Source organism: Panthera leo, chromosome C1, assembly GCF_018350215.1.
Source record: "Panthera leo isolate Ple1 chromosome C1, P.leo_Ple1_pat1.1, whole genome shotgun sequence".
NCBI classification, from domain to species: domain Eukaryota; kingdom Metazoa; phylum Chordata; class Mammalia; order Carnivora; family Felidae; genus Panthera; species Panthera leo.
Window position 1 is genome coordinate 169,867,105 of NC_056686.1, and position 72,089 is coordinate 169,939,193.

General features: G+C 36.6%; 1 protein-coding gene across 1 annotated transcript; it reads left to right on the forward strand.

Annotated features, from left to right (window-relative positions):
* The first annotated feature begins 10,423 nt into the window (after positions 1–10,423).
* NUP35 (nucleoporin 35) lies at positions 10,424–45,826 on the forward strand. Its single transcript, XM_042949339.1, is given in 10 exon segments — positions 10,424–10,463; positions 14,146–14,190; positions 14,193–14,315; positions 18,007–18,134; positions 20,990–21,056; positions 39,031–39,172; positions 41,684–41,753; positions 42,790–42,918; positions 43,976–44,140; positions 45,197–45,826. Coding segments are annotated over 10 exon segments (987 nt in total). The 3' UTR covers positions 45,275–45,826.
* Positions 45,827–72,089: the final 26,263 nt, after the last annotated feature.

Sequence of the window (72,089 nt, forward strand, 5' to 3'; positions counted from 1 at the left end):
CTGGAAAAAAGTTTGGCAGTTTCTTAAAAAGCTACATATACAACTACCACAAGACCTAGCAATGGTAATCCTGGCCATTTTCCTCAGAGAAATGAAGATGTATATTAATACAAAAACCTGTACATGAATGTTTACAGCGGCTTTACTTATAATAGCCCAAACTGGAAACAACCTAGATGTTCTTTAATGAGTAAATGGTTAATGATATCATGGTGGCAGTGCATCCATACCACAGAACACTACTAAGCAATAAAACCGAATGAACTACTGATACCTGCAACGACCTGGATGAACCTCCAGAGAATTATGCTGGGTGAAAAGCCAACCCTCAATGTTATACAACTGCGTTATTTCTTTAATATAACATTCTTGAAATGACAAAATTATAGAAACAGGGAACAGATTAGTGGTTGCCAGAGATTAAGAAATTGGTGGCAGCAGAGGGAAGTGGCTGTGGTTGTAAAAGGGCCACACGACAGATCCTTGTAGGACTGGATACGTCTTCTGTCTTGATGTATCAATGTTCAATATCCTGGTTGTGACATTGTACTATAGTTTGGCAAGATGTGACCATTGGGGTAAACTGGGTAAAGCAGATATAGGATGTCTCTGCATTATTTTTTACAACTTTCTGTGAATCTACAAATATTTCAAAATAAAAACAGTTTCATTAAAAAAAAAAAAATGTTAACAAGGGGCATCTAGGTGGCTCAGTCAGTTAAGCGTCCAACTTCAGCTCAGGTCATGATCTCCCAGTTCATGAGTTCGAACCCCACATCCGGCTCTGGGCTGACAGCTCAGTGCCTGGAGCCTGCTTCAGATTCTGTGTCCCCTTCTCTCTCTGCCCCTCCCCTACTTGTACTCTGTCTCTCGCATTGTCTCAAAAATAAATAAACATTAAAAAAGTTTTTTTAATAAAAAAAATAAACATTTAAAAAAGTGTTAACAACAACAACAAAACCCACGTACCTGGCCTCATAGAGTCTACAATCTAGTTGGGGATAGATATTATTCTAAAATTTATAGAAGTGTATAATTCAAAGTGTGATCTTGTCTAGTTACACAGGAAAGCTTTTCAAACTTTTGAGCGACATTTGAGATCAGTTCTAAAAGAGAAATAAATGTTAACCAACTAAGGGGAGTGGGGTGTCAGAGATCTTACAGAACTGAGGGAAGAACATGTGTAAAGACCCAGGAATGGGAAGAAGCATGGGACATTAGAGTAATGGAAAGAAGGCTGAGTGGCTGAAGCAGTGAACAAGAGGAGATGAGATGGTGTCAGAAGTGGCTGAGGTGTTAGGCCAGTCAAGTAAAGGCTTGCAGGCAGCTTTAGGATTCTGCTCTTTTAGAGCAGTGGAAACAATGGAAAGGTTTTAAGCAGGAGAGCAACTTGCTCAGAAAGTTATTTTTCAAAAGGTCACCCTCTTGGGGCGCCTGGGTGGCTCAGTCGGTTAAGTGGCCGACTTCGGCTCAGGTCATGATCTCGTGGTCTGTGGGTTCGAGCCCCGCGTCGGGCTCTGTGCTGACAGCTCAGAGCCTGGAACCTGTTTCAGATTCTGTGTCTCCCTCTCTCTGACCCTCCCCCATTCATGCTCTGTCTCTCTCTGTCTCAAAAATAAATAAACGTTAAAAACAAACAAACAAAAGGCCACTTTCACTGCATTGTGGAGAATGGATTAAGAAGGAGAAGGAAGAGCAATCAGGAAGCTAAGTCCAGGTATCAGATGATAAAGCTGGGATTTGGCTATAGCAATAAAAACATTAGGGAGTGGATATATCTGCAAGGTATTTAAAAGCAAAATTCACAGGACCTGGCACCGGATTGGTGTTGGAAAGAGGTTTTCAAGACCGTTCCAAGGTTTTCGGCTTTACCAGCTAGATAGCTGGTGGTATCTTTCTCTGAGATAAATATATTCATGTTTTACAGAAAAGACTTTAAGTTTGGGCTTTTATATTTGATTTTGGGGTGCCTTTGAAATATCTAAGAGCAGATGTTGTAGAAGCAATTGAATATATAAATTTGGACCTCAGAGAATGATCTGGTTTTGTGGTATGAATTGAGAGTCACTGAGGGTAATGGACACAGATGACATCACATAGGAAAGAGTTTTGAGTAAGATTGAGCCTTGGGGAACAACATTTAAAGGCTGGCTAGGGAAGGATGAGTCAAGAAAAGAAACTTAGCCATATGATCACAGAGGTAGGAGGAAAACCAAGAGAGTATAATGTCAGTGAAACTAAGGAGAATTTCAAAGAGTATTTAATGTGAACTGATGCTGTTGAGATTTATTTAAGATGAACACTGAAAATGTCTGGATTTAGCTTCATAGAGATCTTTGGTGACCCTGGCAAGAGCTCTTTGGTGAATTAATGGGGAAAGAAGCCAAATTAGTTTATTAAAAGCTATGTAATATACTGAATGACAGATAACATTAGTGTAAATTTCAGTTATTGAGTATATATTTTATGTATCTATGCACTAGGTGAATAAGTCAATGTATGACATATGAGTTAGTTACTATTATTTAAACTATTCAGATTAAAAAGCTAACTTTCAGAGATTTTAATGTCACGTAACTATGGAGTATTTAAAATCAGGCTGGCTCCTGTCTTAAACAAAATGCTGCTGCTTCTCTAAATGAAGACATTGTCAAGTAAGAAAAGACTTACTTTTCCATTATTTTGCTCTTTTTTTTACATAAACTGGGCAAAATGTATGACCTTTGAACACCCTAGAATTTAGGCTTATTGAATTAAAAAAAAGAATTTAATTAAGGAAAATGTCAAACATACACAAAATTATAAAGAATAGCATAATCAATTACCCATCAGTAATTATCACCCCGTGGCTTTTCTTGTCTAAAGGATTCCCTTAGCCATTATTTTCCTTCCCTGCTCCTGCCCTCACCCATCCCAACAGATCATTTCAAGGCAAATCCTAGACAAAGCCCTTTCTAAAATCAATCCTATTTTTTTTTCAAAGTTGTCTACTTTGCCTGTTATAAACTTCCACAGGGCTTTCAAATATCTGATTAAACCTATATGACAGTTCAAATATAAAAGCAGGAAATAAAATTACACCTGAAAGTTATACACATTTAAAAAAATATACACCTTATTTTTTAGAGCAGTTTTAACTTTACAGCAAGTTTCCCATATGCCCCCTGCCTCCTCCCCACATATAGCCTCCCCCATTATCAACATCTCCCACCAGAATGGTACACTTGTGATGATGGGTGATACTACATTGACACATCATTATCATCCCAAATCCATCATTTATATTAGGGTTCTAGGGTTCCTTTTTGTGTTGTACATTCTCTGGGTTTGAATACATTTTTAATAGCATGTATCCACTATTATGTAGTATATTATGTATTATATACAGGGTAGTTTCACTGCCCTAAAAGTCCTATTGCACCTACTCATCCCTCCTCTCAAAGTTATGTAAATTTTGAGGTTACTTTTTCACTTCCAACAGATGAAAGGAACTATTTAATTGATTTAAAGGCTGGGGTACCCTGGGTGGCTCAGTCGGTTGAGCGTCCGACTTCAGCTCAGGTCATGATCTCACACTCCGTGAGTTCAAGCCCACGTCATGATCTGTGCTGACAGCTCAGAGCCTGGAGCCTGTTTCGGATTCTGTGTCTCCCTCTCTCTCTGTCCCTCCCCCGCTCATGCGCTGTCAAAAATAAATAAACATTAAAAAAATTTTTTTAATTGATTTAAAGGCAACAGGTGAACCAGCTAAACTGATGTTTCCTTTGATATTTGGCTGCCCCCTTTCTGCCAGTTGTTTACAAAAATTCATACACTTCCAAATGTAAGAGTTTATTTTTAATTTATAAAGACATGGCTTTGGTAATTATATTTATAGAAATCAGATAGTGCAAATAGTTATTAATGGATTTATATTTTTCTGAACATGTTCCCTATGTCCTAAACATTATAAAAGTCTCTAGGAGATCATTTATCTTTGGCCCTATGAAGTCATGGTTCCTCTGTGTGCTTTACATGACATCACAGTCTAAGTGACTCGCAGCTCATGCTATACCAAATGCCAAAGTCTGAGATAATGAGAACGTGAGTGACAAGATGCTTCCTCTCCTTGCTTTCTTTCTGAGGGTGACAACCTCTGTCCTTTTCTTAAAGTTTGACTAGAGGTGGATATCTTTTTCTTCACTTTAATTTAAAAAAATTATTTGTGTTTATTTTTAGAATAGATGGAGAGTGGGCTTTTAGGAGAACGAATTTACATTTATACACAAATGTTGCAAATTAATAAATATTTATAAATAGCTACTGAGTATTGAGTTATATACATGATATACACAAGCAGTTTGGCTGTGAATATATCAAATATATTGAACATAAATAAATTTTGAGATTTCACATATTTCTGACTTTTAAAAAATTTGTTTTGGCTTTAGAAAAAAATTGAAATATATATAAAGCCCAGAGCTAATTTTCAAGTGGGCTCTCTGTAGCCCAAGGTACTCTATCCAAGTGTTTCAGGGCATTTGGAGGTGTGATAGTCAATAGACACTTTAGGGCACAAGAACCCTGAGTTAGTGGGGCTTGTATTCTTCCCTTTTTTCCAACCAGAGCAGTTCTGTTGTATGTAATAAGTATCTGCACCATACATTGTTCAACGAAAGGGTTTCTCATCAAAGTTTGAATATCCACTTTCTACAAAAATAGCACTTTGATGAAATCTTATGTTATCAGAGGGCAGACTTCAGGGAACCATGAGTCCAGAATAGAAACAGGGAATAGGTGTTTCACTTTATTTTTAAAAAGAATTTTATTTTTATTTATTTTTTAATGTTTATTTTTGAGATAGAGACACACAGCATGAGTGGGGGGAAGGGCAGAGAGACAGAGGGAGACACAGAATCCAAAGCAGGCTCCAGGCTCTAAGCTGTCAGCACACAGCCTGATGCAGAGCTCGATCTCACGAACCATGAGACCATGACCAAGTAGAAGTCATAAGCTTAAGCGACTGAGCCACCCAGGCGCCCCTTAAAAAGAATTTTTTAACGTTTATTTATTTTTGAGAGAGAGAGAGAAAGAGAGAGAGAGAGAAAGAGAGAGAGAGAGAATGAGAGATAGAGTATGAGCAGGGGGGAGGCAGAGAGAGAGGGAGACACAGAATCTGAAGCAGGCTCCAGGTTCTGAGCTGTCAGCACAGAGCCTGACGTGGGGCTTGAACTCATGAACCATGAGATCATGACCTGAGCCAAAATTGGACACTTAACTGACTGAGACATCCAGGTGCCCCATAGGTGTTCCATGTTATGTGAAATCTTATTTAATATGTTCAGAAAGGAAAGTAGGAAAACAAGTATTGCAATTAAGATAATAATATTCATGTACAGAATATGGTGAACATGGAATATTGTTAAAGATAATAAAAATAAAGATAAAATAAAATAAAAATAAAATAATATATAAATAATAAAATAAAATACTATATAAACAATAAAAAAATAAAATAAAATTAAATTAAATTAAAATAAAGAAATATAAAAAAAAGTAAATCATGCCACACAAGTTTTCCATTCAAGTTAATGCAAGTTATGATCATTTCATTTTATCAAAAAGGATAAATAGTTAGAACTATAAACTTCATTGTATAATATAAATAGAAGTACTTATAATAGACTTAATGTCCAAAATTATAATTTAAAAAATCTGAAAACATATAAAATATATCAAAATGTCAGATAATTAATCTTTATTCTAAGTTTATTTATTTAGAGCTCATTCATTCATTTACTTTTTCATTATATCACTCATTTCCTTTTCCAATATATATTTACTGAAAATTGATGGAAATACAATAAAGTAAAGTTATGGTCCCTATCCCCAAGAAAATCCATCTACTACGGCTGAGAACAAAAACTTAAGGGGCGCCTGGGTGGCTCAGTCGGTTAAGCGTCCGAGTTTTGATTTTGGCTCAGTTCATGATCTCATGATTTATGAGATCGAGCACCACATCGACTGCTTGGGATTCTCTCTCTTCTCTCTCTCTGCTCTTACCCTTCCTAGCATGCGCAGACTCTCTCTCAACATAAATTAAAAAAAAAACAAACTTAAAAAATAAGTAGTTTATGGCAAATGAGTTCCAGAAACAATGCATCAGACATTCTGAAATTGAATGATGGCTGAGGGCTGGCACAGCTGGGGCAGGCTTCATGATGGAAGAGAGGCTTGAGCTGCTACTTGTAGGAAGGACAGGACTTTGTAAATTGGGGTGAAAGGAAAGAGTTGGTAGGCAGAGGGACTGCTGTGATCAAGGAATACAGTGTGACTATCTTTCCCAAGAGGTTGAAGGTTTGCCAAGGGAAATAATGGGAGAATTGATTAGAGAAGTTTAGGGTAAGAGGATAAAGGGACCTGATTTTTGAAGCCAGAGTTTTCAACACTTTAAGGTGAAGTTAGGGTGACAATGTGTATTCCCTTTAGGGTGCCTATTGCAGTCTCTAAAAGATACTCCTACTCTCCTCTCTGAGTCTGTTTGGTCTGTTATAACAGAATACCATAGATGGGAAGACTTATAGACAACAGACATTTCTTTCTCATAGTTCTGGAGGCTGGGAAGTCTGAGATCAAGGCATTAGCAGATTTGGTTTCTGGTGGGAGGCTGCGTCATGGTTCACAGATGGCAGTCTTGTCACTGTATCCTCACAAGGCTGAGATAGGATGGGGTAGAGAGCTTTGTTAGGTTTTTTATAAGACTCCAAAGACTCACTTCCGAAAAGCATCATATTGGGGGTTAAAACTTCAACATATGAATTTTGGGGGACACAAACATTCAGTCTGTAGTGGCTTCCACCCTGTGATTCTGGTTTTCCCCTTTCCCTTTCTGCCCAGGTGAGAATGTATGTTATGTAATGAGGGACATCATTGTTTGGTATGTGCTGCACACGTGAATCTTATGGAGTTGAGGATAAGGAGGTTTGCTGTAGGGAATAGGAAATCAGTGAGAGCTTTTGAACATCTGGGTAATATGTACAAAGAAGAGAGTATTGGCTATTGGTATGTTAGATTTGGTGGGAGAGATGGAAGGCAAGGAAATGTTAAGTGCTGACTACAATTTAAGAATTGAGGAGGCAAAATAAATACATAAATAACACTTGGTATCTGAATGTTTGATAGCAGGGAAGATGGAAGCCAGAAAAAGAAAAGTGGACCAGGGACCTATATTAAGCATAACCTCCCTTTTAAACGTATTTTTTTTTATTATTTTACAGACAATAAAATCTGGAGATATTTAATAGAAATCCAAGCAATATAGGATTTAAGTGGAAAAGTTGGGCTCTGAATTTAAGTCTGTTTGACCTTAAATTCTGCTTTCATGTGCAATGGTTTTAATTTGGGGTTTCTAAGATTCTAAAAGAAAAGGGGACAAACGGAATGGTTTTAGGGATACGATGAGTTTTTGAGGTTTGATGTACTGGTAGGTTGTTCAGCAAGCATCTAGAAAAGTAGCATTTGGCTTTAGAGAGTGGTGGGGCATTAATTGTTTGCATAGATGAGAAGAGAGAGAGGATCAAGTTTTAACTAACAATAACATGTCCAGGTTAGAATGAAATGGGACCAGGTATGGAAAAGTTAGGGAAAGAGTAGAAAGTTATAAGGAGAAATAGGAAGTGTAGCATCACCAAAACAAGAAAAACACTTGAATTGAGGAAAAGATTGTCAAAGCTATTGAATATTGCAGATGTCATAGAGACAGACCTTCACTTGGCAATTAGGAGAAAAGGAGTTGCAGTCCGTGGTTTCAGAAGAGGATTTACCCAGGAGCAAGTGTGTAATGAATTAAAAGACAAGATGGTGAACTTAGGGAAAGAGATCGTCTACTGAAGTCTGTAGACCCTTATATTGAGATCTTAAAAAAAAGAGAAGAATGTGAATGCAATTAGTGCATGGTATCCAGAAGAAGGAGCAAGGTCTAGAGAAGGTTTTTTGATAGGGCAAACTGGGCATTTTTATAAATTGATAAGGAAAGAGCCAGTTTAAAGGTAGAATATTGAAATGCAAATGAAGAAAGGAAAATGATTTTTCTTAAAGAAACCAAGTTTTTAATTTGAAGAACAATAACAACAGTAAATAATATCTATAGTCAACCATTAGTTAAATAGAATAAGCTAAAGGCCCTTCTTAAGCCCTCCAACTACAAACGCCTTTCCTCCTCCATCTTCCCTGTGAATAGTTTGGCACAAATGTTTTCCAGCTTCCTTCCTTCCTCCTTTCCTTCCTTCCTGGCTTCTCTCTCTCTCTTTTTTTTTTTAAAGTTTATTACTTATTTTGAGTAAGAGTGTGAGCGAGGGAGGGGCAGAGAGAGTGGGAGAGAGAGAATCCCAAGTAGGCCCCACACTCAGTGCAGAGCCCAACTCTGGGCTCGATCCCACATACCATGAGATCATGACCTGAGCCGGAACCAAGAGTCGGATGCTCAATTGACAGAACCACACAGGTGTCCCACTTCTTTTATTTAATAAGCATTCCTCCCCACCCCTTTGCATATGTATTCAAATATGCTTTTTAGTGGCACCTAGGGGGTACATGTGCACTCTCTCTCTCAAAATAAATGAATAAACGTTAAAAAAACAAATATACTTTAAAAAAATAAAATGATGCCATATATATTTTTTCAAATTGCTACTTTCAGTATGTCGATCATGAAGACTTTTCTAGATCCACACACACACACACACCAAATACAGCTCATGCTTTTTAACAGGTGCATAATGTTCTTTTGTTTGGACAGATCATAATTTATATTTATAAATATAATACATATTATAATATAATATTTATATTACTTAGAAATCCTTCATTTATAAACCCTTCTTGGAATCTTCATTCTAAAAAGGGGTTTCGTGAGCATGCTGGGGTGAATGACAGCCCCTGAAGATGTCTTCACTACCTTACATAGCAAAAGGTGCTTTGCAGATAGGACTATTGACTTAGCACAGTTGGCTATTGAAATGAGAAGATTATCCTGGATTATCTCAGTGGGCCCTAAATATAATCACAAATGTCCTTATAAGAGGAAGGGACAGGGAAAGTTTACTACAGAAGTTCATGTGATGACAGAAGCAGAGAGAAACAGTGCCAGAGAAAGAAAAGATGCTGTACCACTAGCTTTGAAGGGGGAAGGAGCTACAAGCCTGAGGAAATGGATTTTCCCCTGAAGCCTCCAGAAGAAACCAGTCTTACTGACACCTTGATTTTGGCCCCTTTAAGACTCATTTCAAGTTTCTGCCCTCAGGACTATACAAGATAAATTTGTGTTGGTTTAAGCTGCCAAATTTGTTGTAATGTAGTATGACCTCATCTGAACTTGGTTGCATCTACGGACCTTATTTCCAAATAAGGTAACATATGTATTGGAGGTTAGATATTGAACATACCTTTTTGAGGGATGCAATTCAACCCACACACCTGTTTAAAAAAAAAAAAAAGTCAATTGGTTTTAAGTTTGATTTCTGGGAACTTGCCAGAAACTAAGTAATGCTGGAATTGTTATTGCCTCATTCAAATTACAACATTCTTGCTGGATTTGGAATTTCAGGAAATCCCAGAGGAAAGAGGGAGAGAAGATGGGTGGGGATTTAGAGGATAACGAGCTTGTTATGGACCAGAGAGCATCTCAGAATATATACATGCTGCATATCATTTTTATAAAGTTAGTGAACAAAACAACGTATAGAATGCGAATATGTGTAACCTGTATTTGAAGACTGTAAAAAAAAGCAGCAAAGTAGGAGGAGGACGGAAGAGATGGGACAGTGAGGAGCACACAGGATTCTCCAGTGTTATTAGCCTCCACTGTTCAGTATCTTTTGTATGTATATAAAACAATGTATGCGTTACGCTTAATGTAAAATAGTGCCTTTATAACATCTTTAAAAAATGGCATAGAGATGGTAGGAAATATACTTTGAGGACGCAACTCATATACTCATATACCAAGCCTGAAATCAACACTGGAAAGCGGCACCGTTACTTCGTTAAGGTAATTTTTTCAGGTGTTACTCGGAAAAGCTGACAGATGACAGAGTGCTGGGTAAACTCACTCTAATTATGAAACCGTGAGTAAAAGAACATGTGCTTCCATGAAACTTAAGCACCAACAGTTCAGGAGGCGCACGGCGTTAGCAAAAACCATTGCCGGAACCATCGTTTTCACCATAGTTCATCCCATTTCCTGCGAAATTCTTCTCGGAAACGCAGACTCTGCGAAAAGACGTTTGCCCGATTCCAAAATGACTGCTGCGACGCCCACAATAAAAGTATAGCGCAAGACCGGAAGTTACGCAACCTCATAAGGCAGCGCGCCCTTACCCGTGAGAGAGTTTCCGCCATTTTTGAAAATCGGGAAGGTCCGGGGCCAAGTGTGGTTGCAGCTGCGATGGCAACCTTTGCCGTGGAACCCCAGGCGCCCTCGTTGGGTGAGTGAAAAACTGCTTTTCCTCGCTGGCGCTGCGATCCACGCCGTAGAACTAGGAGCAAGCAAGACTGAAAGCCAGTAGTCATCAGGCTCTTTGCTAGTTTCAGTCGCGGGTACGAGCCCCTGGTTCACCCACAAGTTTTCAGTTGTCCCCCTGCTCAGGGCGTCATCACCCTGCCGCCAGCAAGGCGGCTCCGGGAAGCTGCGGGCCTGGGTAGGGCGTGGGAATGGCTGTCCAGTGGTGACTAAGCCGTTTTGTCCCCCAACACGCGGGCCGCATTCGTTCTGCCCATACCTGAGACTCTCCGAGCGCCGAGGACGCGGTGCTGAGTTCCTGGATCCGGGGAGGCGTCGGTGAAAAGGAACGGATCCGCGTACACGTGGGTGGGCGGTGACCTGGAGTGTGGTTACAGCTCACCGTTCTTTGGTCACTTGGGCTTTTAGTTTCTGTCGGATTCCTACCTGCCCTGGGCTTAGCAAAAGGAGTTTTATTAGTGGAAACTACGCTTGTGCGACGTTTAACCCCTTGATGGTAGCCATGGAGATACTGGCGTTAATAGGAAGCCGGGAGTTGGTACGATTTTCCCGCCTTTATCTTGGGGAGGTGACTTTGTAGGAGGTCTTTTTCTCTAATCAGTTACGTAATGAATTTTTTAAAAATTCATTCCCATTGTTTAACGGAGAGCCTTGCTGAAAGTGTTGTTCAAAAAAAAATCTATCAAGTTAACAGGATGTAGATTTCCTTTTTGTTTGCTGAGTTTCGGCACTTGTGAGAACCGTCAAAATTTTTAGCAGAAAATTGCTATCATAGAGACGCATTTGAAAATTAGGTTACAACTTTGAGTTTGGAAAAGAAAGCAAGCGCGATATTTGTAGAACGAGGTTTTTTGTTTGTTTTTTGTTGTTTTACATTTGAAGGGTGTAATAGTGCTTGCTATGCTTTGTGCAAAATGTTTCTTTTGGGAATGGAGTTAACTTGGACTGTTTTAGAATTAGTCATAAAAAACTAAATGCATAATGTCACTGCAGATATTCTGCTACCTTTAAACTTAAGTACAGATGTTTGTGTAGGTATTTATGTTTTGTATTATTTTAGAGATCAGGAAATCATTTCCAGTCCCAAAGTTTTCTATTCAACAAAAACATTTTGGAGTGCATATTTCTTGGGGTTGTAAATGTGAATAAACCCGTCTCTGTTTATTGCCTCATCAGAAATCTGACATTTGCTGATATTGTTCAAGTTCATATATTGCAGGTGAAGAATAAATAATTTTCCCAGCACCTAATGCTATATGAAAATCAAGGATTATTTCAGCAAACAGTGCTAGCTGAGTAAGACCTAGTATTTAACAGATTTTAGGTGTGCAGACTGAAATCGAATTTAAGACTTGCATGATGATTGTTCTAGCTCTCTAAGTGAAATTTAGCCTAAGGGGTGATAACTGACAGGCGGATTAAGACCTCTCTGTGCTCTCCACACTCTGGTGCTTAGTGTTACCACAATATATATACAGATATATCAGAACTTTTCTTAATTCTTCTTACAATGCCATATATGTTTTTTTCTCTTTGGGGAATGGGAGAATGAGGTAGTTGGTGGTACCTAAAACTTTGTATTTACTACTATAAGTTTCTAAATATCTGTTCAGAATTTGCTTTTGTTTAGGCTTTTGGTGTGTATATTCTTTGGAAATATGTACTAGCAACGTAGTAACAGCACTTTAAAACAATTACAATATAGTTATGGTTCTTCATACCTTATTTCAGTATTTGCTTCATTTTTTTTTCCTGACTTTGCCTTTTTCCTCTTTTATACACTTGCATTGGCATTGTTAATACCTAAGTCTACTATAATGAGGAAGGATAAATAATTGACACCATTTGAATAGCAAGAAACAAATTCTTTTTTTTTTTTTTTTTTTTTTAAGTTTATTCATTTTTTGAGACAGAGACAGAGCACAAACGGGGGAGGGTCAGAGAGAGGGAGACACAGAATCTGAAACAGGCTCCAGGCTCTGAGCTGTCAGCACGGAGCCCGACGTGGGGCTCGAACTCACGGACCGCGAGATCATGACCTGAGCCGAAGTCGGCCGCCCAACCGACTGAGCCACCCAGGCGCCCCAAGAAACAAATTCTTGAGACTGCTTAGAACTTAAGGAATAGTTAACCTTGTAAATAATACATCAAACGTTTGGCCTTTCTGAGTGCAGTGAATCACATTCAGTTTTGTTACATAGTTGAAAACTTAAATTTTAATAAGTAGAAATTGCAAATCCTACATTTACACTTTAGTCACTCAGTTTTCCTATCCTAGGATACCCTTAGAATAATAAGGGTTGAGCACTACTGATATTAGATACTGGGTCAAGTGCTTAATTTGCTGTAATTCTAATCAAAGCTCTGTGAGTGGATGCTGTGATTATGCCCATTTTGCCAAGAGATACGAACCCAGGTCTCTGAGTCCAGGGCCCATTTTTTTTTTTCATACTGTGCTAATTTGTTCTGAAATTAGAGTAGGTTATAGCTTCCTTTTCTTCAAAATGGGAATAATAATACCTATCCTGTAATTTGTGAAAATTAATTTTAAATTGATGATTGTGAAGTATCAACTGTCTTTAAATTGGTTTTATGTTAGGGAGATTTTTATTGATTATTCCTAACTTTAAAATGATTTTTAAAAATGATCCAAAAATAAAGTTTCCAAATCTTTCAATGTTTCTTAGTTTCTAATCATCACTATTATTTCATGTGTGCCCTTTGTGCTCTAATGTATGCATGATTACGCATCGCAATAATGGTTTATAGTTCTTGTTTATGGAAAAGAAAAAAATGGAACATATAGCAAGCTACACCCATTGTGTTTGATTTGCTAAAACTTCGTGTAACTAGCGCACCCACTCTTTCCTTGTTTTTGGTTGTTGCATAGTAGAAACTGACCCAGAAGTGGAAAGAAGTTATTCTGTATGCATTAAGAATTTTTTTAAAGATAATACAAAAATTTTCCATTTAAAACTAAATGTTAATTCTCTTTTTGAAAAATGTTTATTTATTTATTTTTGAGAGAGAGTGGGGGAGGGTGCGAATATGAGCAGGGGAGGGGCAGATAGAGGAAAAGAAACCCAAGCTGACTCCCTGCTGTCAGCGCAGAGCCTGATGGGAGGCTCAAACTCATGAACTTGAGCCAAAATTGAGTGGGCTCCTTAACCAGCTGAGCCATCCAGGCATCCCAATAAAAGTGGATTCTTAAATCTGTGAAATAATATAAACAGGAACAGGGGTGCCTGGATGGCTAAGTTGATTGAGCAGTTCGCGTCATAATCTCACAGTTGTGAATTCGAGCCCTGTGTTGGGCTCTGTGCGGAGCTTGCCTAGGATTCTCTCCTCTCTTTCTGCCCCCCCCCCCCCCCCCCCGCCCCTCTGCTCTCTCTCTCTCTTTCAAAATAAATAAATACACTTAAAAAAAAAATGAACTAGGACAATTGTAAGATTAGTATTGTTAATAAAAATACTTTTACATTTTTATAAAAATAATTTTTATTGGTTTTTAAAATCTCAACTTTGCTTCTGTAATATGTAAGTTTTGATTAAAGTCTCAAAATTTTTTGTGCTAGCTTCTTACATCTTTTTGTTAGATATTGTAACATTAAAGTCCTTTGTTTTACTTTATTTTTTGATTAATTTAGGATCTGAACCAATGATGCTAGGTTCACCCACATCTCCAAAACCAGGGTTAATGCCCAGTTCTTACCTGGATTTTTAATGGGAGATTTGCCAGCTCCAGTGACTCCACAACCTCGATCTGTCAGTGGCCCTTCAGTGGGAGTAATGGAAATGAGATCACCTTTACTTGCAGGTGGGTAAATGCTTGAAATGGTTTCTTAGTACTGTTAAACCATGTATTAGAATTTTAAAAAGAGTAATGATGCAACATTCACCCTTATCAACACATTTATTAATTAAAACAAATAAGCAATGCCTCTATTTTTGATTTTTAGACTCTTGGAATAAAGGTATAAGTAGTATAAGCTACTGTAATTCTAAGAACCACTCATTAAAACTATGTATACTGTATTTCATCCAATCTAAGATGCCCTTGATTGTAAAACTCACCATTATTTTAAGTAGTACTAAGAAAGAAAAGCACTAAATATGATACAATGCCAAGATACTTTTTTTTATAAATTATCCATATCAGAGATGTTAAAGTGTGGGGGAAGAAATACCATTTAACTTCAACTGAATAACTTAATGCATTTAAATAGTTCATCTTAAATATGATAATAACAAATATTCAGTCAAAAGAAACTAAGTGAAGTGTAATCAACATGCAATGCTATATTAGTTTCAGCGTACAGCATATTGACTTGACAGTTCTGTATATTACCCAGTGCTCACCATGACAAGTATAGTCAGTCACCATCTGTCTCCATACAACGTTATGACAATATTGTTGACTGTATTTCCTATGCTGTACTTTCATCTCTGTGGCTTATTTATAAATAAATAACTGTAAGTTTGTACCTCTTAATGCCCCTTGTCTATTTTGCCCATCTTCCCACTCACCTCCCTGTGGCAGCCACCAGCCCTCTGTATTCAAGAGTCTGGTTTGTTTTTTTGTCTGACTTCACTTACCACCCTCTAGGACCTTGATAGATGAATGGATAAAGAAGATGTGATATATATATGTGTGTGTGTGTATATATATATATATATATATATGTGTGTGTGTGTGTGTGTGTGTCTATATATGTGTGTGTGTGTGTGTGTGTATATATATATATACACATATATATATACATATATATATAGACACACACACATATATACGTATGTATGTATATATATATGTACGTATGTATGTATATATACACATATATATGTATATAAATAAAATGGAATGATGGAATGTTAGCCATAAAAAAGAATGAGATCTTGCCATTTGTGGTATAAGAAATGTAATTTGAAATGTGTAGATATAAATTCTACTTCTAGTCATAGTGAATTAAGATTCTCAGCATGTTTAGTGGAAAGATTTATTCTACAAACTATGGGGAAGTTTTTTACACAGAGTTTGCAATTATCAGCACAAAATATTATCTAAATGCAACACATATCTTACAAGACTCCTTTAGCAAAGAAATATTTTAAAAGATAACTTTGGGGGCGCCTGGATGGCTCAATCAGTTAAGCGTCCAGCTTTAGCTCAGGTCATGGTCTTGCAGTCCGTGAGTTCGACCCACGTTGGACTCTGCTGACAGCTCAGGGCCTGGAGCCTGCTTCAGATTCTCTGTCTCCCTCTCTGTCCCACCCCCACTCTCACTCTGTCTCTCTCTTGCTCAAAAATAAATAAACATTAAAAAAAAGAGAGATAACTTTGAGGTTTTCACTATGAGTAGTGAGAATTAGCTACAGAAATGGTTGGATTCCAAATGTGAGCTGATATCCTTTTAATAGATGTTTAAATGGAAAACTTCTCACTTTGCTCTTAAGGTATTATTTGGTTTAAAGTGGTTTATTATTTTAAGATTGATCAGGGACAATATAAATTATATTCATAATTGACTTATTGTTATTCTGGATAGGTTTTTGTTTTTTATACATTTGACCCTTGAACAACACAGGGGTTTGGTGTGCTGATCCCCTGGACACTTGGAAATTCTAGTATGATTTTGACTCCCCCAAAACTTAACTAATAGCCTGTTTTTGACTGGAAGGTAGCCTTCCCGATAACATAAATAGTTGATAACTATATATGATATAGTTGATACACTGACATATAACTATATATGATATAGTTGATATGCTGATAACATAAACATTTTGGATATGTATTATAAACTGTTCTTACAGCAAAGTAAGCTAGAAAAAGAAAATGTTACTAAGAAAGTCATAAGGAAAAGAAAATACATTTACAGTACTGCACTGTAAAAAATCTGTGTATAGGTGGACCTACATGTGCAGTTCATACTTGTGTTTGTCAAGGGTCAAATATGTATTTCAAATGTATTTTTATTGTAGCTACTATATATTGAGTACTTATAAACCAGGCAATACCCTAAGCATATTATATGTTACTTTCATTTTTTCATCAGTCTTAAAGGTTAGGTAGTAGTATCTCTGTTTTTCAAAAGGGGAAACTGAAGCTAAATGCAATAAAGAACTTCCTTAAGCCTACTTTTTTTTTTCTTAACTTTTTTAAATGTTTGTTTTTGAGAGAGAAAGAGACAGAGTGTGAGCGGGCAAAGGGTAGAGAGGGAGAGGGAGACACAATCTGAAGCAGGCTTCAGGCTCTGAGCTGTCAGCACAGAGCCCGATGCGGGGTTGAACTCAGGAACCGCAAGATCATGACCTGAGCCGAAGTCGGACGTGTAACTGACTGAGCCACCCAGGTGCCCCAAGCCTACTTGTTAGTAAGTGACAGAGCAGGAGGTTAAAGCTCAGATTAGTTCTGTTTTATAGTCTATGCTCTAAACAGCTTATGATGTACTATCTAAGCTTAGACATTAAGTCATAACAGAGGGTCAGGTCTGTTTCACTATTTGGCATTGATGATTCTCTGATTTATAAAGGCATCTTTTTTTTTTTTTTTTTTTTAATATTAATTTTTGAGAGAGAGAGAGAGAAAGAATCCCAAGCATGCATCTTGCTATCAGTGCAGAGCCCATCCTGGGGCTTGAACTCACGAACCATGACCTGAACTGAAATCAATAGTCAGATGGTTAGCCGACTGAGCCACCCAGGTGCCCCTTTAAAGACCTTCTTATGTCCCCAAAGTTGATTCTTTTCATATATATATATATATATATATATATATATATATATATATATATTATGTACTTCAATATATTTCTATTATGAGGAACATGAATGGGATCTCTTTAATTTTGACAAATTCCACATTAGGCGATTATATTCAAGTTAATTTTGACAAATTCCACATTAGGCGATTATATTCAAGTGTATATAAACTGGAGCTGTTTACCTACTTTCAAGTGAGAAATACGATCAAATTTTGTATTGAAATGTTAAGGATTTGTAGAGAAAGCAAAAGCTACATGTGTTTACAAAAAACTAAAATTTCTGTTTTCTTATTCTGAAATTTTTTATTCACACACAGTCTATGAATCACCAGCTTTGGCGTAGCTGGAAACTTGTTAGAAATTTAGTGTCAGGCTCCACCTCACATGTTCTGAATCAGAATCTGAATTTTAACAAGATGGACTCTTAAGTGTATTAAACGTTGAGAAGCCCTAGGAAACAAGAGTTTAAGTTGATATTTTAAAGATACAAATGTAAAAGGGGCACCTGGGTGGCTCAGGCTCTGATCTTGTGGTTCATGGGATCGAGCCCTGCATTGGGCCCTGTGCTGACAGCACAGAGCCTGCTTGGGATTCTGTCTCTCTCTGCCCCTCCCCTGCTTGTGCACTCTCTCTTGCTCTCTCAAAATGTATAAATAAACACTTTTTTAAAATGTGTAAATGACAAAAAAATCTTATCAGAAAGGTGGAAGACTTGTTTTCTCACCTGTTTTTTGTGCATTGTAGGTGGATCACCACCACAACCAGTTGTGCCCGCTCATAAAGATAAAAGTGGAGCCCCGCCAGTTAGAAGTATATATGATGATATTTCCAGTCCAGGACTTGGATCAACACCTTTAACTTCAAGAAGACAGGTAATGTACACACCCCCATTTATGATCCACAGTAATTTCTTATTTTTATGTGGATACACAGCGAGGATCAGTAATTTGAAATGTTCTTCTGAGGTCTACTTTAGTGTAACTGTGTTGCACAGAATAACTATCAAGGACATTTATCATAAAATCTACTTACATTGTGTTTATCATGAAATGTTCTTAACAAATATAATAGAACAGCCGATTGTTTTCTCATATTGGTGATTCTGTGGTGTATTATAGGTAGGTCTTATTTACTTGTCCCTGCCCTAAACCTAGCAATACACACATGGAAATGATTATGGTTTCAGTGATTCCAATTGTTTAAAAAATTCAGTATGCATAATTTTGTGAAGGAACAAATGAAGAGTTAGGGTTTCATCCAGATGTAGGGTACTTTGTAATGATTTGAGATCTTTGTTTTAGGAATGGTTTTATTAATATAAGACACATATCCTTTTAGAGCTATGCTCACTGTTTACTTATTTTACTGAAAACGCATCCTCCCATACTTATGAGCTGATGGTTTAGTTTGTTCCAGGTGCAGGTGTTCTGATGGTGATGTTTAATTTTGGTTGGTGTGGGTGTAGGCGTTCTGATGGAGTTATTTTCAGTCATAGATTATGCAAGGTAGAGATCCTGTGTTTTGATGGGACTGATAGCTATAAAAGAAAATGATAGAAGTACCTCTGGTATACAGGTCCTGATCTTAAAACTTCCTGTTTTATGTATTTTTTTCACTTCTTCTTCATGGTAATTTTGTGAATTAGTTGTTATGAGCTTCATTTTATCATTGAGGACACTAGGGCACAGAAAGCTTAAATAATTTGTCAAGAGTAAGGCAACTAGTCTAGTGGAGCCAAACTTTAAACCCAGGCAGTCTTCAATCTAGAGCCAACGTTTGTAACAGCCATGCTGTCCTAACACTACTATAATAACTCTGGATGGTCAGTTTAAAGGTAGTGTGGATTTTTCTTTTAAGTAGGAAGGTTAGTAGCTTATGGAGTCACAAATATTCTATCCCTATTGTGCTTTAGCAGGACATACAGTTACATACAGTGTGTCAGTTAAACTGATAAGTTGTTTGTATAAGGATATTTCTGCAGTTTGGTTTGATTTGCCTTTCCCTGAATCAAATAGAGCATAGTGGCTAGAAAGTTTAAGAATGGTAGAAAGCATCTTCTAGTAAATTTTGACTATTTTTAGACTTGGTATGCCTAGCATAGTAGGCCTACTTGTCAAGCAAAGCAGAATTAGTTCACTGTGTAAAACACATTACCTTCTCTTTCCGTCACTTTTAGAACTGCCCTACTGTCCAATACAGTAGCCATTGGCCAAATGTGGCTGTTGACACTTGAAATGTGGCTAGTCCTATACATAATTGAGGTACGCCGAAGTGTAAAATACACACTGGATTTTGAAGACTTAGGAAGAATGTGAGCTATCTCATTTAGTTTTTTATGGTGATTACGTATTGAAAATGATGATAATTTGGACCTGCTAGATTAAATAAACTACTTATTTTTACTTTTTTAATGTGTCTCCTATAGAATTTAAAATTACTTCTACTGCTTATGTTCTATTTGGACAATGGTATTCTAGCCAAATCAGAATATTCTGGCCTGGGATATTTTTCTAAAAGGCTGATAAGTAAATTTCATGTTTGGTTTGAGAATGACTGGCTTATAAATTTATGCTAGTTTTCATTACTTCTCTGATAACCAATGAAAACAAAGGTAGTTTACAGTTATTGCTATGTTCAAAATGTTTAAAAGTCTTGTGTTATAATTTGTAGAGAATGTTTTTGATTTAAAAGTTGGTAAGAATATTATTATTAGTTAAAAGCCCTCATTAGTTTTGCCCCAAGACTTTGCTTAGCCTCTCTCTAATCGTGAAAGAAAATGGCATTAAGAATTGAACAGTACATTTTGTATGTCTCTTAAAGTTATTTCAACATTTGGTTCTGGTTGCTAGATAATAGCTAGATTTTAGATTTCCTTAGTTTAATCAGAATCTGTTACTAAAAAATCTATTTCTGTATATTTACTTCTAGAGAAAGTCTGTTCTCATTCTTGATTAGATATTGCCTTTGTTTAATCTTTAATTTTCTCACATTTAAAGGAATTAGTATTGATAATTTTCTTGCTTTGTAACTTTCTACTAGTAGAGACAGAGGCATACTGTCTTTTTTATTATATAGACTGATTTGTTTAAAAAAATTTTTTTTTTTTTTTTTTTTTAACATTTATTTATTTTTGAGACTGAGAGAGACAGAGCAGGAGCAGGGAAGGGGGCAGAGAGAGAGGGAGACACAGAATCCGAAGCAGGCTCCAGGCTCTGAACTGTCAGCACAGAGCCTGATGCAGGGCTCAAACCCACAAACCATTAGATCATGACCTGAGCTGAAGTCAGAGGCTTAACCAACTGAGCCACCCAGGTGCCCCTATATAGAGTGATTTGAATCTGTATTATTTCATGGTTTGTAAATGTCTGCTTAAAAATAGAATTCTGCCATCTTTCTGTTTTTTCTGTGTGTTATTTCAAATATTGTGCTTTAGGAACTAAAAACAAATAGCAAAGTTATTTTCTACTAAGAACAGTGTCTTTTTATTTAATGTAACTTAACTTTAAACAAAGAATATGCTAAAGGGTATAACATATTTTAGAATCATACTGCTCAACTTAAAGAAAAAAGTTGGAGTACTCTTAGATTGTGAACTAATTAGAGGCATCCTTAGTACCTGGTAGACATGCAGTTGTCTATTGAATGAAACCTTTCAACACTTACTGTGTTTATGTTCTGGTAAGATCATTGCGTTTTTACTCTAACACTTTATTCTATTTTCATGTAGCCAAACATTTCAGTAATGCAGAGTCCTCTTGTTGGAGTTATGACGACTACTCCTACTCCTGGAACAGGTAAAGGCCTTTTAATGTCAAAGACTATTCTGTCTTTTTTGAATGAGATAATATAAGACTTTGTTGATAATTGGCCAAAATTTTTTCTTTCATATTTCAAACTTGGAGACCTTGTCAAATGTTAGTAACTTCATTCATAAGGGAAATACTTTGTATATTGGATTTTTTTTTCCTGAACTTATAGTAGGTAGGATGTGATATTCTCAAAATATTAAGAGTTTAAAGAAAATATGTACTTAGTAGTGTTTCCTCAGTTACTAAAAACTGTAATTTAAAAAAGAGGTGTTGCAGTTGGGAAGAAAAGGAATACAGAGACTGAGCAATAAAGATGTTTTGAAAGCTTTTAATATATAGCTATAAATCTAAATGTCATTGACTACAAACAGCCACTGATTATATGTAGTTTTTCTTTAAGATTAATGGTATTTTTATCACCATCAGCATCATCATTAGCACAACTCTTGTTACATATTCATATAATTTATCAAATGATCTCTCAGTAAATATATGAACACATAACCATATGTGCCAGGCCCCGGGAAACTGAACAAAATAGGTAATCCATACCTTTATTGAGTTTGCATTTATTTAAAGAATTTACATTTACATTTATAAATGAAATAATTAAACTATAAAGTTTATTAGAAGGTGATATATTTTATGGAGGAAAATTAAGCAGCAAAGGGGGAGTTAGCAGGTGAGGGCTTATAGGTTTAAATGGGGGGTAGTATATTAGTTTTCTATTGCTGCTGTGACAAACTACTACAAACTTAAAAGTGGCTTAAACAACAGTTCTGGAGGTGAGAAATCTCAAATGGGTCTCAATGGACTAAAATCAATGCATTTGTAAAGCTGTGTTTAGTTTATGGAAGCTCTAGGGGATAATCTGTTTTCTTGCCTTTTTCATCTTCTACCCACATTTCTTTGCTCGTGATCTCCTTTCTCCATCTTCAAAGCTAGCAACTTTGCATCTCTCTGATCATTCTTCTGTAGTCACATCTCCCCCTTCTGTCTTTTAAATACCTTTGTGAGTACAGTGGATCTGTCTGGATAATCCAGGATCATCTCCCTATTTTAAGGTCAGCTGGTTAGCAGCCTTAATTCCATCTGCAACCTTAATTCTCCTTTGTCATGTAACATAGCTTATTCCCAGGTTCCAGGGATAAGGACATGGGCATCTCTGGGGGCCATTATTCTGCTTCCTACAGAAAGGTAGAGGAAAAGTGACATTTACTCAGAAACCTAAACTAAGTAAGGGAGGGGCGCCTGGGTGGCTCAGTCGGTTAAAGCGTCCGACTTCGGCTCAGGTCATGATCTTACGGTTCGTGAGTTTGAGCCCCACGTCGGGCTCTGTGCTGACAGCTTGGAGCCTGGAGCCTGCTTGGGATTCTGTGTCTCCCTCTCTCTCTGCCCCTCCCTTGTTCATGCTCTGTCTCTCTCTGTCTCAAAAATGAATAAACGTTAAAAAAAAAATTAAAAAAAAATTAAGGGAGGTGGGGACAGTGTTCTAGAAAGAGAAAAACGTAGAGGCACTGAGGTGGCAGTGTGTCTTGGGTGTTCAAGGAGGCTAGTGTGAAATGGAGCCAGTGAGGGGTAGAATACTAGGAAATGAGGTCAGAAAGATAACGGGGACCCATAGTACAGGGTCTTGTATGTCATGGAATCAACTGGTTTTTACCCAGAAAAGGCAGAAAACAAATAGGATGAGACTGCTGCTGTGGTGATTACAGACTTTTGGTTAAGGGGCGGGGTAGAAGCAAAACCAAAATAAGAGGCTACTACTGCATTAATCCAGTTGAGGGACAAAGCAGGGTGGGAAGAGAAAGAGGAATAACAACAACAAAAAAGATGGGACAGAAAAGCCCAGCAAGACAGTAGATTTAAAAGGAACCAGATCAACCATTATATAAACTGAAATGTACTAAACACTGCAGATAAAAGGCAGAGGTTATCAGAATTGTTAACAAAAGCAGTATCCAAAGACAAGGTTTTTTTTGTTTTTTTTTTTTCATCTTCTGAGTCCAGAGTTTTTCAAGCGTCTGAATCTTCACTGGTGGCAGTGGTTTTTATAGTCACTTATAGGTAGATTTCTGCTACCAGTTTGATCAAGGCTATTTAGGCTTTTTCTGTACGTTCCTCAGATTTCTTCTACTATCCAGCCACTGCCTGGTTCCAAAGCCACTTCCACATTTTTAGGTATTTGTCACAGCAGCACCTGGCTTATAATCAGAATCTGTATTAATTTTTGTAAGTTTATTTATTTTGAGAGAGAGCACACACGAGCGTGGGAGGGACAGTGAGAGAGGAAGAGAGAGAACACCTCAGAGCTTGACTCTGGGGCTTGATCTCACAAACTATGAGATCATGACCTGAGCTGAAATCAAGAGTCTAACGCTTAACCGACTGAGCCTCTCAAGTACCTCATAATCTGTGTTAGTTTAAATTTGCTGCCTTAACAGATTATCACAAATTTAGTGGCTTAAAACAATACAAAACTTTTTTTTTTTTTTTTTTTTTTTTCAATTGTAAGTAATCTCTACAACTGTTGTGGAGCTTGAACTTGTAACTGTGAGATCAGGAATTTCATGGTCCACCAACTGAGCCAACCAGGCACCCACCCCTGTTTTTTCTTTTTAAAGATTTTAAAACAGATTTATTTTCTCACTTTTTTTCTTTGCTTTAGAGCTCGGGTGTCAGCAGGGCTGTGTTCTCTTCGTGAGGTTCTGGGTATTAATCCACTTTCAAGCTCATTCATGTTGTTCGAATTTACTTCCATGTGGTTGTAGGACTGAGGTCCCTGTTTCTTTCCTAGCTGTTGCCTGGAGGTGTTTCTCAGCTTGTAGAGTCTGCCCTTATTCTTTGGCTTGTGACTCCCTTTCCATATTCAAAGACAGCAGTGGCACATCAAGGTCTCTTTTATACTTTGAATCTAGGGTAATTCCTTATTTTAAGATCCAGCTGATTAATAACCTTCATTTTATCCAGCAGTACCTGGACTAGTGTTTGAATTACCAATGAATTAAACCAGGGGACAGAAACTTTGGGGGTATATCTTTAGATTCCTGTCTGCCACCTATACCATAGTGAACAATTTAGGTGTGTTACCTCAGTCTTAGTTACATATGTGAGGTGGAATGTTCTGGGGGGAGTTCAGGTATTAACAGTCTTAATCTGATCATGCAAATAGGTAGATGACAATGTTTTGTTACTTGACTAGTTGCTACAATAGTGACTCTTCATTATTCAGTTGAGTCAGTTAAGTCATCCCAGGGACATTGAAAATGCAAAAACACAATGTTAAGTAATGTACTTCATGCTTTAAAGGTTCTCTTAGTTGTTTGAAAAGCATACATGATAATATTCTTATTGTTGTCAAGTAGAAGAACACATGATTAAAGTTATTTAAACATCCTTTTGTTATTTTTCTCAAATAGTGTTAACTTCTGTGAGGTTCTTGTACTTTTAGAATTTTTTATGAAAATACAAGAACCATGGTAGGAAAATAATATGTATCGTAAATTGGCCACTGGGAGCCACTGCTGCTTCTACTTTGAGGTTAAGGAATTTATGTTTAGAAAGTCTTCATGTGGCATATGTGAAAAAGAATATTTTTGAAAAGATATGATGGGCATGAGGATCTATCGTGTGATCAGTAATAAGCAACAAAAAGGGGGAAAAGAAGTTGACTTGAGAAAATTGAAAGGAAAATGTAGACTTAAAACTTAGAGCTTTTTTTTTTTTAGCTCCTATAGTGTTAACCAAATGAAAATTTCTTGTATAATTTGTAAATTTTAACTTTCTGAGATAGACAACTTTTATAAAGAGATATCATGGGGTTTAGTGATGTTAGTGTGTTTATGCTTAGGTCTTTGTGTCCAATAAGGAGTTTTTTGTTTGTTTTAATTTTGTAAGTGATGTTAAAATCTTTTTAAAAATTTTATTTCTGGTGCAGGGAAACCTTGGTCATATGATAAAGTGAGCAATCTAGATTAGAGAATTTCAGAAACTGTTTTCAATCATGGCATATTATTGCCCTGAGTATGTTTGGCCTGTTTCCCTGTCTGCACCTCTCAGTTTTCTTCTGCTGCTATTTAAATATTCCTCTGTTTTTCACACTCTTTTAAATTTTTTCTTAATTTTTTTGAACTGCTTTCATGTATCTATCCGTTTTCTTCTCAAATGGTATACCACTTTTGTCTACTGAATTAGAATCCTTATTTATGTTAGCATATTGTTAACAGACTAAGTGTGTTATTCAGACTATAGTACTTTCCAAGTGTTTTTGTTGATGCTAGGAGCTCAGAGTTCTGATAGTGTTCCTAGGAGAGGAGGAAGAGGACTAATTTATCTGTGAGGGACCTTTTCCTGACACTTCTTTTTCTGATCTGGGTTAGCTGATCTTGCATGTGCTTCTGTACAGCTGTCTCTGCTTAGCTCCTATCTTTCTCCACTACTGGACTATGAACTCCTTCAGGACAGAGATTCTTTCTGTATTTTTTCATTATTTACCCATCACAGAGCTGGTTATAAAGGGACCTCAGTAAACATTTGTTGACTGAATGGGTTGATGGATATAAACTGTAGTGAATTGAATAGTGGCCCTGAAATGGTATGTCCTTGTCTTAATCCCCAGAATCTATGACTCTTACTGTGTGGTTCAAATAAATAGTTAAGGTCTTGAGAGGAGGAGCTCCCAAGGAAATCTTGAAAATTCAGGAGAGAGCAGAGTAGGGAGAAGGTAATCTTGATAATTACCTAGATGGTCCCTAAATTCAATCATTAGTGTCCTTAACAGGAAAGAGAGATTTGACACAGACCTCCAAAACATGCAGTGGATTAGGTGATGTGAAGACAGGCACAGATTGGAGTGTTGTCACCACAAGCCAATGAACACCAAAATATGCCAGCAGTAACCAGAAGCTAGAAGAGGCAAGCGATTGATTCTCTCTGAGTGCCTTTGGCACACATTTGGTCCTGATGAAAATTTGATCTTGGACTTCTGGCTGTGACAAGAGCTGTGAGACAATAAATTTCTCTTGTTTTCAGCCACCCAGTTTGTGGTAATTTGTTAGAACAGACACAGGAAACCAGTATATATGTATATAACGTTTTGAGGTGATGACATCCCAATACCAAAAAGAGGATTGGAATATTTGTGTCTAACTTGACATGGCATAGTTTTAAAAAAAATTACAATTAGAGTAGTAAACACTAACCTTACTCCAGATTGCATTAGTTTCGGATGCTGCTGAAACAAATTATCGCAGATTTATGGCTTAAAACAACTCAAATTTGGGGTGCCTGGGTGGCTCAGTTGGTTAAGTGTCCGTCTTTGGCTCAGGTCATGATCTCACGGTTCATGGGTTCAAGCCCCGCATCGGGCTCTGTGCTGACAGCTTGGAGCCAGGAGTCTGCTTCAGATTCTCTCTCTCCCTCTCTCTCTGCCCCTCCCCTGCTCACTCTCTGTCTCACTCTCAAAAATAAATAAACATTAAAAAAATTTAAAATAAAAAACTCATTTATTACATTAAAATTCTGGAGGTCAGAAGTCTAATATTGTCAATGGGCTGAAATCAAGGCATCAATAGATCTGTGTACTTTTCTGGAGGTTCTAGGGGTTAATCTTTTTTTTTTTTTTTTTTTTTTTTTCTGTCTCCTTTCTAGCTTTTAGAAGCTATCCATATTTCTTGGCTCATGGTTCCCTACCATCTTCGAAGTCTGCACTAATCAGTTGGGCCTTTCTTCTACCACTCTTTCTTTCTCCATTTAAGGAATCTTGTGATTATGTTGGACCTACTAGGTTAATCCAGGATAATATTCTCATTTAAGATCAGGTGATTAGTAGTCTTAATTCCATGTACATCCTGTAGTTCTTTTTACCATGTAATGTAATTTGCTCACAGCTTCTGGATATTAGGATTTGGACATCTTTGGGAGACCATTTTCTGCCTAACATACTGATTTTTTAAAATTAGTCACCAAAATTTATTTAATCTCATGCCAGACTAACCATAGTACCATTGAATAGAGTCTAGCTTTGGTGGGGATAATATTTTCTATTTTAGTCAAAATAATAAAAGCAGATAGTTTTTAAAAATCAAACAGTACTAAAAAAAAAAAAAATCAAACAGTACTTAACTATGTACAATGAAATGCAGCATTCTTTAGCCTTATTCCTCCAGAACCAGTCCAGACCTTAGAGCTATTCCTTTTGGAATTTACTTTCATTTATCTAGATGAGATGCTATGTTAGTTTCAAATTACCACAAATTTAGTGGCCTAAAATAATTCAGATTTATTCTGTTGCAGTTTTGTAGAAGCCAGAAGTCCAGAATCAGTTTCCTTGGGCTAAAGTCAAAGCGTTGGTAGGACTAGTTTCTTCTGGAGGTTCTAAGGAGAATTCATTTTCTTTTTTTCTCCCAGCTTCTAACAGTTACCTGTATTCTTTGGTTTGTGGCCCCTTTCATCTTCAAAGTGTATCTCTCCAATCTCTGTTTTCATCATCACATCACCTCTATGGAGTCAAAAAATCTTCCTCCCTCTCCCTTTTTTAAGGGCACTAGTGGATATATTGGGAGCCCACCTGAATAATCTTGGATAATCTTCCCATTTCAAGATTGTTAAGCACATCTGCAGAGTCCCTTTTGCCATATAAGTAAAATATTCACAGGTTCCAGGTATTAGGATATAGTCATGTTGGAGGTCCATATATTGTTGGAGTCCACCATATATGATTATGTGGCTAATCGATTGTCAGTTTTCAATGTTGGTATATTATCTTAAGGTAATTGGAGTTTATCTTACCTCCACATTATCTGAATATAATTATATCAGACTTTATTCCTTTGTCAATGTTTGTTATGACTATATAAACACTTTTTTATGCTTAACCAAGTAGTATAATTTATCTTTCTCTAAAATTTTTCTAAGTTAATAATTGTATTTTTTCCCATTTGTCTAATTTTCTCTGTGCCATCTACTCCTTTGATTTTAGGCAAATGTCGTTGCTAAGATACATATCTGAGCATTTTAAAAATGCTCAAAGATAGTTTCAAATAGTTTTTTGTTTCACTTTAAACTGAGAACTCTCTTTTAGCCTCTGTTTGGGCTGTTTCCTGTTTGAGCATGGTACACAGCTATCTTCCTAGGACTTGCCTTGGCAAGTTTCTGAGCTATTTGCTCATTTTTGTAGGGAACATATTTGAGTAGCTTTCTAAGCTTGTGAGGGAAATGAAATTTTTGACCTCATGTTGACTGAAATGCTTTTTTTTCCCCTCCCTCCCCTGTCTTCACACCGAATTGCTAGTTTGGCTGGGTATTGTATTTTAGGTCAGAACTTTGGAGTCATCATTCCATTCTCTTTAAGCTTCTAGTGTTTTGTGGAAGTCATGTGTGGTAATGATTTCTTAGTCTTTGTATATGGCCTGGTTTCAAAAAATTTTAAGATCTGTGGTTAGTATTCTCAATTGCACAACTGTGCTATCGCGTGGGGCTTTTTCATTTGTTTCTCTGGGGAATTAATTGATCCTTTAAGTCAAGATACTTACCTACAGTTTGGGGAAATTTTCCTGTATTTGTTCAATAATTGCTCTTCTTTTTGTTTCCTACTTCTGGAATTCCTTTGGTTTGTAAGCACTGCAGAGATACTTTTTCTCCCTTACATTGTCTTTTATATATGTATTCTACTTTCTGAGACATGTCTTCAGTCTCAGCTTCCAACTCTTGTAATAATTTATTTTGTCATTTTTAATTACCAAAAACTTTTTTGTTGTTGTAGATCTCTGAATGTCTTTAAAAACATAGTTTCCTTTTCTTGTTTCATGGGTAAAATGTCATTCCAGTGAGAATAATGTTGGTCTTTTTTATTCTTGCTCATATTGTCTTGTTTTTTAAGTTTTCTTTCTTGGTAGAGGCATATTTAATTGAATGAGAGACTAAAAAAGCTCCTTGAAATCTGTGCATGTGTATGGATCAACATTGTCTGGAAAGTGGAAATTGGTGGCTTTTTGGTCTCTTACTGGACTTTCCTGTAAGAGGAATGGACCGTCAGTTAAATTTTTGTTGGGGAAATCTCTGATTTCAGCATATGTAGGTCTTTTTTTCTTTTAAGTTTTCTCAAAGAAGAATTCTTTATATTGAGCCTTAATGTCTGTGTAGGTGGTCTGAATTTAGAAAGGGGAGAAGTCTCCTTTTCAGTATGCAGACTTTCACTTAATCAGTTTCCATACAGTTGTTCTCTGCTGTGATTAGACTTACTGGGTCCTGAGCCATTTAGATTCCTTTTCCTCAGATATTAAGTCCTTGGTGTCATCAGGTCCAGTGGCTGAATGATAGTCATCTGGCTGCTTAAGATGAGGTAGGACCTATCCTCTCATTTCTTACTGTATACACTTTCAACTAGTTTTCTTTGATTTCAGCCAGCAGCCTCTTTCATACCTTCCATAGTTCCTGTGTTCTCAAAACCTGAGGCTTTCTAGAATGATTGTCATTGGGTGTCTGACAGGGATTAGAGGTGAATACAAGTGTTCAGTTCACCAGGTTTGATTGGGTGTTGTTATACACATTGTTCATTATGTTCTTGGGTACAATGAGTTTGTTAAATTGAAAAGTCTGAGGACACATTCCCTACAAGATTGCCCTCACTTCTGATGCCAGTTACAAATTTGGAGGTCCCCAAGCCTACCCTCACTTCAGACCAACTGGCTACAAATGCAGGGATTTCCAGCCCTACTCTAAGATTTGATAATTTACAGGAAAGACTCAGAACCCACTGAAAGTGCTATGTTTAAAGTTACAGTTTTTATTAGAGCAAAACAGTATAAATTAGAGCCAAAGAAAGATGTATAGGGCAAAGTTTGGGAGAATTCCAAATATGAAGCTCCCATGGCATGTTACCCTCTATGAGAAATAAGCCCGCTAACCCAAAGGAGGGACGTGGAGACTCGGAGCACAGTGAAGTGAGTCTTTAATCAAGATTCTTGCAAGAGTGGGGTGTCTGATAGGCATGCTCCCTACAGTTACAGCAGACAATGTATCTTCTCGTGTGCAAGTCCCTCCCCTGATTCCTCATTAGCTGAGTTACAGAGGTTACAGCCTTACCCAGAAATCACTTATGCCCATGTAAGGCAAAAAGTACATTCCCTGAGGTGATGCAGAGACTTCAGTTCTTTGGCACATGCTCATTGCAAAGCCCGCAAAATGGAGATGGGGGCGGGGAAGAAGAACCCGGAAGTAAGTGTCTAAGGGTTTGGGACTCCGGGGGGGGGGGGGGGTTGTACATATTTCCGATAGGTTGTAAACCTATTGTTAATCAGACAGCACAGCCTTTATTTGGTATTTCTGAAAGTGAATCATTTCACTTCTCACACTCTTCAGAATTGATATATGGTGCTTATACTGGCAGCTAGGGAAGTTCACTGAAGCCTTCATGTCCAGAGTTTTTATTAGAGTTTCATTAAGTAAACATGACTGATTGAGTCATTGATCAAGTGGCTCAAATCAAATTTCAGGCCCCTCTGCCCCAAGGTGGGATGATAGCATGTGGCTCAAGGCTCCAACCAGAATCACATGGTTGGTTTTTATGGTGTGACCTGCCCCCCATCCTGAATCACCTTGTTAGCATAAACTTATCAGGTGCACTTGAGGGGCCTGCCATGAATAACAGGGGAAAGTCTCCTGTCTCTGGGGAAGTTCCTAGGGTTTAGAGGTTCCCTCCCAGGAACCTGACAGAGGTCAGACCTCTCTTTGGGCTGAGGCCAAATTCTTTTTTTTTAATTTTTTTTTTTAACGTTTATTTATTTTTGAGACAGAGAGAGACAGAGCATGAACGGGGGAGGGTCAGAGAGAGAGGGAGACACAGAATCTGAAACAGGCTCCAGGCTCTGAGCAGTCAGCATGGAGCCCGACGTGGGGTTCGAACTCGCGGACGGTGAGATCGTGACCTGAGCCGAAGTCGGAAGCCTAACCGACTGAGCCACCCAGGCGCCCCGAGGCCAGATTCTTTATTGCACATAGAGCTACTTGGTTTCATGGTAAGAAGGAAGAGCACTGTCAGGAACCACTTTTTTCCCAAGTTTCTTGTGCCGTATATCTGTTTAAAATTTATCACTCTTTTTATCTCCATTTATGTTAGTGGCCTATTTTGAAATAATTAAATCTATTCTTTAATTGAAGACATTTCATAAAGGGTAATAAGGTCTTTTGCCCTCTACTTTAATTTGATCTTATGAAGAGTGTTTGAATAGTAATTTACCAAGGGAGACACATTACAGTCCAATTTGATGTGGTTTGATAGGTGTACTTTATTTTCATCTTATAAAGCTTAGCATGTGGGTACAAGAAGTCTGATTGAAAGGAAGTAAAATCAGTGGAGCAATTAAACATTAACAAGGTGGGGGGCAATTATGCTAAAGTTATGTAAATAGTTTTAGATTATGTATAAGTAATTATGTTTTTCAGAGTAGTTGACAGGGCAAAAATTAGATTGCTTATTCGTTTGAGACTTAATTTTGATTTGTTTTATTTTTAAAGGTCATAATGGTTGTCTCATTTTGAGCCTTCATTTAATTTCTTGCTTGAAGGTTATTACATGATGTAGCATAACTAAATTGAACCTTTTTAATGGTAATACACAACATAAAAAATTGGAATTGGCTTTAGATTTTATATTAAAATGCTCTTTACCATCTTTTGTATGTTAAAGGCATGTCTTTGTGGTAAGAACTAAATTCATTTAAAAATATCTTTTGTGTCTTTTGCTTATTTCCTAAAGGGATAGTTGATAAGTTAGTTGATAAGCAGACACTTGTCAAAGTAGCGAGTTACATTTTAAATCATCCTCATTTTTTTTTTTTTTTTTTTTAAAGTTTACTTATTTTGAGAGGGCATGTGTTTGCACGTTTGCGCCATCAGGGAGGGGCAGAGAGAGAGATAATTAATCTCAGGCAGGCTCCACACTGACAGTTAGATGCAGGGCTCGAACCCCCACAAACTGGGAGGTCATGACCTGAACTGAAATCAAGAGTTGGATGCTTAACCAATTGAGCCACCCAGGCACCCCAAATCCTCATTTAAAAAATGTGTTGTACTTATTAAATGCATCTGTGATGATGAGGAAAAAGAATAATTGGTAGATAAATGTATTATAGCATGTATGTAGTTTGATTCTTTTTTTTAAATGTTTATTTATTGTTGATAGACCGAGTACGAACAGGGAAGGGGCAGAGACAGAGGGAGACACAGAATCTGAAGCAGGCTCCAAGGTTTGAGCTGTCAGCACAGAGCCCGACGCAGGGCTAGAACTCATGAACTGTGAGATCATGACCTGAGCCAAAGTCGGATGGATGCTTAAACAACTGAGCCACCCAGGCACCCCACAGTTTGATTTTTTCAATAAATTGTATTATCTCTTTTATTAAGCATGAATTTGGTTTTAAAATTTAAATCTATAAGACTCAGCCATGTAATACACTGAGATTCCATTTCCTTCTTGTATACCTTTTGTGTTCTCTAGAGTTAATAATGATTGCATATCATCATTTGCTTGATTACTTTTGTAAAAATATTTGAATATTCATTTTTCAAGCTTTCTGGCTACTGAGCTATTTTTTGTTAACCTGGTTACTTGATGGCTGAATGTAAGCAATCTTGAGCATCTTTCCTTGTTTCCTAGTAATGTCTAAGAATGTTCTGTTCTGAATTAAATAGATTCTTCAATAATCGTTTATAGAGCTGAGGTGATCTGAAACTTTTTTCTGAAAGAAAGGCTGCATTACTAGGTTAAATTAGATTAATTGTGGGTTTCTACATTTGAGTCCAATTAAAGGACATGGATGCAAGTTGTATGACATAGATAAAAGAGTTAAGAATTTTCAAATCTTTAGGTGATCATATTTTTTCTCTTTAATTAGAATCACATTGTTGCATTATAGTTTTTACTTGATTGATTAGCTTTAACTTTTGATACTGTTGAGGGTATAGTTTTGGTTTAGTACTTTTTGGAGGCAAGAGATGGACATCATTCCTGGAAATCTTTCAGACTTTATATATTTGTGCCTTCAATGTAAAAGAAGTACCAATGTATGTACCAAGTACATCATTTATATTGAAGTTTAGTATTGTTAAAATAGTTAACTTTTGTGAGTTCTTGTCTAACACTATTCCATTTTATTATTGGAGTAACAGGTAAGTCTTGTGGGTATAATAACTAAGGGAAACTAACACTTATTACAGGTTTAAGATACAGTTGACATAAAACATGTATATGTTTAAGGTATACAGTATGTTTATTCAACAAGCATATGTTGTAGAATGACCATTGTGTTGACTTTCAAGTATATAAAACGATATTATTAACAATAATCACCATGGTGTTGTTTAGATCCCCAGTACTTACTCACCTTATGACTGGAAGTTTGTACCCTTTGACCAATATCTCTCCATATCCTTCAGCTCCTAGGCCATAGTAACCACTACTCTACTCTCTGTTTGTCTGAGTTGGGCTTTTTTACATTTCACATATAACTGAGATCATACGGTATTTAGTATTTGTCTTTTCTTTGCTGACTTCTTTCACTTACCATGCACGTCATGTTAATGGCAGGATGCCATCCAAATGGCAGGATTTCCTTCCTTCTCATGGCTGAAAAACATCCATTGTGTATATGTACCATCTCTTCTTTATCCATTCATCCACTGAGGGACACTTCGATTATTTTCATATCTTGGCTAATGTGAATAATGCAAGGAACATGGAAGTGCAGATACCATTTTGAGATCCTGTTTCCATTTTCTTTGGATCTATATCCAAGAATGGGATTGTTGGATCATGTGGTAGTGCTATTTGTAATTTTTGAAGAATCTCCATAGAGTTTTCCATAGTGGCTGTACCAATTTATATTCCCACCAGCAGTGTACAAGGATTTCCTTTCCTTCGAATCCTTGCCAACACTTAGCTCATGTCTTTCTGATGATAGCCTTTCTAAAAGGTGTGAGGGGATATCTCATTGGGGCTTTGATTTGCATTTTCCTGATGATTAGTGGTTTTGAGCATCATTTTGGTACCTGTTGGCTATATGTATGTTGTCTTTGGAAAAATGTCTATTCAGTTGCTCTGCTGACTTTTTTTGCTGTTGAGTTGTATGAGTTTCTTATATATTTTAAAGAGTAACCCCTATCATATACGTGGTTTGCATATACTTTCTTCCATTCCATATGCTGCCTTTTCATTTTGCTAATGATTTTGTAGATGCTTTGGGTAAGTATGGACTTTAACAATACTAATTCTTCCTATCTGTGAACGTGGTATATCTTTCCATTTGTTTTTTCAGTTTCTTTGATCAGAGTCTTGTGGTTTTCAGTATATAAATCTTTCATCTCCTTGGTTAAATTTATTCCTATGTATTTTATTATTCTTGATGGTATTTTAACATTTATTTATTTTTGAGGGACAGAGCATGAGCAGGGGAGGGGGGGAGAGAGAGAGAGAGAGAGAGAGAGAGAGAGAGAGAGAGAGAGAGACAGGATCCCAAGCAGGCTCCAGGCTCTGAGCTGTTTGTTAGCACAGAGCCAGACACGGGCCTCGAACTCACAAACTGCAAGACCATGACTTGAGCTGAAGTCGGAGGCTCAACTGACTGAGCCACCCAGGCGCTCCTTCTTGATGGTATTTTAAAGGAGATTATTTCATTTGTTTTTTAGTTATTGTTGTCAACGTGTAGAAATGCAACTGATCTCTGTGTGTTGGTTTTGTATTCTGCAACTTCACTGAATTCATTAATTAGTTCTAAAGGTTTTTTAGTGGAGTCTTTAAGATTTTCTATGTATAAGATTATTTTATGTGCAAAAACAATTTTGCATCTTTCTTTCCGATTTTGGATGCCTGTTATTTTTTATATTTTTCTTACTTGATTGCTTTGATAAGTACTTCCAGTACTATGTCAAAAGGAGTGGTAAGTGGGCACCCTTGTTTCTGATTGTAAAGGAAAAACCTTCAGCCTTTTCATCACTGAATATGATGTCAGATGTGGGCTTATCGTATATAGCCTTTATTATGTTGAAGTATGATCCTCCTATATCCAGTTTGTTGAGCATTTTTATCATGAGAGAATGTTTTGTTTTTGTCAAAAGCTTTTTCTGCATCTGTTGATGATCATCTGATTTTAATCTGGCATTTGTGTCAGAATAATGCTGCCCTGGTAAAATGGAAACTAACATTTATTGAACCTATTAAACATACTCTTTCAGTTAATCTTCTCTATGTTGGATAGATGTTAGATACGCATTTGTGTTTTGTGTTCTTCATATGTAAAAAGCAGAAGCTAGGTTCTGTCTCATAGAATTGCCTTTAGGATTAAATATGAATACATGCAAATAACCTGTAATCCCACCTTGAACATAGTATAAATGCTCAATCCTTGTTAGCAATTATCATTAATATTGTTACTGTTTTTTTATTTTTTGTTGTAATATTTGGGAAGTAAGGCTCAGTAACTCTCTTTAATTGTGACATTAAGTTATAGAACTATAGTGTGAACTAACTACAAACGCTTTTACTCTATTCCCACTCATCTTCCCATGATGCTCTCTAGCAAGATGAATGATTGGTTCAGGGGTAGCAACACTAGCCTTCTGCCATCCAGTCCAATCCTTTCTGGGCTTCTGACACAATTACGTGTTACCTTCCTCAAAGCAAGGTGTTGTACTTCCTTCTCCCCCTATACATTAAAGATATTTTCATTATTTTTTGTAATTCACTAGCAGTTGGAACATGAGGATCTAAAATAAGAATGTTCCAAAATAGATTGCAGGGGGCCTGTTTAGGTTTTTCCTTTTTAAAATTTGCTCTGACCTTTTAAGTGTTGTATCTGGAAAGTAACTTGATTCTCCAGTCCTTCTTTGTTACGGATTAACAGTGTGTCACTGTGACTGGTCGTTGAATGTGTTTCTTTGTTAAGAGAACTTTTTGTGTGGTTCTAAGAAAATCATTCTGTATTCATGAGTAGGAAAACTCAGTTACCCTTTTTGCATCTCAGCTTTGGATTTGAATACTAGCTTTATTGCTCATTTCCTAATAGCAGTTCCTATGTGCATTAATCAAGCATTTTTAAGGTATATACAATGTACTCAACCCAAGATCAGCATTTACCAAAGTATGTGTTTTATGAAGGTAAAATGTAGTCATTATAGTATAGGAAATTTTGGGTTGAATAAAGTTTTAAATATTTATTGACTAATCGCAAGTTTTTTTTATGTGCATTATAAATCTCCCATCAGGATAATATATTATATGGCCTTTTATAAAACTTAACACACTGGCTCTCCCCCCCCCCCCCCCTTTTATTTTTCTAAGAATATACTTTGAGGACTCCATTTGACTACAGACACTTTGGAATGTTAGGTTGATTTTCAACTCAACTGGGAATTCAGGACAAATGACATGACTAAGCAGCAGATACACAGTTAGAATGTATTGAGCAGAGAACCTCCAGAAAATCAGTAAACGTGGGTTGTGAATGATGTACAAGGCCCTGTAAAACAGTTGTTCTCAGGCTTCTTTGTTGTAGGATCCTTAATACATTCTTAGAAATTAAAGGCCAGAGAGGTTTGGGGTTATACCTATTGATAGTTACTGCATTAGAAATTAAAAAAATATTTTACAGTATGTATTAATTCATTTTAATGTAATTTGTTTCATGTAAACATAAGGAACTTTAAAAAATAACTTTTCTACAAGAAAAGATTATGATGAGAATCCATTGCTTTGTGTTTTTCAAATTTTAATGTCTGGTTTAAAATAGAGTTGAATTCTCATATCTGCATTTTTTTTTCTTTAAACACGTATTTATTTTGAGAGAGAGAGCATGCGCAAGGATGGGAGGGGCAGAAAAAGAATCCCAGTAGGCTTGCGCTGTCAGCATAGGAGCCAGATGCAGGGCTCGAAGCCACAAACCATAAGATCATGACCTGAACCGAAACCAAGACTTGGATGCTTAACCTCCTAGACACCCCCTTATATCTGCTTCTGTATTCAATCTCGGTGCTTGATTGAATGCTTGATTGAATTGCATCAAGCATCCTTTGGAAAGGTCCATTGTACTCATGAGAGAATTAAGAGTATAAAGGCAAATGAAACCTTAAATCACTATGAAAATAACTTTGACTTGGCTGATCCCATCAAGAGAGGTTGTAAGTTATTCAGAGTCTCCAGTCCATACTTGTAGAATTGCTGGTATAGTAAATACAAATGTTAACTAGATTACTTCCTAAGAGCTTGTCCTTTGAATTTGGATTGCATAGATTGGAATTTTGGCTGCACTTCTTGACGTTATTTAACATCCCATTTCCTAATTCGTTAATTGGAGTTACTAATAGAACCTACCTTGTAAGATGGTTAGAATTAAATAAACTTAGACCTGTAAAATGGTAAAATAAGTACCATGAAATAAATAAATGAAATGTTGCTGTTCATTATTATTTCAAAATTTTAGTCCTGTTATGGCACTTTTGTTCACAATTTTCCATTGGCTTCCCAACTCGTTTGAGGTAAAAGCCAAAGCCTTTACTGTAGCTTACAAAGTTGTTTTTTTGGGGGGGATCTGATTTTTTTGTTACCTCTCGCTGTGCTCATATACTTGTTTTGACCTCACATCCCCTCTTCACTGTCTTGTTCATCAAACACCAATCATATCCTTTCTCAGGTCCTTTGTATGGGGTTTTTTCTCCATTTAACATTTATTTCTTCAGATACTGGCATGTTTTGCCCTCCCCCTTCTTTGGGTTTTTATTTTAATGTCACCTCAGCAAAATCTTTGTTTCATTTAACGCTTCCGTGTATGTATATAGGTACACACTGCTTTATCTATTTTTCTGTAGGATTTTCCTTCCTTCCTTCCTTCCTTCCTTCCTTCCTTCCTTCCTTCCTTCCTTCCTATTTGAGAGAGAGTGTGAGTGCAGGAAAGGGAGAGAATGAAACCCAAGCAGAGCCTGACCCAGGGCTTGATCCCACAACTCTGGGATCCTACCCTGAGCTAAAATCAAGAGTTAGACGCTCAACCAACTGAACTGCCTAGCTGCCTCAAGGAGTTTCTGTTTTCTAATGTACTAGGTATTACTTATTTGTCTCTTTTCTACTAGAATTTAAGCTCCATTAGAGATAGATGGGGTTTTGTTTATTTTTTTATTTTTTGTTTTTTATTTTGGTCTTACTTTTCATTACTGTGTCTTCAATACCTATAATGATGCTAGGTGTGTATTTAGGCACTGAAAAAATATATTTTTTTGAGTGAATCATTATCATTACTGCAAAGAGGAAAGAATGGTTTCCGCTTCTCAGAAACGTGTGGTTTCAATAGGACAGTGCCTCTGAAATAAAATGAACATGTAAAGCAGTTAGTTTGGCATTTTGGACATGTAGAAGTACTCATTAGTTGGTAGCTGTTATTGAAGGATAAGCAAAGAAAGAACAGAATTAGACATTTAAATTAGAAATTACCTTAGTAAAAGAAAACTGCATTTGTATCTCAGGATCTAGGGTAGATACTGTTTAGGGACATATTGAAAAATATAGGTTGGAACTATATTGTGGAGCTTCTTGGATTATTCTGTAGGTAATGAGTTATTGCATAATTCTAAGGCAGAGGTGCTGTGATGAAAGTGGTAGATTTGGAAGATGAATCCAATAGTAGTCCTTGAGGTTGATTGGAGACCCTTTTGGTATAAGCTTAACTGGAAATTAAAACATTAGCAAATTTATAAAAATAAAACTTTTACAAAATCATAAATTATGCTCAATTATTAATGACCTCTGAAATTGTACAGTAGTATAAAATGATCATTTGATTACAATTTGCGTATCTTGAAGTATTTATGCAATTGCCAACTTTAATATATCTTTTCATTTACAACCAAGAGCTTTGATTTAAAATAAACCAAGATGTTTATATTGGTAACTAACTTACTAAATATACTAATATAGGGCAAAGTATGTTTAGTCCAGCAAACATTGGTCAGCCACGAAAGACAACATTATCTCCTGCACAGTTGGATCCTTTTTATACTCAAGGAGATTCTCTGACTTCTGAAGATCACCTCGATGACACTTGGGTAACTGTGTTCGGGTAAGGTTTCTGAATCATTTACCTTTCCAAAAAAACTAAAAACCAAACACTCCTTAACATTTCATAATAAATATTATCAGATGTCCCCCCCCCCCCCAAAAAATACTGCACAGCAAACACACATGTACCCACCACCTACCTTCTACAGTTGTTAATATTTTACTTCATTTGTTTTATGTTCCATTAATTCATCTTTCTTTGTTGGTACATTTCAGAATAAGTTGCACACATTAGTACAAATCACGCTGACACTTCAGCATGCTATTATTAATTAGTGTTCAGTATTTGTTGATACTTTTAAAAAAAATTATCTGCTTCTCAGATGTATTTTCTTTAGTGTATTTGCTGGATAACGAAACAGAAATCCTTCTTTAGACTTCCGAAACTCCCTTCTTTCTAGTGGTTATTCTCCATCAATTGGACTTAACCGGTTTGGAACTAACAAATTGAATTTCATTTGTGTATAGATGTGTGTGTGTGTGTGTATACACGCATATATGTCACAAGGTTGGTACTTTATAGTCACAGGATATTGGATATTAGTAGACATTATACATGATATTCCTGGATACATTTTGAATAGATTTTTAGATCCAAAAAAGTACTTTAAAGCATTTTGGAGATCATATTGCATCATTTCCATATGAGAAAACTGAGGTGTTAGACTAAGTGATTTATTCAGGGGTTTACATATAGTTATTAGTAAAGTGTCAGCAAAAAACCTTAGGTCTTTTGATTTTTAAGTTGTTACTGTTCATGCCATGCTACATAAGGTTTCCTTCTGAAAGTGTGATAGGTCATACTGATATTGGACCTTACTATATTTAGTTTTGGGGTAAAAAATACAACAACACTTGAGCTTCTTGAAGAAAGAACAATGCACAGTAAATGTTAGTGCATTTGAATAGACTATGTACATTCAGTTTATTTAAAATTTAAAATTCAAAAGTAAATGTAAAAGAATATACAATGAAAAGTTTTCCTTCCCACTTGTGTCCCCAACTACAGTTTTTCTCCCTTTTAAGGCAGTAATTGCCACCTGTTTTTTTGTGTAACCTTCCAGAGAGAGTCTATGTGTTATTGATTCTGTTTAGGTAAAAAAGCAAGATCATTGCTTTCCTTTATTCCCAGAAAGCCCATGCATAGCTCATAGCAATTGGATGGCTTTTTGACTTTTTTCTTTTCTTTTTTGTGTTTAAATTTTCATACTCTCTCACAACATGGCTATGTTTTTGAATTTGGGTGTCCCATCCCGTCTGTCAGGCTCAGTAATGTGTCACTTTTAAGATTCCGTAGTAATTGGATAAATTACTTGAATATCTTCTGCTAGTCTTTTTCTTTATTTTTAAGATACACACTTTTCCACCTATTAACTTTCTGTTGGTTTTATGTTTTAGTAACCCTCTGTATGAGTTTGATTGCGAGAACTGAAATGTTTTCTTCTAAGAGATAAAATATTTTATTTTGACTGTTTATAGGATAGTACATCTAAAATATATGTGTTCTTTGATAATTTAACTTTTTCCTACTGACTCAAGGTCATCATGATATATCATTCGTTGTTTTGGGGTGGTTCTTTTATAGGGTATTGAAATGTTTCCACTCAAAGTGGTCGTAGAGTCTTAGAATTACATTTTATTTTTCAAGTACCTCCCCTCTCTTGGAACCATTATTTCTCTTTCATTTTTATTTTCTTCAGCTCTTCTTTGTAGGCACTTTGCCTCATTTGTTGCTTTTCTTTGAGGTTAGAAATTTTATATCCAAACATACATAACATAAAATAAAATTTCAGTCCTGAATGCAAGCTCTCGATAACTAAAGCTACTGGTTAAGGAAACTCCAGATTTTCAACTTAAAATAGCTTCATTGTTTGGACTATAAAAGTAATAACACCTCATAAAATATTTTTAAACCATAAGGAACTTTATAAAGAAGAAAAGAAAAATCACTTAAAAATTTTCAGAGATATATGGCTATTAAAATCTTGGTAACCACCCTTTTAAATGTTTCTATACTAATGATGCTGGTGTTGATTTTCATTTTTATTTAGAACTAAACTTCTGAATTTTCAGTTGGTACTCAGTGTGTAAATAATATGACCATATAATTTAAAATTCTTTTCCTTTTAATAGCTGTAGTATACCTAAGTATTTCACACACACACATAGACACACGCATATATGCCCTCGTAGAATAAATTATATACATAGCTGTGACATGATAATTCTTTTCTAAGAGTGTGATAATGGCAGTGAGAGTAGAATTTTAGAGATTTCATATGTGGAATCTGGGGTTGGGGAAGAATGACTGAGTCAAAACTAATTTTAACATATTTGCTTTTGAGTAATGGGCAATGATATATTTAGCTGATACAGAGGAAAACAATGATCAGGGATCTCCTGTTAATATTCTAGTCCATTGGGGGAAACTTATCTTGAAATACTTATACGTAGGGTAATTTGCATTTGTATTTATTATGGAAGTTGACTGTTTGGACAACTCTTTTTTCAGGTTTCCTCAAGCATCTGCTTCCTATATATTATTACAATTTGCACAGTATGGGAATATCTTAAAACATGTGGTAAGGCTTACTTCTTTTCAGTTCAAGATTTAGTGTGAAGAAGGAGAAGCTGTGAATTGAGGGAGACTTTGCTCCTGAATATTGTCTGCTTTTTTCCAAACTTAAAAGTTTTTCTTTCTTTTTTTAAGTTTTCATTGAATATGTCTGTTGCAGTCTAGAAGGCTAGAGGTTGCATAGTAGTTAATAAAAGGGATAAAGAAAGAAGATAAGAGAGCGAGAATTTCATGCTCCCCCCCTCTTTCCGTAAATGCTTCATAGTCTCTTAACAAAAATTACACCAAATATTATATAACTGTCTTCCAGTATCCGCTTGTTTTATTGGAGATGAAAGAAAAGAGAAGTTCCTTATTTACAGAGTTCATAGGGCGTTTTTAACTTGTAGAGAGCTTTTTAAAAACAAGTATCTTACCTTGTCTTACCTATAACAAGTTATAAATAACAAATCTTTTTTCTGTTATCAGGGATTGACTTAATTCCTACAGAAATAACATTGATGAATACAATTTTTAACAATTTCATAGCAAGGGTTAGTAAGATCTTTTTATTTTTTTTTTAAAATTTTTTTTTAACGTTTATTTATTTTTGAGACAGAGACAGAGCATGAACAGGGGAGGGGCAGAGAGAGAGAGGGAGACACAGAATCTGAAATAGGCTCCAGGCTCTGAGCAGTCAGCACAGAGCCCGACGCGGGGCTCGAACTCACGGACCGTGAGATCATGACCTGAGCTGAAGTCGGACGCTTAACCGACCAAGGCACCCAGGCACCCCAGTAAGATCTTTTTATAAGAAACAATTATCTTTTGAGAATTACTTTCAGAGAATTTTTGCCACGTATTCTTTATATTGGAGAATTGAGAGGTAGAAATTATTGAAACTGTTTAATAGGATTTTTGTTGAATCCTAGCATTCAGTTTGTTATGGGGCATCAAATAAAAAGTAGAAGCATATATATCTCCTTATCTTTGTATTTTCTAATAAAATTCATGGTTAGGTTTTATATATTTTATGTTTTAAGGGACAACTTCATTCTTTGCAGATGTCTAACACAGGAAATTGGATGCATATTCGTTATCAATCTAAACTGCAGGCTCGGAAAGCCTTAAGCAAAGATGGAAGGATTTTTGGAGAGTCCATCATGATTGGTGTAAAACCATGTATAGATAAAGTAAGTTATTGCTGATGTAAGGAAAATGGCTTCATCTGTATGAAGAGTACAAGTCTAAGTATAGACATTGGCAGTTATGTCACTTTGCTTCACTGTGCCCCTTTTTCTTCGTAAAATATGATGATGTTATGGTATTGTTTTCATGGGAAGCTAAATTTTTAGTCATGGGACTTTAGAATTTAGAGGTAATCCATCCTGACTCCTTCATTTTATAGATAAAGAGGCCAACGGGACTTGGGTAACTTATCTAGAGTTGTTAAAGGTAAGATCTAGATTTTAGGTCTCCTAACTTCTAGCTCATTCTCCTGTGCAAAAGCAACATAAAAATCTTTAAATACTTCAAAGGAATGCTGCTCTTTCAAAATGAAATACTCCACATGAGTGGTAACAGGGTTAACTATTTAATGGCTGAAACTTTTTAGTCATTTTTATTTTAAAATGTTTAAAAACTATTATATGCCTATAAATAATACTGAGAACAATTTATACTTCATGGCTTGTAAAATGATCATAATTGTTCTTAAGTAATTATACATGAACTTCTGTCTACCAGGCACTGTGCTCATATATACACATTAATGCACAAAGCAGGTCTGGCTCCTGTTCTTACAATCTGTGGTTACTTTAGAGTTCTGTAATTATTATATTATGCTGTAACATATGTTTGTAGAGGCCAGAGGAGAATCTGGGGTTCCTGGCTACTAAGTAGCACTGGAATTTCATGCCTTACTTCCCCCAGGATTTCCCCAAGAATCTTCTTTTTTCTCCCTTGAGGGTTTTTCATAGTATTTTTTAGGAGATTTTTACTCTTGTGAGTCTCTAGTCATCTTGAGGATGTTTGAGATCACTGAAGTGAGCTTTCTGGTTGAGCATTAGATCTCAAATACTAGCTAAGAAGTATGTATTGCTTTATCAAGCCTAAAATTGTTTGAAAGTTTAATTAGATCAAATAAAGTGTGCCTCTTTCAATAAATTTTTCTTTTTAAGTAGGGTGTAATAGTGGATAATAGCATATTATGTTTATAAACAGAGAAGTTCTTTACCTTTCTTTCTCCAGAGTGTTATGGAAAACCATGACAGGTGTGCTTTGTCATCTCCACCTCTAGCCTTTACACCACCAATCAAAACTGTAGGCACACCAACCCAGCCTGGAAGTGCTCCTAGGATTTCTACCATGAGACCTCTTGCTACAGCATACAAAGCTTCTACTAGTGACTATCAGGTATTTTAAGAATTAGATAAAGATAAACTTGAAAAAGTGAAATGCATAGCATGTTTAACCATTGGATTGATTTGTGTGCCATTAAATATTTCTTACGTGATTGCCTTGATGAAATCCCTATAAATTTGCATTCTTAAATTCCTTATTTTAAAAATTATAGTTTTGGCCAATTGAAAACTTACCTTGAATTTTAAAAAAATTTTGCCATTATTTAAAACATTTTGAAGGTTTTAGTTTTTTCTGAGTTATACTTGCATACATTAAAGTTTCTCTTATGAACATCTCTTGGTGTGAGGGAATATTAAAAAACTTGTTGAACTGATGACTGAATCTGATGGTATCACAAATGAAGAACCTCACTGATGTTGGAGTAGCTGTGGTTATCAAAGAGACCATTGACTAGCTCCCATTTCACTGTTTCTTGTTTCAAAAAAGTTTAAAGGGAAAGTTCATTATATTCATTGAAGAATGATAGAAGTATTATGACTCTCATTCAGTATGTTACTGTCTCCTACTTAATCAGGTTCTGAACTTGCCTAGTCACAGACACAGGTCCTGAAACAGCAAATAAAACATTTTTAATTTAGTAAGATAGTGACAATTTAGTCTTTTGATTTCCCCTGAAATTTGGAGACTAGGACTGGATTTTTCATTAAGGTTTTCTTTTAAGCCAGTCCTGTCTCTTTTATAGTAAGTTCCATGCCTGGTGTGGGGCTTGAACTCATGTCCCTGAGATCAAGAGTCAGATGCTCTGCCAACTGAGCTAGGCAGGCACCCCTAAGGATTTTAAAACCCTCATCTCTTGTAGCTTTTGTATTGTTTGTTCACTTTTCTGATATAAGGAGAAGATATAATTTGTCTTGCCAAAGGAATAGGATTTTGTGCTTTAAAGCATAAAGTTGTTCTAACTAAATCCCTATCTTCTCCTTTAAATATACAATTCGGTACCACAAATGCATTTAACCGTTTGGCTCTTTTAAATTAGCCATTAACTCTAGAATTGACTATGATACTTAAGAAACTATAGCCTAACAATTGTGTGTGCTTTTTTAATAGGTTATTTCTGACAGACAGACGCCAAAAAAAGATGAAAGTCTTGTATCAAAAGCAATGGAGTACATGTTCGGCTGGTAGTATAGTAAGAGCTAAGAATCACCTACCACGGAGGAGGCTGCTACACTAAAACAGAGTTAGCCCAGTACTGCCAGCTTGCCTTTGGTTAGTTATATAACCACTCTTGGCAGTGCTGAATCGCTCACTCTCACTTTCTTAGAAGCCTTTTTTCTTTAAGGATACAGCATATTTGTAGCTTGCACTTTAAAAGATGATTGAGATACGTTTTAAAGAAAACAAAAAATCCCTGTAAATAGGATTTTGTGCTTTCTGGGTTAGTGCATGCTTTAAGCACAAAAAACTCAGCATTGATTACTGTAAATTGTATAATTGAATTTGTGGTGAGGTTTTGTAGTCTTCATGAGTTGGTGGGGTGAATTTCATGAAGGGTAAACTATACAACTCCTAACAATACACAAAGATTATAATCAACCAATTTGAATTATGGTTTTTTAATTTAGATAGTATTTAATATTTTAATTATCCTTGTTTATATATGTCCTGTCATGGATTGTCATCTTTCAGTATTCTAAAGTCAAAAGTCTTTTTAAAAACCTACTAAAGTTTCGTGATAATAAACTTTGTCAATTGTATATATTAAACATTTTTTGAAAGTGATTTGTTATTTTATTAACTATTTAAAAAAATTTGAAGTGTCTGCTGAAATAGAGAAAATACATCATGAATCTCCACATACTGTAATCTAGCTTTAATAACCATATAACCATAAATATTTTGCCATAGTGGTTTCTTCTCTCTCCCTTTTGTTTAAAGCATATCTCAGATGTGATGTCATTTTAATCTAAGTACTTGAGGATATATCAAAAAAAGAACATTCCCACTTGTAATTACAGTATCAGTATCATACCTAACAGAATTAGTAAGTTTCTTAATATCTAATATATAGCCCATTAAAAAATTTCCCAGTTATCTCCAAAATATATTTATGGTCGGTTAGTACAAATCACTGTCTAGAGTAGGTGTACATAATATATTTGATTATTTTGTCTTTTAAGTATCTTGAAATCTAAATTAGCTCCTGCTCTCTTTACACCGTGACTTCTTGAAGGAATTGTGAGAGTTGCCTACAGTGTCTCATAGACTGAATGTGGTCAGTTGCTTTCTTTAACTTGTTCTGTCATTTATCCCATATCCTAAAAGTTGGATCTAGGGAAGATTAATTAGATTCTGATTTCTTTTTTTTCTTTTTTGAGCAACAATACTTGATAGTATCGTGCACTTTATATTTAATCAAGAGATGTTTAATCTGGTTGTCCCACTTTTACTGAGGCTCAAATTGGTCATTGGGCACATGGGTAGAAGCCCAGCATCTTGTTGGAAAATTCCTCATAAGGTTCTTGCATTATGTTTTTGAAAGCATACATTAGTGATATTTGCCTGAATAAATTATTTCATTAAGGTTTGCAAAATGATTTTCCAAATCTATTATTTCTGTTGCATTTATTACCTGGAATTCTTTTATATATAAAAACTTTGCTCCACCCACTAGGGCTATTTTGTTACATGGAATATATTCATACCAAAATGGCAGGATAAATATTTGATCCTTTTCCTTTATTATTTTTCAGAGTAACTGTTGGTGCACTGGAAACTCTAATTGGTGTCCAGTGAGTTAAAAAAAAAAATGTTTTTCTCTGCAGTATCGCTATGCACTTAGAGCATTTTTTTGTTTTTTTTGTTTTTTTTTTTTTAATTCACTGTGTTAGTCACTTGGTGTCATTAGTCTTTTGTTCAAATTATCACCCTTGGCCAGTGAGAACCTCATTAAGCTGGCTCTTGAGTGAAAAGGCCTTTAATTGAAATAATATTTCACCGTAGTATAAGTATCTAGGTAATCAGCATCTCTTTATCTTCAATACTTCTTGATAAAGAATAACTAAACACATTGTATGGAAAGTATTGATATGCCTTTTAAATCACAGCAAACTACCATTAAAGATTTGTTTAGTTCTCTGAGGTGAAGTGTGATACTAAGGACTGTACTGGCCTGGTGAAAATCCATTTATCGTTATAGAGTATTTTTATTCTGATACTTACATATTGAAGTCTTTCTATTCCAACTTAAAATAGGATTTTATTTTATATCTTCTAACATACAGAACTCAATTATTCAAAGTAGAACTGTGGCTACTAGATCCCATTAAACCCTAGCATTTGTATTTGAGTTTTATACATTTTTGTAAAAGGATTATACTTTTTGTTTCTTTTGAGAGGTCATTTTATTTCTGTAGACCTTCGTGGAGCATGAAGTTTGCTTTCTGACTAAAAGTACTTGTTTGCTATGTTTGGGTTTGGGTTTTTATCCAGTGTTTTATCTTACTTGTCTTTATCTCCATCACATCATTTACTTGAAAAGAGCCAGGAAACCTATAAATCTATCAAACCAACACATCTATGACATAAACTTACACAATGTTACATGCCAATTATATCTCATTTTAAAAAGTATATAAAATAATAAAACAAAAACAAACTGAACAGAAAAGAGCTAGGAAAATCTAAGAAAGCAAACTCCTGTATTTTTCAATGCTACAAAACACAACAGAATTGGGAACTGAGAAAGCTAGAAAAGTTACCCTGAACCAAGCCTCTTCCTAAAAGTTTAGAAAAGCTGATTTCACACAAAAATAAGTAACAAAAAACTATAGTCATGCGAAGTTGTTATACAAAATAAGAGGATAAGGAACAAAGTATCATATAGACATTGGAAGCACATCAGAAAGGCACGCCCATAATAGATCAAAACTATGACCTGGTTATTTAAAAATGACTTCTCAGATGTTTTGGGGTACCTGAGTGGCTCAGTTGGTTAAGTGTCCGATGTCAGCTCAGTTCATGTTCTCGCGGTCCGAGAATTCAAGCCCCGCGTCGGGCTCTGTGCTGACAGCTCAGAGCCTGGAGCCTGTTTTAGATTCTGTGTCTCCCTCTCTCCCCTCCCCTGCTCACGCTGTCTCTCTCTCTCTTTCTCTCTCTCTCTCTTTCTCTCTCTCTCTCTCTTTCTCTCTCTCTCAAAAATGAATAAATGTCAAAAAAATTTTTTAAATGACTTCTATCATTTGAAAGTGAACCGAAGTATGAAAGAATACCAATAATCAGAATTTTTAAAATTTGGGAAAGTACTAGAAATAAAAGGAAGAATAATTTGGAAATGAAGACTAAACTAGACTAAACACAAAAGCAGGTAATGCCTTATGGGAACTAGAATGTCAAAAAGTAGGATGGCCTTAGAAATCAGAAAAGATATAAAAAGGATTTGTGGGAAAATGACAAATTAAAAAATATTTATTTTAATTATAACATAATTCTGTAATGAAATATATATAATATATAATAAATATATACATGTATATATATATATATAACAAATTACATGAAGAATACTTTGCTAAAAAAATACTTGGAGCTACATATTGAAAGAAAACCCTGCCTACCTGAGAATGTTCTCTTATGTAAAAACTTCTCATTTGGCTTTAGACAAACAGCAAGTGACTTAGAAGAGCAAAACTTATATGGCACTATGCCAGGAGCAAATACTACATTTAAGATACTTGGGAGGAAAAATATGAACAAAATATTTTATTTCTAACAAAACTGATTTTGAAGTGTAAAAATTACTTCTTACATATCAGTTTGCAGGAATTCAGGAAACATGTTTTCCTTGAGTGCTTCCTGGGAAATGGACCACAGAATGTGCTCAGATGAGCTAAGTAACTGGAAAGCTGTTGACAAAAAGTCTTTGGTGAGCATTAAATTTGACATCACATCATGACCAAAGTGCTGACCAGGTTCATTGCTTGAAGCTTAATCCGCTGGGTGGATTTTCCCTCATTACTTTCAAGTCCACTCTGTGTCTAATATGGCATCAGTCAGTGTGGTTGGCCTACAGCAAGCTGATCCTTCTGTGAATAAAGCCTGGATTTCCTTTCCCCTATTGGCTGATGGTAGTGAACTCCAATTAAGCCATAGATTGTGAAAGGGAGAGGTGTCAGTACCTTGGAGGTAAGTGATTTAGAGTTCTGGGCCACTTTTTCTTGAAACTTGGGAGCCTGTGGACCTGCTTGGGAGCCATCCTGAATGTACCATGGATTATTACCATGCTGGCCAGGCTGGTGGCTTGGTGAATCTGACAGTACTGAGCTTTTGTGATGGGCAGTTTTGGTGACATGGTTGATATACTATGTAACTGATTAGTTACTAAGTCACTTGGTGTGGTACCCTCTCTCACTGTGGCCCCACTAAAACTTAGGAATAGGTTAAAGCATTGTCCCCATGTATTTTGTGTTGTCTCAAAAATCCAGAAGGCTGCCGAGTGCTGTAGCTTTTTTAGTGGTAGTAGGAGCAAGATACAATAATTTATTCTTTGGAGAGAGATGTCTCAGCATGCCCCAGTGGTAGAACTTCATAACTTCACCAATGTAGTAAAATTGAGTTTTTGTGCTTTACCTCCTACCAACTGGCATACATTTGTCTTTAGAGGATGTCTTGAGTATTTGCCACTTACCTTCTTGCAGGTTTAGTGAACATGATGCCATCAATGCACACTATTTGAATAATCAAGAGTTCTTTGACTGGAAGACAGATTTGCCCACTGTTAGGGGTGGGCCAGGGCTCCATTTATCACCAGACCTTATGACCTCATGCTAACAGGAACCATGAGAACATCTGGGTTCATCAGTGTCACTCTATGACCTTGTATCAGCCCCTAAAATCTCTGAATATTTGGTGCACTTTGAAAAATGAAGACTCTGGAGAATTGCTACTGTATATACTTGCTATGGCATTGAAAATTCCTTTCTCAGTTGGAACTTGCCTCCCATTTCATTTGGGTCTAACAGTTGAATCCTATCTGTACACTGGGCTGTGGGGTGGCTGACCTCAGTCTTCTGCATATCTGGTCTTGATCTTTTTAGATTGTATGTAAAACAAAACCTCTTTTGGCTTCATTTCCCTTTCTCCTTTTTAAGAAATATTTAGTTGCCCAATAAGACATAAATACAGAACATTAAAATACACTTTAATGAATTATAAGGTGAATAATCTTGTAACTACCACTCATCAAGAAACAATCTTAACCAGCAATGTCCATATGCCCCATTCCAACTTCTATCCTCTTCTTCCCCCACAAAATTAAACACTACTATAATTGTATTTTTTGTAGGTCCAGGTAGTAGGCTTTAAAAGAGTTGGGATTTCTACCTGATGTAGAAAGCTGGTGAAAGTTACAATTCTTAATGAGGTGGTAAGATTTTTGAATGTTAATGAAGCAAAAGTATAGCTGTTGTAACTCCAAAATCCAGTTTTGGAAATTAACTGGTTAGTAAATAAGTTGGATCAATATTATTTTAACTTACAATTTTTTTACATTTTATTTTTACTTTTTTAAAATTTACATCCAAATTAGCATGTAATGCAACAATAATTTCAGGAGTAGATTTTTTAGTGCCCCTTACCCATTTAGCCCATCCCCCCTCCCACAACTCCTCTAGTAACCCTCAGTTCTCCATATTTATGAGTCTCTTCTGTTTTGTTCCCCTCCCTGTTTTTATATTATTTTTGTTTCCCTTCCCTTATGTTAATCTGTTTTGTCTCTTAAAGTCCTCATATGAGTGAAGTCATATGATTTTTGTCTTTCTCCAACTGACTAATTTCACTTAGCATAATACCCTCCAGTTCCATCCTCGTACTTGCAAATGGCAAGATTTCATTCTTTTTGATTGCCGAGTAATACTCCATTGTGTGTGTGTGTGTGTGTGTGTGTGTGTGTGTGTGTGTGTGTGTGTGTATACACCACATTTTCTTTATCCATTCATCCATCAATGGACATTTGGGCTCTTTCCATACTTTGGCTATTGTTGATAGTGCTGCTATAAACATGGGGTTGCATGTGTCCCTTGGAAACAGCACACCCGTATCCTGTGGATAAATGCCTGGTAGTGCAATTGCTGGGTCATAGGGTAGTTCTATTTTTAGTTTTTTGAGGAACCTCCATACTGTTTTCCAGAGTGGCTGCACCAGCTTGCATTCCCTACAACGATGCAAAGAGATCCTCTTTCTCCGCATCCTCGCCAACATCTGTTGTTGCCTGAGTTGTTAATGTTAGCCATTCTGACAGATGTGAGGTGGTATCTCATTGTAGGTTTGATTTGTATTTCCCTGATGATGAGTGATGTTGAGCATTTTTTCATGTGTTGGTTGGCCATCTGGATGTCGTCTTTGGAGAAGTGTCTATTCATGTCTTTTGCCCATTTCTTCAATGGATGATTTGTTTTTTGGGTGTTGAGTTTGATAAGTTCTTTATAGATTTTGGATACTAACCCTTTATCTGATATGTCATTTGCAAATATCTTCTCCCATTCTGTTGGTTGCCTTTTAGTTTTGCTGATTGTCTCCTTTGCTGTGCAGAAGCTTTTTATTTTGATGAGGTCCCAGTATAGTTCATTTCTGCTTTTGTTTCCCTTGCCTCCAGAGACATGTTGAGTAAGAAGTTGCTGCAGCCAAGATCAAAGAGGTTTTTGCCTACTTTCTCCTCGAGGATTTTGATGGCTTCCTGTCTTACATTGAGGTCTTTCATCCATTTTGAGTTTATTTTTGTGTATGGTGTAAGAAAGTGGTCCAGGTTCATTCTTCTGCATGTCGCTGTCCAGTTTTCCCAGCACCACTTGCTGAAGAGACTGTCTTTATTCCATTGGATATTCTTTCTTGCCTTGTTAAAGATTAGTTGGCCATACGTCTGTGGGTCCATTTCTGGGTTCTCTATTCTGTTCCATTGATCTGAGTGTCTGTTGATACTGTCTTGATGATACAGCTTTGTAATACAGCTTGAAGTCTGGGATTGTGATGCCTCCTGCTTTGGTTTTCTTTTTCAAGATTGCTTTGGCTATCCAGGGTCTTTTCTGGTTCCATACAAATTTTAGGATTGTTTGTTCTAGCTCTGTGAAGAATACTGGTGTTATTTTTATAGGGATTGCATTGAATATGTAGATTGCTTTGGGTAGTACTGACATTTTAACAATATTTGTTCTTCCTATCCAGGAGCATGGAATCTTTTTCCATTTTTTTGTGTCTTCTTCAATTTCTTTCATAAGCTTTCTATATTTTTCAGTGTACAGATTTTTCACCTCTTTGGTTAGATTTATTCCTAGGTATTTTATGGTTTTTTGTACAACTGTAAATGGGATTGATTTCTTGATTTCTCTTTCTGCTGCTTCATTGTTGGTGTATAGGAATGCAACTGATTTCTGTGCGTTGATTTTATGTCCTGCAACTTTCCTGGATTCATGAATCAATTCTAACAGTTTTTTGGTGTAATCTTTTGGGTTTTCCATATACAGTATCATGTCATCTGCGAAGAGTGAAAGTTTGACCTCCTCCTGGCCGATTTGGATGCCTTTTATTTCTTTGTATTGTCTGATTGCAGAGGCTAAGACTTCCAATACTTTGTTGAATAACACTGGCAAGAGTGGACATCCCTGTCTTGTTCCTGACCTTAGGGGGAAACCTCTCAGTTTTTCCCCATTGAGGATGATATCAGCGTTGTGTTGTTCATATATGGCTTTTATGTTCTTGAGGTATGCTCCTTCTATCCCTACTTTCTTAAGGATTTTTATCAAGAAAAGATGCTGTATTTTGTCAAATGCTTTCTCGGCACCTATTGAGAGGATCATATGGTTCTTGTCCTTTCTTTTATTGATGTGATGAATCACGTTAATTGTTTTGCGGATATTGAACCAGCCTTGCATCCCAGATATAAATCCCACTTGGTTGTGGTGAATGATTTTTTTAATGTATTCTTGGAGCTGGTTGGCTAATATCTTGTTGAGTATTTTTGCATCCATGTTCATCAGGGAAATTGGTCTATAGTTCTCCTTTTTAGTGGGGTCTCTGTCTGGTTTTGGAATCAAGGTAATGCTGGCTTCATAGAAAGAGTTTGGAAGTTTTCCTTCCATTTCTATTTTTTGGAACACCTTCAAGAGAGTAGGTGTTAACTCTTCCTTAAATGTTTGGTAGAATTCCGCTGGAAAGCCATCTGGTCCTGGACTCTTGTTTTTGGCAGATTTTTGATTACTAATTCGATTTCCTTACTGGTTATGGGTCTGTTCAAATTTTCTATTTCTTCCTGTTTCAGTTTGGGTAGTGTATATGTTTCTAGGAATTTGTCCATTTCTTCCAGATTGCCCATTTTATTGGCATGTAATTACTTATAATCTCTTATTATTGTTTTTATATCTGCTGTGATGGTGTGATCTCTACCCTTTCATTCTTGATTTTATTTACTTGGGTCCTTTTTCTTTTTGATCAAACTGGCTAGTGGTTTATCAATTTTGTTAGTTCTTGCAAAGAATCAGCTTCTGGTTTCATTGATCTGTTCTACTGTTGTTGGTTTTTTTTTTGTTTCTTTTTAATTTTTTTTTTTTTTTAACGTTTATTTATTTTGAGACAGAGAGAGACAGAGCATGAACAGGGGAGGAGCAGAGAGAGAGGGAGACACAGAATCTGAAACAGGCTCCAGGCTCTGAGCTGTCAGCACAGAGCCTGATGCGGGGCTCGAACTCACGGACCGTGAGATCATGACCTGAGCCGAAGTCGGACGCTTAACCGACCAAGCCACCCAGGCGCCCCTTTTTTTTTTTTTTGGTTTCGATAGTATTAATTTCTGCTCTGATCTTTATTATTTCCTGTATTCTGCTGGTTTTGGGTTTTATTTGCTGTTCTTTTTCCAGCTCTTTAAGGTGTAAGGTTAGGTTATATATCTGAAATCTTTCTTCCTTCTTTAGGAAGGCCTGGATTGCTATATACTTTCCTCTTATGAGCACCTTTGCTGCATCCGAGAGGTTTGGTTGTGGTGTTATCATTTTCATTGGCTTCCATATACTTTTCAATCTCCTCTTTAACTTCTTGGTTAGCACATTCATTCTTTAGTAGGATGTTCTTCAGTCTCCAAGTATTTGTTACCTTTCCAAATATTTTCTTGTGGTTGATTTCGAGTTTCATAGCATTGTGGTCTGAATATATGCACGGTATGATCTCAATCTTTTTGTACTTGCTGAGGGCTGATTTGTGTCCCAGTATGTGGTCTATTCTGGAGAACGTTCCATGTGAACTGGAGAATAATGTATATTCTGCTGCTTTAGGATGAAATGTTCTGAATATATCTGTTAAGTCCATCTGTTCCAGTGTGTCATTCAAAGCCATTGTTTCCTTGTTGAGTTTTTGATTAGATGATCTGTCCGTTGCTGTGAGTGGGGTGTTGAAGTCTTGTACTATTATGGTATTACTATCGATGAGTTTCTTTATGTTTGTGATTAATTGATTTATATATTTGGGTGCCTTCACATTTGGCGCATAAATGTTACAATTGTTAGGTCTCCTTGGTGGATAGACCCCTTGATTATGATATAATGCCCTTCTGCATCTCTTGATACAGTCTTTATTTTAAAGTCTAGATTGTCTGATATAAGTATGGCTACTCCAGCTTTCTTTTGTTGGCCACTAACATAATAGATGGTTCTCCACCCCCTTATTTTCAATCTGAAGGTGTCTTTAGGTCTAAAGTGGGTCTCTTGTAAACAGCATATAGATGGATCTTGTTTTCTTTTCCATTCTGTTACCCTGTGTCTTTTGATTGGAGCATTGAGTCCATTGACGTTTACAGTGAGTACTGAAAGATGTGAATTTATTGCCATTATGATGCTTGTAGAGTTGGAGTTTCTGGTGGTGTTCTCTGGTCCTTTCTAATCTTTGTTGCTGTTGGTATTTACTTACTTACTTATTTACTTATTTATATTTTCATCTTTTCTCCCCTCACAGAGTCCCCCTTAAAATTTCTTGCAGGGCTGGTTTAGTGGTCACAAACTCCCTTAATTTTTGTTTGGGAAACTTTTTATCTCTCCTTCTGTTTTGAACGATAGCCTTGCTGGATAAAGAATTCTTGGCTGCGTATTTATCTGATTCAGCACACTGAATATATCCTGCTACTCCTTTCTGGCCTGCCAAGTTTCTGTGGATAGGTCTGCTGCAAACCTGATCTGTCTTCCCCTGTAGGTTAGGGACTTTTTTTTTCCCTTGCTGCTTTCATGATTCTCTCCTTGCCTAAGTATTTTGTGAATTTGGCTATGATATGCCTTGTTTATGGTCGTTTTTTTTTTAATCTCATGGGAGTCCTCCGTGCTTCCTGGATTTTGATGCCTGTGTCTTTCCTCAGGTTAGGAAAGTTTTCTGCTATGATTTACTCACATAACCCGTCTACCCCTATTTCTCTCTCTTCATCTTCTGGGACCCCTGTTATTCTGATATTGTTCTTTTTTAATGAGTCACTGATTTCTCTAATTCTTAAATCGTGCTCTCTTGCCTTAATCTCCCTCTTTTTTCCTTCTTCATTATTCTCTATAAGTTTGTCCTCTATATCGCTGATTGTTCTGCCTCATCCATCCTTGCCACCACTGCATCCATCTGTGATTGCAGCTCAGTTATAGCATTTTTAATTTCATTCCATTTTTTACTTCTTTTATCTCTACAGAAAGGGACTCTAATCTATTTTCGATTCCAGCTAGTATTCTTATTATTGTGATTCTAAATTCTGGTTCAGACATCTTGCTTGTATCTGTGTTGGTTAAATCCCTGGCTGTTGTTTCTTCTTGCTCTTTCTTTTGGGGTGAATTCCTTCATTTTGTCATTTTGAAGGGAGAAAAGGAATTAATGATGTAGAAAAATTGAAATTAAAAGGAATTAAAATTTAAAAAATATTAAAATTAAAACACACACACACACAAATTGAATAAATGATTGGTAGATCCTAAGTGTGTTTTGGTCTGAGTGTTGATAGTGCTTTGACAGATTAGAGAAAAGAAAGGGGGGGAAGGAAATCGTTTGAGAATTTGAAAAAATGAATATGCTGAAGTCGACTAAAATGAGATGATGGGAGTAAAATAGAATTTAAAAAAATTTACACAAAAGTAAAGAATATAGTGGAAAAAATTAAAGAAAATATTTTTAATAAAAACTAAAATAAAAATTAATTTTTTTCTCTTTCTGTATTCAAGAAAAAGAAAAAAAGAAAAAAAAAGGAAATCATTTGAAAATTTGAAAGTGAATACACTGTAGTAGATTAAAATAAAATGATGGAAGTAAAATAGAATTTGAAAAAATTTACATAAAAGCAAAAAATATAGTAAAAAAATTAAAGAAATATTTTAATAGAAACAAAGTAAAAATGGAGTTTTTCTCTTTCTGCATTCAAGAAGAAAAGAAATGAAAAAAAAAATCGTTTGAAAATTTGTAAAGGTGAATACACTGAAGTACACTAAAATAACATGATGAAAGTAAAATAGAATTTGAAAAAAATTACACAAAAGTCAAAAATATAGTAAAAAAGAAAAATATATTTAATAAAAATTGAACATAAAAATGAATTTTTTGTCTTTATTCAAGAAAAAGAAAAGTTTAAAAGAGAGAAAAAAGGAAACTGAATAGATAAACCTACTAACAGATTGAAGTAGGACTGAAATTAGTTTGTTTTCCCTTAGAAGTCAGTCTATGTAGTGCTTAATAGTCCATAAACTAAGCAGGTGGTGAGACTCGTGTTCTTGAAGAGCGATGTTGGCCCACTTGGGCAGGACTCAGTGTAACAGCTCCACTCTTCACTAGATGGCGCTGACAGCCTACTGGGGTGGATTTTTGTGGTGCTCATAGGGCCTGCGCGCATGCACAGGAGCGGTGAAAATGGCGCCACCTAGCTACCCAGTCTGTTCTCCCGGATCAGCAATCACTCACCCGTCCTCTGTCTTCAGCTTTCCTCCACTCCCTGCTTTTTCACTCTCCGTGACCAGCCCCCAGGCAGTACCTCTCTCCCGAGTTTTGTCTCAGATGTGGCTGTTTTCCCCGGCCCCTTACTTATGAAGGACTGCGGCTTTGACCCGCTCCGCCCCTCTGCGGGAGGGTCTCACCGAGCAATGGCTGAATGAGCAATGGCCAAATGTCGGCTGCACCCAGGAATGCTTGCTGGACCCTGCTGCTGCCAATGCCCAGAGACTGCAACCAGGTGCCAGGCCGCACCAGAAAAAGTTCGCAAGACAGTGTAGCAGCAGCGTTTCAGGGATTATGGAAAATCACAACCCACATCTGGCACCAGGCTTCACCCTTAACCACCTTGTTCCAGCACCAGCGAATGCGGCCGTTTTCTGGGGTCTGCTGGGACCAGGTGGCTTCAACAGTCTCTACCAAAAGTCCTTCCAGCAGTGGAACCGCTTTTCCCCGTGTGGCCCAAGAACCTCCCAGACCCCACTCTGTTCCTGGGGATTGGCCCTTCCCACCAGAGCACCACCAGGTATCGAGCTCCAGAGTTGCAGCCTTTGCGCTTCCCTTGTTTACAGTCTTAATGGAATTTAAACCCTCTCCTTTCTCCTTTCTCCCTTTTTAGTTTAGCCCCTGCGGCGATTTCCAATTTTCCACTTTCTCTCCAGCTGCTTTTGGGGAGGGGTGCTTTTCCCGTATTCTCCCCCCGCACCCCCCCACCAGTCTCCGCCCTCTCTCAGCTCGCAAAAGCACCTCCCTTTCTGCTCCGTCTCGCTTCCCAAGTTCACCTCTCCATGCCACGTGCCTGCTGAATTCTGTGGTTCAGGTTGTGCAGATTGTTGTGTTAATCCTCCAATCAGTTTTCTAGATGTGCAGGATGGTATGGTGTTGGTCTGGCTGTATTTCATGGATGCGAGACACGCAGAAAACTTCCATGCTGTTCCATCATCTTGGCTCCTCTCCTACAATTTTTTTAAATTAGGTTATGATTTAAAGGGAAAGTAATCTATCTGACATAATTTTAAATAGCTTTCTAAAATGATTATCTGACTAACTCTAAAACTTAACTTTTTGACTCAGTGTCCTTACATAGTTATCAGAACGTTAACTAAAAATTAATGCAGTTCAGAGAAATTGTAGTATTTGCTGGTAAATTAAAAAGTAGTGGTTAAAGTTACTGGAATTTTATTTTTTTATTGTTTATTCTTTATTTATTTTTGAGAGAGAGAGAGTACAAGTAGAGAGGGGCTGTCAGTGCAAAGCCTGATGGGCTCAAATCCACAAACCATGAGATCATGACCTGAGCTGAAGTCAGAAGCTAACTGAGCCACCCAGGTGCCCCAAAGTTACTGGAATTTTAGAATTTGTTTTATACAGTGATTAAGAGCATGGATTTTGGAGTGAGACTTAAAATCCTCTCTCTGTTTACCAGCTTAGCTATTTAACCTTGGACAAGTTACTGAACCTTTTTGTGCCTCAGCTTCATCATCAATAAAATGGTAATAATGATAGTGTCTTCTTCATAGAGTTGTTAGGATTAAATGAATGAATACAGTAAATCATTTAGAACAGTGCCTGGCTGTACTAAGCACCCATTAAACATTAACCATCATTAAGTAGTTAGCAAGATTAGTTCACGTGCTAGCTTATTAGCCTCATTAAAAAAAAAATGAATATGTGGTAGATTAAAGATGACTTCAAATTTTTGACTTTCCTCCCCGCTGAGAGGCAGGATCTATTTCTCCCGTGTAGGTGTTTTTATTTGCATTTTACTTTTTATGAAACCAATGTAGTACAGGGAAAATGGTGTTATGCCAGTTTCAAAACATGTATAAGAGGACCAGCAGCTTCTACCTTGGTCTCTTGAAGTCCTGATCTGCCACGCAAGAAGACTCCTGCGGGGCAGAGCTGGGAAGGGCCTGAGACCACATGGAGTGGAGAGAAACTCAGCTAAGCCCAGCCTTCCAGTTGCCCAAGGCACCAAGTATGTGAGTGAGGCTGTCACGGACCCTTCACCACAGTCCAGCTGCCAGGTCGCTATCACTGAGAGTCCATTTATATACACAGCAACTGGAACAGAAGGTGAGAACACATAATGTCTCCCCTAAGATCACATAGATATATACTGATAGAAATAGGGCAGAAATCCAGATTCTTTACTCCAGAGTGCAGTGTTGTGGAATTATAGTGTATTTTCTTTAATATTTAGGTTGATTTTTAAATCACTTAAATTTAAGATGTACTGGAGAAGTGTTTTAAATGAATTTCCCACATTCCAGTTGTAGCTCTAGAATCAACTACTGTGTAAAAGAATATTTGAAAAGAAAGTATTAAAAACAATATAAAACCAAATTATTTTTGGCATAGAAATTATTTTTGGACCTATAAAGTTAAAATCTTTATAATATGCAAAGTATTAACAAATGACTGCACACACTTGTTAATTGAATGTTTAAACATTAACGGTTGCTGAATTCTTCATATATTTTGTTTGTGCTAGCATTTAGGCATTAGCATAGGGAAAGTCTTGGGACAAAAAGGTTCCAGGTTCTGCTAACGGGGAGAAACCTCAGGGCAACTTGTTCTGGAATAGGGAGATGGACTCTGGAAAGGGGCTCACGATTGTTTTTTTTTTTTTTTTTTTAAGAGGTGGGTCAGCAAATGGGGTTTTTGGAGACTTTGGGTCATATTACCAGGTTATTTCTTGGTTAATTAGTGGAAGATATTTTATAAATTTAATTAGTCTGTCACTCCTGGTTGTTTCTTATAAGTAGCTGCTAATTCTTGCAGAAACAGTTTTTGAAGTGGAATTTAAATAGGTTTTCTATTGTTGAATAAGGGGCGCCTGGGTGGCTCAGTCGGTTAAGCGTCCGACTTCGGCTCAGGTCATGATCTCGCGGCCTGTGGGTTCGAGCCCCGTGTCAGGCTCTGTGCTGACAGCTCAGAGGCTGGAGCCTGTTTCAGATTCTGTGTCTCCCTCTTTCTCTGACCCTCCCCTGTTCATGCTCTCTCTCTCTCTCTCTCTCTCTCTCTCTGTCTCAAAAATAAATAAACGTTAAAAAAAATAGGTTTTCTATTGTTTAATAAACTTCAGAAACAACTATAGATGTACCCATCTTGTGGTGACCATCAGAAGTGTCCAAAATGAAAAGGTTTTAGAGTAAAAACAAGCTGGAATATCTGAGATTAAAAGCATTAGCTATTTACGTTTTTGGAAATACTGACCACTTCTTTTTTTACATTTTTGTTACTTTCTGCCTTTTTTTTTTTTTTTTTTTTTTTGAGCCCTGGTGTTAGTCTTACTGCATATATTTACTTTAATAATAAAAGATAAAAAATATTTTTTGGAGGGAATGAATGAACAGGCCATTTTTCTTTTTCAAAGTTTTCTTTTGAGCCAGAATAAAAGGAATATTGATAAGTTGAAACATGGAAACCTTGAGTTATGTCATTGATTTAAAAAGGAGAAATTAGTATCAAGGAGATGTAATCTGGTATTTCAAGCAGCTGTACTATAGTTTATATGATCTACAAAAAGTACGTAGAACATATACCTGTAATCCCACCCGTCAGTGTTTGGAAATTTTTTCAACAACCAATTCAAGTAATAATTGAGCTCTTAATATGTGCTAGAGCCTTGGGATATATGGGATGAATAAAGACAGGCACCCACTTTTGTGGAACAAACATACCAGCAGAAAGAGGTAACAGGAAATAATCCTAGTAAATAAGTCATAGAGTAAGTTAAAAGGTAATAGGTGCTGTGGGAGAAAATGATCAGAAATGCTGGAGTGTTAAGCAGCACTCATGGTAGGCCTCATTCATAAGGTGAGATTTGAGCCGACTTGAAGGGGATGAGGTTGTTAGGGTGGAATTTGGGGAAGAACATTCCAGGCAGAGGGAACAGCAAGAATTAAGACAGGAGTTTGCCTGGTGTGTTCAAGGAACAGCAGAGGGGAAGGTTGAGTTGAGTGAGCAAGGGGAGGAATAGTAGGAAAATAGATCAGAGGTAATGAGGGCTCAGATCACATAGGATCTTCTAGACCTTAGTAAAGATTGTGACTTCTATTCTTTGTGGTAGGCAGAATAATGGCCCCGAAAGATGTCAGTGTCCCTATCCCCAGAACATGTGAATATGTTACATTACATGGCAAGGGGAACTATGCAGATAGGATTAAGGGTGTGGCCCTTGATGACAGGTACGTGTAAAGATGCTCACCATCACTAATCATGAGAGATGCAAATCAAAACCACAGTGAGATAACACCTCACACCTGTTAGAGTAACTATTATAAAAACAAGAAATAAGGGGCACCTGGGTGGCTTAGTTATGTGTCCGACTCTTGGTTTTGGCTCAGGTTATGATCTCACGGTTCATGGGATCAAGCCTCTCATGGGGCTCTTTGCTGACAGGTTGGGGCCTGATTGGGATTCTCCCTCTCTCTCTGCCCTTCCCCTGCTCATGCATGTGTGTGTTGTCTCTCAAAATAAACATTAAGGCACGCGTGCGCGCGCACTCACACACACACACACACACACACACACACACACACGAGATAATAAATGTTGGTGAGGATGTGGAGTAAAGGGAATCTTTGTGCACTGTTGGTGGAAATATAAATAAGCACAGCCACTATGGAAAACAGTATGGAAGTGCCTCAAAAAACTAAAAATAGAACTACTACATGATCCACTAATTCCACTTTTGGGTATTTGTCCAAAGAAGAAAAAAATACTAATTCAAAAAGATGTATGCACTCCCATGTTAATTGCAGCATAATTTACAATAGCCAAAATAGGGAAACAACCTGAGTGTCCACCGATGGATGAATGGATCGAGAAAATGTAGTATACATACACAACAGAATATCACTCAGCTGTTAAAGAATGAAATATTCTCATTTGCAACAACATGGATGTACCTTGAAGGCATGCTCAGTGAAATAAGTCAGAGAAAGATAAATACCATCTGATCTCATTTATATTTGGATTCTAAGCAAACAAGGACCAACAGAAGAACAAAAAAAGCTCTCATAGATAACAGAGAAGAGGTTGATGGTTGCCAGAGGGGAGATGTGTGGGTGGGGAGGGCAAAATGAGCCGAGGGAGTAAAAAGGTACAAACTTCCAGTTATAAAATAAGTAAGTCATGGCATGTAATGTACGATATTGTCCTTATAGTTAATAACGCTATAATATGTATTTGGAAGTTACTGAGAGTAAATCTTAAAAGTCCTCATCAGAAGAAAAAAATATTTTGTAACCATGTATGATGATAAATGTTAACTTACTGTGGTGACGATTTCATAATGCAAATAATGAATCATATTGTACACCTGAAACTTATATGTTAATTGTACCTTTAAAAAGCCAAAAAAACAAACAAAAGGGTATGGAACTCCAGGTGGGAAGACTGTGTCTGATAATTCAGGTGGGCCCATTTTAATCATATTAGCTCTTAAACTTGGAGGAGGCCCTCCTCCCTGGAAATCAGAGAGTCTCCAGAATCTGAGAAGAGCCCTCAGCTGACAGCCAGTAGGGAAATGGAGACATAGTCCTACAGTGCGGAGAAACTGAGAAACTGAATTCTGGCAACAACCTCAGTGAACAAGGAAACAGATTTTCTCCTTAGAGCCTCCAAAAAGAGGCACATCCTTGCTGACTTCTTGACTTTGGCCTCGTGAGACCTAAGCAGAGAATGACTCATCCTAGCTCACCGGACTTCAGACCTGTGGGAACTGTAAGAATAATACATTTTGCCCTGTTTTAAGCCACCAAATTTGTGATAATTTAACAGTAATAGAAAACTAAATACCCGGAGTGAAACAGGAAGCGATTGGATACTTTTTAGTAGAGGAGTATCATGATATAACTTGTTTCCTTTTTATTTATATTAATTTCTGTGATCTCTTGATGACACAGGTGGTTTTTCACAATCTCTCAGGAAGGGTAATCACCTTTCACCTTTGGTACTTGAAAGCCAAGTAATTTATATTCTTGATGACACTATTTTGATAATTTGAAAAGGCTTTTACACTTTCTGAATTTCAGTGTTAATATATGTTTCTTTTTCAAGAAATCCAGATTAATATGATCTGGAACATTTAAGTGAATTTAAAGCTATTTTACTCATTTAGGGAAAAATGATACCTATCATCTGTAGCAAAGCCAACCTGAATTATCTGTGAAGTTAATTTTAATCCTCTATTTTCTCTTCTCCTGTTTTTTTTTTCATTTTCTTCTCACAAACTAAATCTTTGTTAAAACCAAAGTGCCAAGGATTAAGTGAAGAATAAAAAGATACTAAGATTGTCTTTAAGCTCCTGTTTCAATGTTTCTTAACATTTGGGTATATTTTCCACAGCATTCCATTTTGGCTATCTCAAGCAGAAGCAGCACAGAAGTTTAGTGAATGAATCCTCAGTAAATAACTATTTGTCTTCTAAATTTGCATAGAATAGTAGCTCAGTAAAACCTAGCTCCATTCAAGGTAACACATTTCAGCTTGGGACCACAGAGCTTTTCCAATCAGCTAGAGATAGGAAGTTGTAGCTGTAGGAAAATATGACAAAAGAAAACCTCTGGGCCAACCTGCAGAAAGGCCAAAAATGGGACTTAGCAGTTACTAATAGAATGTTCCTAAAAAGAGGTTTCCTCAAAATTATCTGTATTCAGTATCTAGTATATACATTGATGGAAGCTAATCCTCTGTTGTGCTTTTGTGTTTCAAAATAAATTGACCAACTCTGTGCACAAGAAGGCCACTAGCTTTAAAAAATAACTTAAGTGAGGGGTGCCTAGGTGGCTCAGTTGGTTAAGCGTCCGACTCTTGGTTTTCGGCCCAGGTCGTGGCCTCACGATTCTTGAGTTGGAGCCTTGTGTGGGGCTCTGCGCTGACAGTACAGAGCCTGCTTGGGATTCTCTCTCCCTCTCTGCCCCTCCCCGACTCACACTCTATCTCTCTCTCACAAATAAATAAACAAAAACTTGAAAAAAAACCCTTAAGTGATAGAACTATAACATGTAAGTATTCTTAGGGAGAAATTGAGAAATTCCCATGTCCCTAGAGAGAAGAAGTTTAATTCTCTTTTTTTGTGTGTGGTAAAATGCTGGACACAATGTATGCACTGCTTTGACAATTCTTTCTAAGCTAAAAAAGATAAAGTCACTTAACCTAAGATTAAATTCACTTAGGCATTGTAAATTGCACCAAACATCAAGGCAATTGGCTCTCGAAGGGTCAAGAAAGCCTGTTCACTTTAGCATAATGCAAATTCTCATAGCAGCAAGTTCCTATTCCCCATGAAACCCAATCTCAATGTAACATTGTCAGATTTAAGTTAAACCTTTTAAAATATTAATGATTAATATTATGATTAATTTAGGAAAGAAAATTAGTACTATAGGTTTTGAAATATTAATGATTAATATTATGATTAATTTAGGAAAGAAAAGCTGGTACTATGCAGTGTTGAAAACCAAGGAGACTGAGGGCTTGTAAAACTTAATGTAAACTTGTTCATAATGAGTTAAGAGGCTTCAGGGACTTTGTTGGGTGACTCAGAATCTTTATTGTGGTGATTCAAGTCAGACCTAGTCTACAAGTTAAGACTTTATATACCTGAAATTAATATAATACTGTATGTTAACTGGAATTAAAATAAAAATTAAAAAAAAACATGCAAGTAGACTGCCCCTTATTCAGTGTTAGGGATGCCATGTTAGTTAACATATAGTGCCATGATCAATTACCTGTGCCAAAGATAATCTAGGTCAAACTATTCTGATTACTGCTTTGCCTTTTCTACACATCATGGCAACCATGTCAGCTCTAGCATTCCAATCTACCTAAGCCTTGGATATCTTCCTCTCCCAGTTCCCAAAAGTATTGTGTGGGGACCAACGGGAGTGGCTGAGAGCCTTTCTGGGTGTCCATGAGCTCTTTTTTTTCATAATTTGAGGACATTGCCTTTTCTATTCTTATGTGAGTGCACAGTGAAGTTTTTCAGAGGCTACATGACATTTGATGATAATATCTCTATGATGGCTAATGGAATATGGGGGTTTGCATTCTTGTGTTTTAATTTTTTAGGGGGATGTTATCAGTAATTTCTAAGAGTATAAAGGGATCCTGAGACTAAAAAGTATGAGAACTAATGCCTTATAATATCTCAAGGAAGGTCTCATTTCGACTTCATTTAGCATGAACTACCTTTGATTGTATAGAGTTTTCTCAATTATTTTTGTATTTTTAAGTTCACTGATTTATGCCACAATGTTTATTATTTCATTATTTTTGTTTGCTTTAGGTTTAATTTGTTCTTTTTCTGGTTTATTCTTTTTTAATAAAACTATTTAATTTTTAAGTAATCTCTACACCCAATGTGGGGCTTGAACTCACAACCCTGAGATCAAAAGACAAATGCTCCATGAACTAAGCCAGCCAGGCATCCCTTTTTTTTTTCTGGTTTCTTAAGGTAGAGCTTAAATTATGGATTTTAAATCTTTGTTCTTTTTTAATACAGGCATTTGATGCTATACATTTTTCCTTAAGCACTGCTTTAGCTGTATTAAACAAATTTTGAAATATTGTATTTTAAGTTTCATTTAGTTTAAATTTGTAAATTTCTATTGCAACGTTTTTCTTTGACCTATGAGTTATTTAGATGTGTGTTGTTTACTTTTCATGTATTTGGGATTTTTTTTCAGATATCTTTCGATTATGATTTCTATTCTGTTATGATCTGAGAAAGTACTTTTATGATTTCTTTTGTTTTAAATTTGATGAGATTTGTTTTATCACTTTGAATACAGTTTATCTTGTTGCATGTTCTGTATACACTGTATACAGAAGTATACAGTAATTGGGAATTGGCCATATATTAGAATGCTTCAGAATAGAAATGGCATGTGAAATAGTAGGTAGATCACAAAAAAGCCCAATTCTTTACTTTACATCCATATCCCTTGCAATGTGACTTTGCAGTTCCTTGTATCACAAAGCAGGGTCCCTTTCCCCTAAATCTTGGGTGGCTTAGTGAGTTGCTTTGGTCAATGGAATGAGTGGAAATGATAGCTGCGAGTCCCAAAGTTAGGCCGTAAGAACACTTGGTCTCTTCTTACTCTCTTGCAACCCCGCCATCACCCTAAAAGCAAGCCCAAACCTAAAGGAGGATGAGACAGTAGGTAGAAGAAGCCAAGTCATCTTAGGTATTTTGAATCAACCCACCTGGCTTGGATCAGCAGAACTTCCTGCCTGACCCACAGCTGACTGCAAAGGTCTGAGTGAGACTAGCCCAGACCAGGGCTGCCTAGCTGACAGACTTACGAGAAACACTAAATAGTTGTTATTTTAAGATTCTAAGTTTTGGGATAACTTATTAAGCAGCATTCTTATGACAATTGGCAATTGATAACATGCCAAGCCTCAGTTTAGTTACTCAAAGTAAGTTTACATGGAAACATATAAAGACACTAAAAAAATTACAAAGCCTTTCAAGTAATTCAATGTATCACAGATTTTGTGGTGACCAAGGGTCATTTTTCCTCCTAAAGGCACATCTCTCCCTCATCCTACCTTTGGTCAGCTACCTTCATAAAAGAGGCATCCTATTCAGTAATGCTTCTAATAATAATAAATGTTCCCCAGAGACAAATGAAAGACAGTTTAATGATTAAGTGTGTGGACTTTAGGGTCAAATTCTTCTACGCACTAGCTATATGATCATGGGAGATGTGTATCTATCATATGGGACTGTTGAAAGAATTAGATAATGTAAGGGTTCCTGGCTGGCTCAGTCGGTTAAGTGACCAACTCTTACTGTACTTAGGTCATGATCTCGCCTGTAGTAGGATAGAGTTCAACGTTGGGCTCCCCTCTGAGCGTGGAGCCTGCTTGGGATTCTCTCCTCCCCACCTCCCGGACTTGCACTTTCTCTCTCTCTCTCAAAATAAATAAACTTAAAAATAATAAATGGATTAATGTATATAAAGTGCTTAAAAGAGTGTATAGTACATAGTAAATATCATATAAATAAATGTTAAGCAAGCTCTTAGTATTAAGTACAGACTTCTTATTGCTGGGAAATGACAAAGCTTATATACTTTAAGAAAATTATAAAGAGGTCAGTATTTAAGAAACAATTTCATTAGTGAGTTGGATAAATCTTAATGTGCTTGAAATATTTTATTCCTGTTGTAATCACTGCACTCAAAATGCTATTTAGACTTACTTGCTGGTAGAGAGTGGTGAGCAGGCAGGAGAGAAGTAATAGCACTTATAGATCCATTCAAGGAGCAAATGTACATTTTGTTAAATGGCCTAAAACAACTTCTCTGAGTGATTTTTAGAGCCATAAAAGTTTGAGATTGACAATTCTGTGACTGTACAAAAGAAATATGAACCCGTATAACTTTACAAATGTCCTTGTACACTTATCATGATGAAATATAATAAAATGAAATAAAATGATTAAAAAAAATAAAAACATCCTTAAGGTGTTAGCTTTAGTTCTTTGCTGGGCATAATGCTAATTATCTTACCAATCAGCTACAAGGCCCTTTACATGCTGCTAAAGATAGTGATATTTGAATCACCTAAAATAGTTTTTATATTTATATTAAGTTTGATAGATACTGCTTTAACCTTAAAAAAAAAAAAAAAGTCTAAGGAAGATGTTTTCCCACAGTGGGTAAAAATATTCTTCCAGGGATTAGAATGGGAAGGGTCAGAAGAAAATATAAGTATACTATGTAAGTATTCATGCCTATATTTTTACTCTGGTCTTTTTCAAAAAGCATTTCAAGTAGTCTCTAAAAATATATAACATAAAGCAGGGCCTGGGTAGCTCAGTGGGTTAAGCAGCTGACTCTTGATTTTGGCTCAGGTCATGGTCTCACAGTTTGTGAGGTCGAGCCCCACGTCGGGCTCTGTGCTATACTGCAGAGTCTGCTAGGGATTCTGTCTCTTCCTCTCTCTCTGCCCCTTCCTTGTTCATGGTCTATCTGTCAAAAATAAAATAAACATTAAAAGAATAAAAATACATACCATATAATAGAGTGAAAATCATTTAAAGGGAACATCAGTTGAATAACAGCAGTTTCTTCCCTTATCTGTCCCCTTTTGTTTTTGTTTTTTTTTTTTGTTTGAGAATTATTTGCATAGTATAGAAAATCAGGCATTATGTGAAAGCTGATATCATCAGATGAGTAATAAGGAGACTATATACTAGTTTTGATAAGTGGCAGCTGATCTTTTTGAAGGTTGAACTATTTAAGCAAAGCAGAACTTTCAGGACTAAAATGTCATATATAGATAACAATATAGGTATTGTGTTATCTATCTCTATCCATCTATCTACCTATGTAATTTCCAGTTCACTCTACTGATTACTCTTTGGGAACAAATTAAGTCAGAGCAAGGTGTTGGGGAATTCTGTGACCCCCTTAATGTAGCTTGTATAGAACTCTTCTCAGTAGGGTGCGTATTTCTAGTTACAATGCTCAGTCATGTCTTCCAGATATGAGGTCTCCTTTGGGCAATGCTGGACAGAAACTATAATTAATCTCATACTGCTTAGCAACAGAGACAGAAAAGGCATTTAATTAGCATTGAGTCACAAAAAGGTTTTAATTTTTTTCTTTCAATAAAAAGCATAAATGGGTTCACAATAAATAATACCTTAGAAAATTTTTAAATGAATATTAAATGGTCTCACAGTTAAGAAATCAAAAGCAAATGACAAATTCATAGGAAAGGAGAATGCTGAAGTGGTTGCTTCCTAATCTGTTTAATGTGTCTGGTTTCTGAAGAAGTGAAAGTCCATCTTGGAAGGAAGGATTTTGTAGATGTTGGAATTGGGGTCTAGGGTTCACAGAAAGAAAGCACTTGAAGAAAACAAGCCTAGAAAAAAAATATACAAGTAGACTCTAGTGATAACTATAATGGCTCAGATATCCTATAGTATCTCACATTTAGAAACTTCTAGTCTGGCTCATGATTTGCAAGTTGCAAGTATTGTAGACTGATGAGGTGCAGAGGGGTCCAGAGCATCTGAATGAGATGGTCCCGAAGACACAGCCAAAGCAAGGGAGCAGAAGCCTTTAACAATCAGTTGGGATGTCTGATTAATAAACCTTAATTTGGAAGTTTGAGAAGAATTTTATTTGGAAGAAATCTCGGTGGACTGGTCTGTCAAGAAAAGCAGTCATCCTGGAGTACAAAACGATTAAAGGGACTGGTAAGAAGGTTTATAGTTTGAAAACATACAGGGACCGTGAAGAAAGTTTAATAATGGCTGTTTATTGGGAGGAGAGAGAAATGTCGACAGGAATTTTAGGCAACTTTCTGTGTTATGTGCCATGTATAACTTACCCTGTGCTGCCCCCTTTTAAGGAAAACTATGGTAAATAGGTGATTTTTCAAGGCTTTGCAAAGCTTTTTCCTTCCCTTCCCTTCCCTTCCCTCCCCTCCCCTCCCCTCCCCTCCCCTCCCCTCCCCTCCCCTCCCCTCCCCTCCTCCCCTCTCCTCTCCATATGTCACCTTACTTGGCAAAAGAGACTTTGCAAATTGATTAAATTAGGAAACTCGATCATTCTGTATTCTCTGGTTGGCCCCAATGTAATCACAAAGGTACTAATAAGTGAAAGAGGGAGGTGGGAATGTGAGGGTCAGAGTCAGAGATTTGAAAATGCTACACTGCTGGCTTTGAAGCTGGACAAATGGCCCATGAGCTAAGAAATGCAAAGTGGTCTCTAATGGCTGGAATATGCAAAGAAAAGAATTATCCTCCGGAAATTCCAGAATAAATGCAGTCCTGCTGACACCTTGATTTTAGCCCAGTAAGACCCATTTTAGACTTAACCTCAGGAATTTAAGATAATTTCATGTTGCTTTAAGTCATATACCCACCGACTGCCCATTTTCCTCAAAGTCAAACAGCTGCATTCAGACCCACAGATGCCTTCAGTTGCTGACTATTGTTTAATTGGACTCTCCCAGTTCCAAACTGAGCAAGCAAGCCAAATATAATGGTAGCTGTGCTTTTCTCTTCCAGAGCAGGTACATGTAGGAACCAGAAATCTGGGCTATTCTTGTCTCTTGTTTCTTATAATAGCCATTAGGAAACACTCAAGCGTAATTTGAACAAAATGACATAGTTTTCTTTACAGGTGCCCTTATTAACAGTATTCAAATTGGTTTCTTTAGGTCAGGGACTGTTTTATTTAACTGTATCTTCAGTCCCTCACAGAGTACACAGCATAGAATAGGTGTTGAATGAATGGGTATTATTTCTGATTTCAGATAGCTCATCAGAGAATTACTTGCCTTTCAGTATGTCAGCACATCTCAAAATTTGTTCTCTGAAATTAATGCACTTCTCTGGGTTTTAGAGAGAATAAATATATAACTAATCAATTTGAATATCATGTTTTATTTACAGTCTTTAAATTGCTTGTCGGTCTCCTTACCTGATTTTCTATTCCTTTAACCCTCTGCTTTTCTCTACTTTTCACTTTTCTCCGTGAAGAAATGACCCACTTTTAGGGATTCAAACATTTTCTCCTCATGGTTGACTGTAACTCTTCTATTATTGGTCTTGTACCCACTCTCCCTCAAGTTCCAACCTTCCTGCCAAATATTTATTTCCAGCAGGGGATCACACTGTTATCCTAAACTTCACGTTTGGAAATGGAGCTCTGGCATTTTTCCTTTGCAAATCAGTGTCTCTTACCAATTTCTTTCATTCCATTCCCCCATGCTTCTAGGTCTGACACTGTGGTATTATTTGGGGGATTTTACATTGCCTTTATTTTCAAAATTTAATTAATGAGACCTTTGACTCTTGTCTAGAAATATGCTTCAATTCCACCAATTATGTTCTATCTTACTTCAACTGCTTCTTATCTATCTAGTCCTTGATAATTTCGTGAATAGATTAATATAATATGTTTTAATTTTTTGTGTATATTTTCAATTTATTCTAGACTGAATGCTGGAAGACAGATCTTAAATTGTGACTTCCTTTTTTTTTCCCTATGTTACTTGCCCAATAAAGAAAACTTTGGGGGCTCTTGGGTGGCTCAGTTGGTTGAGTGTCCAATTTTGGCTCAGGTCATGATCCCAGAGTCATGGGATTGTGCCCTGCATCGGGCTCCACGCTGAGCATGGAGACTGCTTAAGATTCTCTCTCTCTTTCCTTCTGCCTCTCTCCCTGGCTTATGCCCTCTATCTCTCTTTCAAAAAAAAAAAAAAAAAAGGTATTTAAAAAAAACAAAACATTGCATAGTTCTTAGCTTTTCAAGGTGATGCATTATGCACAAACTGCTGCTTCAGAATCACCAGCAGCATTTGCTAAATGAACCTATTGCTGTGCACATCCCACGTGTACTGAATCAAATCTCTGGATGGGTTCTGGGAATCAGCATTTTTATAAAGCAACACAGATAATTCTGATGTACAGTAACACTTGAGAACTATTGGAAAGGATAATATTCAGCCAAACATTTAAAACCCTTTCAAATATGTCCCTGTGTATTCCAGTTTTATTTCCCACTAGTCTTAATAAAGCTCTCTGCTTAGAAGCAATCACTCTGGATATGCTATGCTCAATTTACCTCTGAGACTTCGGTCTCAGAATGCCTCATTCATTCAAAATGCCTTATGTTTCCTCTGCATCCAGCTTTCAAGTCCTCATTTTTAATGGAATCTTTCTATGTTTTACTGAGCACCTACCGTATGTCAGGAAAATACTGTCACTATCCATAGAGTAACCTAGCTATAATTGTTCCCATTTTACAGGCTAGAGCATTGAGACTGAGTACAGTTAAGCAGCTTGACCTCAGCTATAGAAGTAGTAAGAAGTAGTTTAGTTTGATTCAAACCCAGGACTGACTCAAAGCCCATGCTCCTTCCAGTGGTGGTTTTTAAGTTGCCTCTGCAGGACCCTCTGATGTGACTGCATAAACACAGCAGATCTGTTTTCATGTGTTTACACACTAGGACTTTCATACAAGGTGAGTTTTGG